This window comes from Ixodes scapularis, unplaced genomic scaffold (assembly GCF_016920785.2).
Source record: "Ixodes scapularis isolate PalLabHiFi unplaced genomic scaffold, ASM1692078v2 PGA_scaffold1__304_contigs__length_218370807, whole genome shotgun sequence".
NCBI lineage: Eukaryota > Metazoa > Arthropoda > Arachnida > Ixodida > Ixodidae > Ixodes > Ixodes scapularis.
In genome coordinates this window covers 80,796,677-80,850,738 of record NW_024609846.1, presented here as the reverse complement: position 1 = coordinate 80,850,738, position 54,062 = coordinate 80,796,677, and the positions used below count along the sequence as shown (strand labels likewise).

The window sequence follows — 54,062 nt, the reverse complement described above, 5'->3', positions numbered from 1 at the left end:
TTGAGACTCGCCGTTGTGAACACGTGGAAAAGTTTACGAAAGTGCAGTGTCGCAGGAAAAAGGCACAACGCGTCGAAAGGAAGGGCTGGCGGCGTGTTCAAAGCATCCTTGGCACGCCGAAGTGCCGTGTCTCTGTGCCTTCGCGCGCTTGGATACCGACCAAGAACCGACGCCGTGTGAATGTGTTTAGCGAGTGCAATGTGCGTGAAGCCGTATCAAAAGGTACAACTCGTCGAAAACGTGTCGCCGGTGTCGCGGCGTGATCAAAGCTTCCTTGGCACGCCGAGTGATGCATCTTTGTGCCTTCGCACGCTTGGATACCGGTCAAGAATTGACGCCGCGCCAAAGTTCTGAACGTGTGTCGCGCGTAGATGCCTTTAGATCATTTATATATATCGGCCACGGAGTTCTGGATCGTCCAGCTGTTCCGGTGAGTTGCTATCAATAAAAGGGGGAGATCTGTACCTGTTCTTATGTACTATATTAACCATGGCTATGTCCCAAATCTACTCTAATAGATTCCGTGGGAGCACGAATAGGGCAGCGTTGTGGAGCCAGGCGGGTTTTCGAAAGCAAAAGTACAAGACGGCGAGTATGAAAATCTTTGAAGCGCGGCCGATATGGTCGTGTGCAATCTGTTGACCAATTACAATTAGGCGAGCCGCGCTCAAACGTCAAGTGCAATTAAGTAGGTTGATAATAAGCCAGCACTGATCAGTGATGAGGAGCTGTTGTGCACGGTATTGTTTAAATCGTCTAAGGACGAAAAAAAGACGTACCTTCTCCCCATCTTCCGTCGCTAGTGGACGCTGGATTAAGCTCGTTCCTAAACCGCGAGAGGAAAAGACGCTGATCCAGAGGCACGAACAGCTTCACGCACATTGCACTCGCTGAACACATACACACGGCGTCGGTTCTTGGTCGGTATCCAAGCGTGCGAAGGCACAGAGACACGGCACTTCGGCGTGCCAAGGAACCTTTGAACACGCCGCCAGCCCTTCCTTTCGACGCATTGTGCCTTTTTCCTGCGACACTGCACTTTCGTAAAATTTTCCACGTGTTCACAACGGCAAGTCTCAACAATACACAGAGTCTTCAAAAAACTTCTTCGGCGAATGACGACGAACGAGTAGAAAACGTGTCTACAGCACGCTGGAAAACCGCAGCAAAGGCTAGCAAAAACGGCAAATCGTATCCCAGGCGAGTGAAGTCCGGTGGCTTCACTTGCGCTGCAGCGAACAAGCGGGGAAGCGCGATCCAGCAATTGTCATAGAGATCAGTGCAGTTACTCTACTCCCCAGCTAGAGTTCCTGTATGTAACTACCTTCGGGGGAGCATATCAAGGAACTCTACTCCAGCCCACCGCGCTCGCCCTCTTGCGGACAAGCGAAGGACCAGAGGAGCGGGGACGCCGGTGGAAAGTGTGGCAGTGTGGCTGCTGTTACCACATGGTTCTTGATCGGCGTGTTTGTGTATCCTGCCATTTTAAAGAAAAAAAAAGTGAATGGGTTAAAATTAGAATTGTGTTCTGCTTCACAACTTTTATAAATCAGCATGCTCACGTCAGCATATTATTTGTAGCCACATAAATGAAATTTTATCACAATGGCCAGCGTCGAGCGAGCAGGCGCATGGGAAATCTGGGAGAAACTATCCCCGTCTCTTTCGCCACCTGAGAGCTGCCGCCCTGCCATCTATAAGACGTTGGAGTTGCAAATAGCTTGCACGTCGCTCTGGCCAACGTTGCTCTGGCGCTGTCAAAGCTACATGCGTGATCGCGAATGGCTTTGTCTTGAGTGTCCTTCACGCGAGTACCCGAATGAGACGCAAGACGACCTCGCACAGCAGTGCCGCTGGCCGTGGAAACTATATCAGCTTTGACAATGGGGCACAAAAACATGCTACCGATACACCATTCCAATGTTTACAAGTTTTCAGCCCATGCAGCGCTGAAGCCAACACTGCCAACGCCGTGAAAATTGAACTTCTTACATTACTGTTATTTCCGTCGATGAGAAATCCTTTGCTGACGTCATGTCAGCACTCGGCCAATCGTGGCAGGCCGACCACTGTGACACTTTAGATCGCTCACGTCGCCAATCGACCGATCTAGTGCCACTAAATAAGCAATGAAACTGTCTGGTACGACTGGTTTATTTCACATTCTCCGGACTGGAGTGGCCCATCTTCTTGACGACTTGACGAGTCCGATCGGGGAATCGGCGACATCATTTTTGTTTGTTTCACGACCGAACGGCAAACATGCTAACCATTCAAAGTGATCGCTGCTATCGCGGAGTTGGGTTCGTCGGCGCTAGGACAGCCATTTTTTACGTGTACACGAACTTATTGCCGGCTGGATACCGCGAAGCCGGGCTCATGCTCGTTCGCAGCCCGTCACGGTCATCCGACACTTCCTGTGTGTCCGTGTCTCGCTCTCCGCGCGATCGCGTTGCTCGACACAAAGTGCGCGGGTCCTAACAACAGCATCATTCGTCAGCGTGGGAAATATCTGAAGCGGCGGCCTCCGTTTTGCGAGAACAGATGCGCGTATAGTGAACTAAAAGCTAACTACAGTTAGCCACACACACACACACACACACACACACACACACACACACACACACACACACACACACACACACACACACACACACACACACACAGAGACACACATACACGCGCGCGCGCGCACACGCACACACGCACACGCACCCGCACACGCACACACACACACACACACATTAAGAACAAAGTTTACTTTGGCTCGCGGGGCGTGTTATATATCAAAATAACAGTGAGCGTGCTGCGTGCAGGCGAGCTGGGGATAATTAATCCTAATGTAACACCTCAGACCGTCAAAACAAATATGCGAGGAAGTACTTGTACTATATTTTGAAAGTACATTATATTTATTGCACTTTACTTCAAGTGCATTGCTTCCAGCATACCTACTACTTCACTTGAAGTACATCACCTCTCATTTACTCTTGCACTTTACTTTTTAGATGTACTTGGAGGGGAAGGGATAGAGGGGAGGGCATATTGACCAGTACTGCCACTGCCCATTTACGCATGTTCTCTCTCGCCGGTTGTTAACGCCGAAACGTTCAAGGGAGTTGCTAACACAGAGGGGCCTGACGAGCGTGTAGATGTAGAGCTCCAGGAAATGCAGTTCACACGCGACCAGGGTGTAAGATAGACAGGTGGGGAAACGAGAGCCAAATGAGTGACCGCATTGTGTCCCCCTCGGCTTTCTCTTTTTTTTTTTTTTGTGGTGCCATCTATGTGGAGCACCGCGAACTCTCATCCGGGTGGGCGACCGATGGCGACCGATGGCGACCGGCTAAACTGACGGAGATGGTTTTTTGTGGATTTTTAATGAAAGACTGTCGTGCTCTCGGTTTATTTTGCGCAGTCTCCCATAAAGTTCCACGCAAATCCGATTTCGATTTTTTTCCTCTCGCCGCAGCGCCATCTGTCGCAAATCGGGGGTACCCGCAAGCAGACGAGTACACAATCCGGTCACGGCGCTGCGGTAGGCTTCTATGGGCCGTTTCCCCACCTGTCTATCTTACACCCTGCACGCGACAAACACGTGTGTATGTAGGGTACACACGCTTTAAACTCGCTTTAAACACGAGCCTCCAGAAAGGTCATTGATGGAGAGAAGGACATGAAGTAAACGGAATAAAAGGAAACAAAAACTGGAGGTTGGTTATGGCGGCGCCCATGCATAGCTGCTTAAAAGCATCTATGCAGTGAGGCATATTACCGCTGGTCCCCCAACGAGCTTGCGGTCCCCGTCTGTTCCTCGCCATCGATTTGCTTTCTTATTCCAGATGTCAGCGACCGGCATTTCGTCGTTGGAATGGATGGGGGCTATTTGAAAAAAAAAGTATTTGTAACATGTACTACTTAACGTACGTTGAGCACTTTGTAGTTGGTATTTAATTACACTTTAAGGATTGTATTGGTATTGGTATTTTAAATGCCATTGTTATCGAATCCAAGTTTTGCAACTCGTCTTTTCGATTAGAGTCATGTATCAAAAGTTTCGATTCCATCGCTATTTGAGCACATCGAACGTAAAAATAGAGAAGAAAGGGAACAAGGAATGCATGGACGAGTCTCGTTGACGTTTTCATCGGTGCTCATTCATTTCTGCTTCTAAAAAGAGGGACGTAAAAAAAATTATAAGTTAATGTTTTTTTGTTTTTGTTTTTTTTTTGCACAATTTTTTTTGGAAATTTAAATATCACCATTACTTGTTCTCAAAACGACATTAGGTGTAAAAAGAAAAAAGACGAAAACATGCAGCCGCTTGTTGCCGCCGCATTGGTTGGTCCAGTCATGACGTCATAAAATGACCAGCCGCAGCCGCGATCTTTCGCACAACGATCAACTGGCAATCCTTACCTCGTTTCGTCTCCGCTTTACGTAAGCTCCTCGGATTCGCTGAGGTGCCTGACTCTTCTGTAGAAAGAGGCTCAAAACTGCTGGACTGGCAACCATTTACTGAAGATACACGTCTTCTTTTTCCACACCCATTCTTCAGTAAACAGTTGCAAGCCCAGCAGTGTGTTTCTCCTCTTTTATCCCTCTCTCTTTCTCTCTCTCTATCTCTCTTCGTGTATCTTCCTATGTTCAGCTGCATCTTTCAGAACAATGAATCGCCAACTAGCTCAGTATCGACGACGCACGACCCTGGCCCTGCGAGCCGAGGAGCACGCGCGAGGAACTTTTCGTGACGTCATGTTTTCCCCTCTCATTTTACTCTCCTCTCCTGCTGTTGCGGAAGGACCGGGTTTCAAAGCAACTTCAAATGCGTCTTTTTAGGTAATACGGGCATGAAATAGCCTAATTTTGGTAATATTCATAATGCTTGAAGTCAGATTAAAACGAATACAGTGTTTTAATCAATATCAAAACTGCTTCAGCTTCCTTCAAGATGTTTTGTTTTCTTCGATGTTGTTCCTCCATACCTCACGTCAAGCAAACTTCATTTTTTAAGCAGAAATTTTTGTTTTAGTCTCTTGATTGTCCGAGCATACGGGCTTAACATTTTATTTGGGCACTTCTCGTTTTTTGAGTTGTTCAGTCAGGATTAAGTCTAATGCCAAACGACGATACCCAAATGCAATGGGGAAAAAAAGTACATGAAGATTTTGAAATACCCTTTGTTGTATTTGTACTGTACATTGGGATATATTTGTCTAGAGTGAAATTTAGTTCGTAATTAAATATGCGTTTGTTGAAGTATCTTGTATGTGTACTTAGATCCTTTGCAAGTACTATGCCCGTACCGGATCCACTTCTTTTCTTTTTAAGTGCAAGTAGATGTGGCATATTTCCCGGTCTATAAGTCGAAACTTTGTGTAAGTTGCACTTTCTAAACCGTTAACGTAGGCCGCCACGCTTCGGATTGTCTTCTGACCGCCAGAAGTGCGGGCCATAGGCGGGATGCTTTGTTGTTCAGTACGCTGCAAAACCTCCTGGGTTCAATCCCCACTCCCTGCCCCTTTTCGATCTGAATGAGCTTCGTACCGGCACGCGCTCGTGTAATCACTACCGCGTGGTGCACGTTGAAGACCCCCAGCGTAGCGATTGTACTGCACTGGCTGAATTTCTCATCTACAGTTAAGAGACAAGTCACCCGTGGGGGCGTACTAGCACGAAGGCACAAGCAGCACCATTTTCTCTACATGTCGGTACGGCATACATTTTGCACAGCTAAAATTCATACTTATCATATTAAAAAAAATTCGCGATGTTGTATAAAACGAACCGACCGAAATTATGGCAGAAAACTGCGACTTTTAGCCGGATAATAGGGTAATCGCGCCTGTGGCAGCTAGCAAGCGACGAGCGAGACCAGCAAAAAAGAACAACAAGCTTTCGAAGGGAACGTTATTTGATGCGTCTATGAGAGCGGGGAAGCTCCCCGTTCGTCTGGTTGTGGTCGCAACTTTCGACCGCAGCCGCGTTTCAAGCTGACGTCAGGCCCTGACCAGCCAATCAGAAGCCTCTGACTAGGCGGGCAGCGTGGAACGGCGACGGATTCTCCTTGAACGTGTACGCGTTGCTGCTGCTACTCGATACACTGTCGCGACTGGCGGCCAGCGTGTTTGGCGAGACCCCATGGATGTTTCCGAGAAAGGTAAATAGGCTATTTACCAAACCTGTTGATATTTTGTCTGCATGGACCGCTATGCGTCGAAGCCGGCAGACCTTCCACATTCCCTTCTGCTCACCGAACCTGTCGCCTATCAACCGCTAGTGTTCCCTCTCACTTAGCCACCCGCGCGGTGACCACTGTCAACGAATCTGACGATCGTTATCGTTCCCCTTACTCGTATTACAAGAGTGACGATCGCTACGAGACGAAAAGATTCGGCGCGTGAGGTGTGCTTCCAGAAGTTCCCAATTATATAGACGGCACCACAATGAACTTTAGACACCAATCGTGGGACTTCGATAAGCCTTTCGCCAATGACCGAGAAGAGAGGCACCGTGCCCGAACGGTCATGCAGCCTCAGTGGCAAGAAGGCGTGTAAATTACCACCGGAGTAGGATACCGATCGTTGGCTTATTGTAAGAGAAGGACGCTTGTCTTTATTTAAAGGGAAGTTGAAGCGGTTTTGTATTTGAGTGGAAACACTTAAATCGCCCTCATTTGGCCTCCAGGATCCCCAATATCGAAATTATTTCTCAATTTGGTGCACGGAGGATGTAGAAACTCATTTTCAAAGCACCGCTTCCCGGAGCGTTACGTCATGAAAGGAGTTTTCGGAATCTCCGCTATCACGCATATTTAGCGCCCATCAGAGCTACATGCACGCGCGCTCTCGCTATTTTCAAAAAAGGTCAGAAAAAGACGTCACGACTGGTGCCAGTGCGGGGGAATATTGGGGAGGAGATCGAACAGTCACGCCTCTAGCGGTGCGCTGCAGCTGTGGGGACAACAAACCCCATTTTCTTGTTTGTTTTTGATCCGAGAAATCGAAGACGACGATTCGAAGGCCGCTCCTCGTGCGATCAAAGCACTGGCAAGAGTGAAGCGCTCGTGCCTAGACCGTGCTGGGCGAGGTTCAATTTCTTTGTTATGCTGTGTTAGTAAACACCGGGCTGTGGGGACAACAAGCTCGACAAAGCGCCCCCTATAGTTCGATCTCCTGCCCAATACCTGGCAAGCTTGCAATTGCACGCGCTGGCCTACGAGCGACGCCTACTTGGCGGCCGAAAGATCCTTTTATGACGTAACGGCCGGTCGGAGGTTTTTCGTGTTTTCTCGCGTTTAGTTACATCGGAGAAAATGAACGTGATACTCAGATCCACCGGGTGAAAATACTCTAGAATTAACCTGTTACTCCTTTTTTTTAAGAACCTCTTCGGCTTCCCTTTATCCCATTCAATGAAGACAAGTAATTGGTGTTCCGAGAGCGCCGCGCTGCGGTATGCGCTCATTGACATTTCACTTCTGAGGATCGGTGGCCGACAGTGTCGGCCACCGATCCTCACACCGCAGTTCGGAGCACGTGGAGCGAAAGTTTGCGCTGCAGAACCCAGGGAATCCTGGGTTCAATTCCCACCCCTGCCCGTTTCGATCTGGATGAGCATCGTACCGGCGTGCGGTCGTGTTTCACTACTGCATGGTGCACGCTAAAGGCGCCAGGCTAGCAGTCGTACAGAACTGGCTAATGGCGAATTCCAGAGGTCGTTTTGGAGCGCGCCGGGGTCAGTAGACCAGATCCGAGATGGAGCACGCGATCCGAACGGAGTTGCTCCGCCTACGGATCACCCGTGGAACATGACCACTTCTCCGGAATAGGGGGGGATGCCTTCTCGTCATTCACCTCCCCGGGAATCCCCTTCCCGCGGTCCCGAATCTCGAAGCACATGTTTTCCCAATCGCGGCGCTAACAACGCGTGTTTGACGCACGAGCGAAGTTGACCATGATGTGAAAGATTCGCGTCGATAAGCGATGTGTATCAGCATAGCCTACTTGCTTCTTCATTGTAATACTCGTGAACGATGTCGAAGTACGTTTAGATTTCCGGCCTTTTCTGCGGAAGTCTGAAAAGGCGGCCGAATTCATGTGGGAGGTATACAAGCAATCCTCGTCATCGCTGCTACTCGAGCCGTGCTGCTGGAGGAGCTGCTCTAACAACTTGACCACGAACTCTCATCAAGCAGCAGCAGCAGTAAAGCGGGCGGCATTTCACGAGCGGCCATTACGAATTCTTTTAAGGCGAGGAGGCTAGGAGACATGGAGAGAGCACGATGTCAGCCCCACAGGTCAGCCCTGTGAGCCCCGCGTAGCTCTAGCAAGCCAGCTTCTTGACGCTCTCCCATTTCTCACGCTTTCTCACCCCAAACCAAAATAAACTTCCTCAACTGGAGGCCCAATTCCCTTGATGCTCACGGTTGTTGGTGGTTGTACAGTCAATCAGGAAAGAGCTTGTCACGAGAGAACGCGGTGCATAACGTAACACGTATAACGACACAATAAAAGTACGCATCGTCCGCGCTGGACAAGTGCGAGTATATGCGTGGCGTTTACTTCTCGTCTTCGCTGGAAACTCTGTGATTATCGACGACCATCGTTATGTTAATGGTGAACGGGTGCAAAACAGACAGTTGATAGGTGCGTGGTTGGACACTCACCCAAAGTATAATCGCGATGACTTTGCTCGTGTAGGTCGGCCGACGCTCGCGTTAATAAACATCGCAACTGAAAAAAAAAAAAAAAAATAAACAACATTGAGCGCCGATTGTGTGTTCTATCGTATACGTAGGAGTGAAGATGTTCTTCAATTGGAGCAGAAGAAGCGTGTGGCTGTATAAAGATATCGTGACTAGCGGAAAATGCGTAACATCGGTTTGTCACTTTGCGCATGCTGGCGACTTTGCTCATTTTGAGATGTCTAGCCGGCCGACGACTGCGCGTCAGCTTCCTTTCTGTTGTAATTTTGTTTTCCTTTCTCTTTTCGTGTGTATTTTAGCAGTGGACATGTGTCGCACTGACTGGCAGCGCGAGGATCTCGTGTTCGCGTCCGATGTATTCTTGCACGTAGCAACTAAATCCGCCTCCATCGCCCGAACGTCGCAGATCTATTTTCTCTTCAACAGCGTAGGAGGGAAGCGTTCCTGAATAGAAGACAACGTGTGAACTCTCACTAGAGGAGTCCGGCTCTACACTTTCTTCGACACGCTTCTGTCATCTGCTTTGAAGTGCACAGAATCCCAGAGTCAGCACACTCGGATCCTCCTCCAAGGGGTCGTCCTTGCCACGACGGTGACCGAGGAACGAAACTCGTCGCTTTCTCAGATCGCTGAGCGTCGGAGGGTCACTAGTTATTTCGCGTTACTGCAAAATAAGCGGGCTACCGGCAAACGAAATCCCCGTGGAAGTACAACCGTTGCGATTTGTGCAGCCACCCACACGGCACAGCCTCATCACGGCAACGCGCGACGCACACACTTTCGTTTCGCCGCCCAGCCAACCCAATCACCTCGTCCCGCGAAAAAAAAAAAAAAAAATGTTGACAGGTGACGCGATAGGCCTCTCGGTGTTTACAAAATCTTGTTGATGTTAACATTCTCCTTGTTTATGTTTTTTTTTTTTTTTGTGACTAGGCTTCAAAAAAATTACGACATGTCCTCTCATTGTCTCATATATATAGTCCGTTGCAACTCAAGAACAAGAAGGAGGTTTCCCCCACTTGTCTACAGCTTTCCGTCTGCTTCCTCCTCCCCTAGCCGTCTTACCCTCGCCCCACCTTCTTGAGTTGCAGCGTCTTACCCTCGCCCTACCTATGCTTCTAACCTCCTTGTTTCGAGGCGAGATGCCCCGCCAGTAAGGAAGGCACGTGAGCACGCCGAGGGCTGGCCAGGCTGGCTTCCGGTCAAATCCGCTGAAATCGACGGAGCGACATTTCCCGGATCCGGATAGAGATCCGGAGTGAGAGTTGATCCGAAAAGGACAAGTGAAACACGTCAGTCTCGATCCCGATCGCCCAGTGAATAGGCGCGGCAGAAAAGTCAATCCCGGCGCGCTCCAAAACGACCAGGGAATTCGCCATAAATTTCTAATCTACAGCGTAAAACCAACCAGTATAAACACAAACGTTAATTTTTTGTTGTTCTTGGAAATGTTGGGTATTTACTGGAATACACTTCGAGTTGCTTATGAACGGAACCAGAGGGTCTGAAATCTTCATGTCACATTACGTAAAAGCACATTCGTTGATACACATAATAAAGGTATTCAAGCATAGTGGCTAGTGTGAAGTACCACAAAACGTTTATGCAAATGTCATTTGCATAAGTATCCACCCTCACTGCAGTGCGTGAAACGTCATGCTCAATGCCCAGGGCCTTGATCGGTGGAGGCCGTCTTTTTTGCCTCCAAGGGCCTGCCTCAAGCTTCCGGTGCTGTCCCCTAAATAAAAGAGAGAAAAAAAAAAAGACGTTTACAATCTTCTGTAATGCAGAATTAGAGCGCAGCTATTGAGGAGGAGGAGGTGAGGTTTCGGAGGGGAGGTATATGCGCCTCCTCCACCTCCGTATCTTCCCCTCCTCCTCTCCTGCTCCCGCCTGATTTAGAAGGAAATTTTCGGTAAATTTTCCACTAAACTAAGCGAAAATTTCCCCACTAAATTTAGAGAGGAAATATTCCCGCTAAATTTAGCGGGAAATTTACCAACATTTTCCCTGCTAAATTTAGCGGGAAACTTAGCGAAAATGTCCCCGCTAAATTTATCGGGAAAATTGTGCCGCTAAATAGAGCGGCGAAATTTAGCGAGAAATTTAGCGGGGAAACTGAAATGGTGTTAAGGTAACGTGACGTGAATTTCCCCGCTAAATATAGCGAGCGAATGCGTCGGTTCATGGTGCTATTCAGGGTCCTGCAGCCGTCGTTACGAGGATTCTCCTTACAGATGTCGGTGAGTTGGGACCGCTCTCCGGAGGGGACCCCTGGCTGCTTGAAGAGCCCCGTGGCAACCAATGCGCCGCTGCCAGCGCCAACACTGTGACTTACGACGACCGCTCACCGGAATTGCCGGAACCACAGCTGCCGTGCTCGTCCGCCAGCAGCGACAGGACCGCGGACGCCAACACCAAGCCACCGTATTCGTACGTCGCACTCATTGACATGACGCTCAAGGAGGCCCCTGGAGGCCGCATGACCCTAAGCGACATCTACAAGGCCATCATGGCCCGCTTTCCCTACTTCAAAACCGATCAACGCGGCTGGAAGAATTCCATCCGGCATAATCTGAGCTTGAATGAATGCTTCGTCAAGGTACCGCGCGAGGACGCATCCGACGGCAAGGGCAACTTCTGGTGCCTGCATCCGGCCTACCAGGACATGTTCAAGGACGGCAACTACCACCGCAGACGCCGCATGAGCAGGAAGCCCCGCGACTATGACCCACCGAACTTCGCACCTGCGAATGCGTCGCCGATGGCGGTCGTGCCTGCGCAGTCGGACGTCTACCTGGGTCACTACCAGAGGAGGACGAGCTGGGTTGCTCACCCGCCGCCCTTCTACCAGCCCCAAGTGCTCCTGGAGCCGCAGCTGTCGCGGGCGGCCCTCCCTCAAGGAATGGTCGAGCGTCACGATCAGGGACGATATCGCCAATTTGAAGCTGCTCAGCCACACGGAAATGTTGGCCGTTACCGGCCTTACTAAGACAGATCTAGGACTGCAGCACGGACTGAAATGACACAAAGTGGCCGTTATTAGTCGTTACCGGCCTTACTAAGACAGATCTATGACTGCAGCACGGACTGAAATGACACAAAGTGGCCGTTATTAAACTGCTAGAAGATATGCTCGTAAAATTTGTAAGATTCTGCTGTTTGCCAGAGCTTTATTGATGCCATGAGGTCTGTAAAGAAGCCTGAAAACGAGCTGGCGACTGACGTTTCGCTAGGAGGCTTGAATTCTGAGGCGTTGTAGAAGCTTCATTAGCCCAGAAGATAGGCGAGCCTCTATGAAATGTCGCCTGCCACTCTTGGGCTTCCACGGGCTCTGGAATCGGCACACACAGTTGGGGCCGGACGTTCGAGGGGGGGGGGCACCGACTGGACATCGGTGGCAAAAGCCCGCGGTGTCGTCGTCGCAAGAGTCCAATCTGCGCGCTCCGTAAACTTCAGAGCCCAAGCTTTGTGTATGACGAATCTAGGGCCCCACACTCTAAAAAAGTCTGTGCGTCTACTTTCACGCACACCACTTGGAGAGCCAATCAGGGCAACTCACGGAGGCAGCTCAGCGAATGACGATGCCGAAACATATGTTTAGACCAAAAAACGCAGTCTGAGTTGTGACATTAAGCAATGCAAGCGTGACGTTTTGCATTGCTTAATGTCACAACTCAGACTGCGTTTTTTGGTCTAAACGTATGTTTGGGCATTGTCATTCGCTGAGCTGCCTCCGTGAGTTGCCCTGATTGGCTCTTCGAGGTGTTGTGCGGGAAAGTAGACACGCGAGCGTTTTTTAGAGTGAAGCGAAGAGCTCGAGTTCGCTGCTTTGAAGCGTTCTTCCGCAGTACGAGCGCTCGCGCTAGAAATGCATGTCTCGACGCCAGAAGCTCAGGCTAGCTCGCGCTTTTAGCTTTGGCTACAGTCTCGGCTTAAAGGGGTCATAAGACGATTTTTCTACTTTCGATAAATATTATTTAGAATCACTCTATAACGTTAATAACTGAATAAACTTGCCCTAGTTTTTCTTTCTAAGCGAAAAAAAAATTTATCCCCTCAACTCGGAGCCAGAACAAGCGGCCATGTGGCCTGGTGCCTATCCCATGCTGCCAACGTTAATCATAGCTACGCGCTGGGGTTGGCAAGGTTGAAAACGCGTGTTTAGCTCCAGGCATTGTTTAGTTCGGCTATCCTTATCACCGCAGTGGTTGGACACGAGCCACTACCCGTGTTTCCGTCGAGGCATTGATTGTTACGCGCTGAAGTCGAGTGCTCAGTCAGTTCTCGTGTCTAATCCATGAGCCGCGCTCGACGGTCGTCAGGCGGGTGGTTTCGATACCACAATTACGTCACCAAGCCTTGCGAAGGCAAGGCTGAAAGAAATAGTCCCCTTTTAACCTCGCAATTTCGCCGCGACAAAAACCCCTTTAATTAAGGGTGAACGGAGTACAATAAAAATCGCGAAGGCGGCTTAGAGTGAACAGGCAGGCAGTTTTGTATAAGTTCGTAAATAACATAAAAGTTGCATTCAATGTATCAGTAAAAAAAAAAAAAGAAAGAAAAAGTGGTTCATAAAAAAGTTTAAAGGCAAGTATTCAAGGCGAGCCAATTATAGCGCGTGGGATGGCGCCAATGAGACTCACTTGAAATAAATCAGACAAAAAGTGTCGGGTGCTGAAGCACTGCAATTTACCATAAAAACAAAGCTAGCTGAAGTTTATTTTTTAATATAAAAAGTTGTTTTATTCAAAAGTTACAAATAAAAACCAAGATTTTGCGATGTCTCGATCCTTCTCGAGTGAAAGTAAAATAAAACATGTTTTTGTAAACTATTTGAATACTTTATTGGATGACAAAGTAAACAAAAGCAATGTCAGAACGAGTTTTTATTTTCTCCTTTTTATTTTAGTTGAATCGAACGTCCTAATGACGCACAAGAACGTTCTGCTTTGTTAAATAAAAAAAATTCCGTTGAGTCATAGGAAAATTGTGCGCTTTATTTTCCTCTTTTGATGGAGACAAGCTTTTCCTTCGATATTTTCACAAAACAAATACTAGCCTTGTTATTATGGCAAATTACAGTGTCGCAGCATGCGAAACTGGCTGTTTCGATTTATTCATATTAGGCTGGATTCATCTGGCCCACGGGGTAGTATTATTATGGTGCCTGGAGCGCGTCTCCGACTGGTGTGTTTACCGCGGCCAAAAAAGTGGTCCCTTGATTTCCGCCTGATGACGTCATAGAAGTGTCATGTTGTCGCCGGTCGCGACCCTGGCGGCGTCCCACCAGCTGTGGTGTATGCAGCAGATGCCTGTTCTGCTGCAGGTCGCTTTCCACTGTGACAGTTCACGGAAGCTATTGCAGCCGGAAGTTGGGACGTCTAAAGGGACGCCGTGACGACAGCGACACTCGCGTTCGCTCGAGCTTTTCGCCAGCATTTCTACGGCCAACCGCCAGGATCGCGACAGGCAACAGCATGACATTCGCGTCATTTGTTGCCACATCGGGACCACTTTTGATGTATGGGTGGGATAGGACGCTAAACACACCAGTCGGAGACGCGATCCAGGCACCATAGTATTATGTCACTCTTGCAAAAAAAGAAAATGAATACTGTAAACGACTTAATTTTCGCGGGCTCAAATTTTCGTGAATCGGGCCAAAGCTGAAAATTTGAAATTATTCGCGGGTTCTAATTTTTGCGAATCGAATGTAGCCTCCGTAGCGTTCACATATTGTCCGAATTGTTGGCGGGACATATTTTTCGCGAATTGTAGGCGATTTGCGAAATTCGCGAAAATTAGGTCCTCGCGAAAATTTAGTCGTTTACAGTACTTGAAAATATGGCTACAACAAAAAACTCTTTTTTACTTCCCAGGGTTCGCCGCCGATCAAGTGAAGGCTTGGGTATCGTCCGAACTAATCCGAACAAAATGCCCATCAGCCAACAGCCTTCCGAGCTTATCTACAGCGTGCAACTATGCATCCAAGTCCTCTCAGACATCGAGACACCGCCGGACTATCTTAGAACAAACGAATTCACACAATGGCTGCTTATCAAGCGACGTAAGCGTCGAAACAATGCCTCGTCTCTTATCGATCTCCGTACAAATGCTTTGTTTCGATTGGAACCTACTTCCTTTATGAATGGGGAAATAAGCAAAACGCTGACTCCAAAAAAAAAAAAAAGAATAAAAAAAAAAAACGGAATTATTTGTGAAATACGATTAAACTCCTTCAGCCCTGGAACGTTTTTTTTTTTTTCTTTTTAAGAAGGTAGATGTTAACATTTTTTGCTTGTGCCACGTTAATTTGAGCACCATTAGTTAGAGTGAAAGTTTAATTGCAGAAAACAATCCGAACCATCAGAACTTTTGCCTTGGTGCTTCGGCCAATTTATGAGGAATAGGAAGATATATTCGTCAAATTATAAGTGGGCGTGCACGTAGATTCGCTATACTGCACGTCACGCGGGAGTATTTTGCATGCTGGTTCCTCCAATTTACGACAGGTACACTACGACTAATTTGTATACATTCAAAATGGCTCTTAACAGTCGACGCGATTCCTTTCAACTTTCATTTACTATCAACAACAAAAAAGTGCAAATCAGTTTTTTTTTTCATGTAAATTGTTTGTGGATTTTGATTTCTTTAGTTTTCAGTAAGTCCAACGTGATGGCTCGAAATATATAAGGGTCATTCAAGGTTAACCGGGACTTTTCTACGGAGAAAATAGAAAATCAAACCGGCACAGAAATATATGTCAGTTTTTCATGGTGTACATAGTTTCACTGTGCGCGTCCAGGCGCCGCTGCCGTCGTTTTGTGGCAGCTTCCATGGTCGGACGAACGTGCCCGTGTGGTTCATTTGACATCGGCTGCCGTCCTTTGCCGAACTATTGACACCATTTGTAGCACGCTCTTGTTGGTGACATCTTTTGTTCATGATGTACTTACAATTTTTTAAAAAAAAGTTTAACCGGTTTAGCTTTCGCCTTCACCAGCAATTTTTATTATGTACCACTACTCTACCGCTACAGACAGGTTGCGTGCCGCCATAATATGTCAAACTGCTGCGTATTTGTGAAATACGTCATCCTGGGCGTTAAATATTAAAGAAGAACTACGTTACCGTCCTCTGCAAGTTTTATTGTTCTACACTCGTACGGCGATTTCTTATGGACAAGTGTCCCGCGATCAACCTTGAATGATCCCCTCAAAATTCAACAATTAAGAATTTTTTTTCAAGAAAAAGAAATGTAGTTTTTTTCATATTCACTTCGGTGAAAGAAACCGAGAAAAAATTGCTCCGTTTTTCTACAGTGATATTAAGAAATAAAACAAAACCCAGACATACGCGCGCGCGCGGACAGACACAATGCGAGATTACGCATGCGCACGCGCGCAGGCACGCACGCACCCACACCACGCCTAGAAACACACACAAATACACAAGAGTCTTACTCAGTATTGAAATATATTGTCACCCGTCTGTATCATAACGGAACACGTTTTTTCCAAGAGTGTATTTATTCGTTACGCTCTCGTATTGCCAGCCACAGCTGGGATGGACGACACCTATAGTGGACCGTGAAGCATCTTCAGTCGTGCTTCATCCAAACGGTGCACTTGCGAAGAGGGTTCATGGACGTGCCTGGCGGGCAGCCGAATATTTTTCCGAACTTGTTGAAGTTCTGGAGCGGAACGTTCACTCTGTGGGCAAAAAAGAGAAGTGCATCCGATGGAGCCAATCAAGGGCCAAAAGTGTAGATTGTCATGGCGCTCGACGCCTTTGGGCGCTTGCTTTTATCCGACTGAATCAACAGGGTGTATTCACTGGCAGCCGTAGCTGTGTGCGCGCATGCTGAGCGCGTGCTGACGGCGAGCTTCCGCAGTTCTTTTGCAACGTGCATTCCGCACCATCAAGAGTGCCGGTCTTAGCAGCCTATTGATGTGAGCTCGTTCTGAGCATGCGCTCTAAACAGCACCCACAAATATGGCGTCCAGTGAATAGTCTTTATAGACCGACCTCACTAAGCGTTCGGCGCATGCGTGACGCCACCATAACTTTAGTTCACGGGAAGCCGACGGCTGTGCATGCGAGGGCTGGTGCTGTCTCATGCTCTACACGCGCAACGCTCCATCGAGGTTTTCGCACGCGCAGAAAGACTGAAGTGCCCTCGATGCATTGCGGCAGCGGTGGCGTAGTCAACCTGGCTGGTGGGATTGGTCTATCGAACACAATAAATGCGATCCCGCGCTTTCGTTTTTCTTTTTTTTTTTCTGCGGAAGATTGATTTAAGTCTGATATTGCACGCGCAAAGAGCGTCATGACGATGCACGTTTGACACTGTTCGATTGGTTCCATCGGATCTTATAGCTTTGGCTACGGTTGGAATTAGTCTTAAACGAAGTAAAGAACACTTCGTCGTGAACACGTAGGCAGACGTTCACCATGAAAAGCCCGTGCGAGTGTACTGTCACCCGATGCATCGGTTGAGCCATTGAAAAAGGCAAACAGCATAATAAAAAAAAATATATATATAACGGTTTGGCACTGATGTTGCGCGATCACTGGAGCACCGCAGAGATCAGCCCTTTTCGAGACAAATTGAGGAGGTCAAGGAGGGGTTTCAGTTGTGCCGCCTTCAGCGCGAGCTTCCTACGCGGAGTGCAAAACGTGTGCTTCTCTCGCAGGCGTTGCGGCAACGTCGAAACGACGCCGAGCTGTGCACTCTTTAAAAAAGCCCGTGCGTCTACTTTCACGCACAACACTCGGAGAGCCAATCACCGCAACTTAGGAGGTAGCTCAGCGAATGACAATGCCGAAACATATGTTTAGACCAAAAAAACATAGTCTGAGTTGTGACATTAAGCAATGCAAGCGTGACGTTTTGCATTGCTTAATGTCACAACTCAGACTGCGTTTTTTGGTCTAAACATATGTTTCGGCATCGTCATTCGCTGAGCTGCCTCCGTAAGTTGCGCTGATTGGCTTTCCGAGTGTTGTGCGTGAAAGTAGACGGACATACTTTTTTTAGAGTGTGAATGGCTTTCATTGAAAAGATAGTGGGTACACCTCAGTACTTGATGCTTTGAGGTCTAGCCACTGTCTTTTTTTTCAATCAGCCAATAGGAGCTTTGCGTTCTAACATCATCGCAACCCCTGTGCAAGAAGCAGACGAACTTGCGCTTCGCAGCTTCGGCAATGCTTCGGCTTCTTGTGCGCCTTGAGTGCGCAGTGCGCGCAGTCGTAGCACGGCGGGAGGCGTGAAGAGCGTGCCGGAAGTCGGGCGTTCCAGATGTACGCCTTGCCGTCTTCCTTTTATCAAAGAGAGAGAGAGAATAAACGTCTTTATTCTGAGAAAGCGATTGGGAAAAGTTCTAAGTCCAAGACGCATCGAGCTTTCCCTTCTTCCGCAGCACTCGACACGAGCAGGAGCTGGTCATCGAGGTTGGAGCTGGGACTCTTGTCTAAGGGAAGAACAATAATGCCCGAGTCCCACTAGAGCGACAAACAGAAACAAAAGACACCGACAAGCCTCAAACCATAGCTCAAACACGTGCAGAATGCACGCGAAGGTACCTTTCATTGGCTTGAAGCCTCGGTGCTGGTGAAGTGAGCAGGAGTGGTTACAAGCCTGCCAAAGATATATCTTCGCGTGAATGATGCGTGGGCTTGAGGCTTGTCGATGTTTGCTATATGTTTGTTGCTCTAATGGGACTCGGGCATAATTGGTGTGGTGAGTACATTCTGCTGTGGCCACTGACAGCTTTAAACCGGGGTCACACTGCTTATACGTCACACGAAAAGGACAGTCTGCATGCAGATTCAAACGCGAGCGACAGCGAGATCCGTTTTTCAAATGCCTCGTTGCAATGAGTTCAAGGAAAAAACTTGGCACGCGGTATTCGAACCATGGATATATCGGCGACGCATGTGTGCACACTGTCTTTTGTATATTGTACGAGCAGTATAACCCCGGCTTAACAGGCGTTTCAATAAGCCGGCTCTTGAGATGTCGCCTAAAATAACGGAGAGAAATAAATTGATTGAATGATTGATTGATAATAAGCCAGGCCCAGGCGTTTCTTAAGCTGTCAGGGACAACAAAGGCTTCTCAGAGCGTATACATATACCAACACACTGTTTACGAACAAGTCAGAGTTCGCCCACACTTATAGTGTGGGCACTGCTCTTTGCGCAGAAACCAGATTCGCGAGGGATGACGCATCTGCGCATGCGCAGTGCTGACAGCAGCGCCACCGCAGTGGTCTGACGTCAGAGAGTTGAGTTGGTATACAAGGAGTATTCACTCGCGGCCATAGTTGTGTGCGCGACTTGCTGAGCGCGTGCTGACGGCGACCTTCCACAGTTCTTTTGCAACGTCAATTCAGCGCCATCAAGATTACCGGTCTTATCAGCATAGTAATGTGAACTCGTTCTAAGCATGAGCTCTAAACATCGCCCTCAAGTATGGCGTCCAGTGATTTCCCCCTATAGACAGCACCCTCAGGCTATCATCGCAATTTTTAATAATGATCGTTCCGCTTTTTTCTCAATGAGTGCGCGTTAAGCGTGAAAATACGTTTCGACCTTGACATGATCTCTGCGGTGTGGCAGCGCGGACGAGACATTTCATGCGGCCACGTCATGCCTAGTGCCACGTCGTTGAACTCATATCTCGGTGAACTTATTCAGAGCTTCTTCCGGAAATCGCGGTGATTAAACTTTTTAGAGCATGCAGGAGACGCTACACGGAACCATAAGTAGCGAGCATAAACCTCATTATGGCAATACCCCTTACTCTCTCTATCTCAGCACCTCTCCACCCGTGTGTCCCCGGCGTCACGGCAAAGCTGGCTGTGGAAGCGTATGCAAATGCTCCGCTTTTAGAAAAAAGAAAAAAAAAAGGTTTCTGCGCGGGAACCAAAGTGCGCGCCGAACTGTTGTTCAGACTCACCGGTACTTGGCAGGACTGCTCCTCCCTTCGAGCAGAAGATCGCGCAGGGCCCCCTTGTCCATGTTCTCGCAAAGGCCCTTCAAATTAAAATATAGCAATAATTAGAAAAAAGGACAGGCTAGTTTTGTGCATTTTTATTAGAAAAAACAAACAAAGAAAACATTTGAGATGTATTTGGGTTTATTGCTGAGATTGCTTACAGTCTCAGAAGTTCCCCTGTGCGCGACGAGCACCATTGTAGTCACCGGCCGTCATTTATCAGTTAAGGCTGCCGGTGGTTGGCACCACGCAAAAATGGTCATGCGGCTTTTTTGTGGCTATAAATGATTCCACCCTTTTTGCCACCGACACACACCGAAGTATCGTTGGAGCACAGTAGCGCTACCGATCCATCTTCTCATTGGAATCGATATACGAAGAACGCTGATTGATGTCCCGAGGAGCACACGGTCTCCTCCTAAATGAGGAATGGGCTGGATTTTCTATGTCACCCAACGTATGCCATCGCAAGGCACAGAAGGAGATGTCGCTGGGTGCCGCATGGTTTTTGATCTTGCGGCTCTGTGTGGCATTCTACTGCGTCCGTTCGGGCAGGAGAATCCAGCTTTCTGATTGGCTTACGTCGACCATCTTCAAGCCACAAGAAAAAGAAAGCAAAAATTTGTAGACTTTCTTTTTTTTCTTTCATACAGTTTTGCTGAAACCTGACATAAAATGCTTACATTAAAGATATCACATTCATTAAAGACGTCACACATTAGCCGACTGAGGACGCAAGAATTTTCGCTCCTGCGTGTGACGCAGCAGCGGAAATACTTCTTTAAAATAAGAATTCTTTATAATAATATTTTGACACGCGTCGCGTGTCGAAATAAATAATTGACACGCGACGCGGAAGCGTAGCCTGGACGCCACGTGCACGACCCAGCTAGACCGAAATGCCTAGTTAACTTGACAGCTGGCCAACTCTGCCTCAGCTGCCGTTTTCAAAACGCTCTTTCGAGCGCTTTTTTTTTTGTTTTTTTTTGAACGCTATGGCCAAGGTCTTAACGTCCAAAGTAAGAAAGCATTTCATGCTTCGAGAACGTATGTGAAACGTGCAGGTAGGAGCTCTGCACAGACAAGGAAATAGAGGAGCGCAAGCCTCAGTCCTCACCAGAGCGTACGAGAGGAAGAAGACCTGGTTGAAGGCGGTGCCGTCGATGTGATGGATGGTGTGCTCCTTCAGGGAACTGGAGTGGGCCTCTCTGTACGCCTGCGACGCCCGATTCGCTTTTAATCAGTCCGCAAACGCCTCCTCGAGCACTCCTCGGAAATGAAGATGATTGAACATCCATGGCGCCCCAGAAATCTCTATGCGGTGTGCAATGTCAAAAATTATCTAACGGCGATTTGATAACACTGCCGAAACCCGAGGCCGAAAATAATGTTTAAAGTTCACCAGCTGGCTTATCTTTTACTTCTAATCTGAAATACCATTGACTTCCGCACTCATTAAGACTTAGAAGGAACTGCGAACACATGTGCGCCAATAGATATTTTAGCATGCACGAAATCATGGGCGTACACATCAGAAGCTTGTGAACGGCATGCATCATGGGGCAGCGTGCGTCCACCGAACGCACGCTGCCGTGTATGAGGCACTGAAACGCCAATTATCGGCCTGTGTTTTTATTTACTCTTGTCGATAAAGGGGAGACAGTATCCTACCACGATCACGTCCAGTGGCGTAGCCAGAAATCTTCTTCGGGAGGGGGAGAAGGGGGGGAGGGGGGGGGGGGGGCTGAGGTGGCTGAAATGTCCGTGCCTTGGGATGCGGAGGGAGGGGGGGGGGGGGGGGAGTCAAAATGCATGTGTATATGATAGGGTCGGCTGAAGCCCCATTAGCCCCTCCTCTGGCTATGCCGCATGATCATGATAGTTTCAGTGACAAAAATGAGCTCACCTCAATCGGCGCCATAAAGAGACCGCACGTCAACTGGAGCATAATATCTTATTTTCTCACCGGTCTAACTGTTTTACAAAAAGACAAATGATTGGCGTTTCAAGTAAATCGCGGTCCATCATACACTCACGAACATCCTAGAGTGTAAAGTGCACCTTAGACCTTACAAACGTTGGGAGATTTCACGTTACTCTTACTTCCCACCCCCACTGCCCGACATCGCTTCGAGAACGCCCGAAGGCCCCGCGATGTTGTGGCGATTTTCAATTTCCCAATCACCGAGGCGACTTCCTTACCTCGTACAAAGGAGGCAGAACGATGTTGTCCAGAATGTTCTCCGGTAGAGTTGACATGCCATCCATCTGAATACATAAAAAAAAAAACGAAAAAAAAGAAGTATATACGTTGTAGAGCCAGGGGATGATAACGCTTTTCAGTCCGTGCACTCTTTAACGTGATCAAAGTGAACATCGTCTTGTTTTCTCCGCCCCGCCTGTGGCACATAACAAAGGCCATTGATAAAATTGTGGTCGTGCTAGATCCCCGAAAGTTCTCCTTTACGACCGCAGCTTCCGTTACCTTTTTCAGGAGACTATGCGTAACGACTCGGTGTTGATGCCGAGCGCTTCCAGTTCCACAGCCAGTTCCGCTGCTCCGAAGTGATGTCACAGGCACGAGTTGGCGTACAAAGCACGGCGCGGAGAAAGGGTGCGTCTTTTTCTTCGCGTTAATCGAAAATTTACTCGCGATTTACGCACTTTAAAAAAAGCCTGTGCGTCTATTTTCCCGCACAACACTCGGAAAAATAAAAAGAAAATTTCCGTTTAATTTTACTCTAGCCATGATCGCAAACCGAAACCGAAACGTTGGCAAAGCCGGACAGCATTGTATCTTCGGCATCACTAAGCATGTACACCCACGTGATATACAAGGGGTCACGTGATCTATCACGCAAAGATGCGCTTCGCGGTCACCGCCGCGTTGTCTGCAAAGCACGTGCCATCGCACGTCAATACCCACTGAACACACAAGCCGCGCTCAACGAGGCGATGGGCCTATCTGTAGGGTATCAATAGTTGAGTGCCGGGCCGGCCGAGCGCGTCACTCACGTCTCTCACGGCGCTGGCGCCACCCGTGCTCTCCCCAAAAAATAAAAGAAAATTGAAAAAAAAAAAAAAAAAAACTGTGAATCCTTGATGACGTTACGGACGTGCCGGGAGAAGGAATTCGGAGGAAGCGGAAATGCAGCCGGGCAGTGTTGTCTGGCCCGCACGTCTCATCCAAAACCAGCGCATTCGTATTTGTCAAACTTTGACAGCGATTTTAATAAACTTCTATGCAGAATTCCCTCGTAATATTTGTCATATGGGCTTTGTAGATTATAACAAAAAGAACTGTATGTTTTGCACTACTAGAAAAGAAGCGGAGTTGCCCTTTAAGCAATGCAAGCGTGACGTTTTGTATTGCTTAATGTCACAACTCAGATTGCGTTTTTCGGTTTATACATATGTTTCGGCATCGTCATTCGCTGAGCTGCCTCCGTAAGTTGCACTGATTGGCTCTCCGAGTGTTGTGCGGAAAAGTAGACGCACGGGCTTTTTTTAGAGTGCAGAGATAACAAAATTACTTTCAAAAAGTAATTACATTACTAATTACTTTCCTGCAAATCGTAAAAATGTAATTAAATTACATTACAAATTACAGGTGACTAAATGTGATGACACTTCATTACAATTACTTTACAAAAGTAATGAAATTACTTTGACATTACTTTTCAATACCTTGAGGCAGTAATTCGTGCTCATTTTACTTACAGTGTAAGTACCAAAACTAAGATCTTCCTATTTACACCGCAACAGCCTATGCACCCCAAAGTGAACCATACTGAACAGTCGCTTTGCCAGCGCACTCAACAAAGTGTTCAAGCCCGTTCACACACTTGCAACCAAGTAAGACAGGCTGAGACAAGATCGGTTTTTAGTCTCTAGCGACGGCGTCGGACCGTTTCCGCAGCAGCGCATCCAGTCCTAAGACGTCGAAAGAAGCTTAAAACCTGGTCTTGTCTCAGTCGGTCCTACTCGGTTGCAAGGGTATTAACGGGACTTTAAACATCATGAATAGCTTCTCCTTTAGATGAGACTCAAAGGCAGTCGACTCACCGGTTTCGCTACTCATTCGACTGTGAAGGTCCTTAGTTAATGGGTGAGATGTTTCTGTCTTCCTGATTTAGAAGAAGTTTAGTTCGTGTCAGTATGTTCAACCGTGCCATGGGAGCTTGTTCTTACAATAAGTCGTCACGTGAAACGTTTCCCGTCTTCCTTGGACGCCATTTAATCCTTCTCCCAAAAGCACGAGTTGACGTGTTCCCGGTAATTCCTCTCAAGGAGTATTCTTCCCAAACACCCGAGAAGCTCAATTTTTTGCGCGTCCCACACAAGGGGGCTGGTGATTTGCTGGGCAGAAACGTCGCCAGTTGAGAAAAGGGATGGCGCGAGCTTCCTAAACTTTGTACTTTCCGAACAAACGAGTGGTGATATCTGCTCGCTTTCTTCTCTAATAAACTTCCAAAAAAGGGCAGCGAATAGCGCCTGGTTTGCTTCATTCCCGTCTTTTTCCGAGTACAAAAACCACATTCACTTAGCAAGGACAAGGATACGCAGGGAAAGTTCTTGGGCCTTGACAAGGGCTTGTGATTAATCATTTATTGCGGTCGCTTGTTGTTCACAATGGTCTTAGGGTTTAACCTTACTTGATGAGAGAGCAAGAAGGCTGGGGATTCGTTTTTCATGTTCTCCCAGGCTTTAAATTGTGTTAACCTCACTGGTGACGTGCCTTTCACCTTGAAGCCTATAATGCGTTTATCCCTAAGCTGACAGTGCGGTAGAAATCACGTGCTCGTTGGGACAAGCACTCGTCTATCTTTCGCCACGCGAAACCGCGCTCTCGTTCATACCCACGCGCAGAGAAAGGGACAGGTCAGGTGATCAAAACAAGGTGGTTGATTGGTTCTGGTGAACTCGTAGCTCCCACCGCACTGTCAGCTTAGGGGTGAACGAAGTATAGTATCGCCCTGATGACGCGACGCCGTGAATGTGCCTTGCCTGGAGTTCGTGAGCCGTGGCCTTTCAGCGATGTCTTTACACGTAAGCTTTTCTCCTTCAGGCAGACTTCGTGCTTCATGCAGAGTTTTTCGTACGAGGCTTTCCGCTCGGATGGCCGTCGCTTATTTGCTGTGATGTCTCTTTCACGACATTTCATCAGGAAAAATAATTTTTCTTTTTAATGCGAAAGCATTAACTGGTGTCCCATGGAGCGAACCGGCGTTATCAGCTTTTGAAGCTGCGCCAAACGGCACCTAACCCCCCCCCCCTGTCCCAATTGGAGCGAAGCCTGACGTCTGTAGCAGCGACTTGATGGAGAGGCATTCATTGGCTAGCTGCCACCCCTCAGAAAAGCTTTCTCCATGGCAGCACGGCGCCGGTAAGAGGGAGAGGCTGGCCGCAGAGCCAGCAGGGCCCGCCTGGGCAGACTCCGGAGAGGTTGCACATCCGAGCTCAGGGCGACGCGGCCACTTCACGAGTGCGCGCGCTCGGCCGTCGGCCGCAACCTCGGCAGTAGCGAAACGCGGCCGTCCGCGCCAGTACGCCGCAGACGAACTAGGGAAGTGGAAGAACGACATTCATGCTTTTACATTCACAACTCATATGAAGTGCTTACGTGTCCTCAGAATTTTTTTTTAACCTCGCAAACGAACTTTTTTTTTTTTTTTACGAAAGTTTTTTTTAACAGTAATGAGTAATTTTTTTATAAATTACTGCCTGAAAGTAATTAATTACGTTACTAAATTACCAGCCTAGAAAATTAACGCAGTACATTGCTCATTACTACAAAAAGTAATTTAGTTACTATAATCTTATCGTACTCATGTCATTACTGCCACCTATGGTATGTACCCCACCTCCCCCCCCCCCCCCCCCCCCCCCCCCCATTAATGTAAACGAAAAGTCCTGTGTGTGTCGTACCGTCATGTTCAGCTCAGGAACCGTGATGTTGGAGTACTGTTCGATGAGGCATTTGGCGTCGTCAGCAATGCTGGCATTGCCCGGGGGCTCTTGCCAAACGGCGTGGTCGCGGTCCGGATCGTACACAATGCCTGCAACATTAGCAAGAAGATAGCAACCCTCGTTGAGGCACAGTAGGTAAACAGCTCTCTCTCTCAGGGCGTGCAATATGGCTCATTATATTCACGTTTCCATCTTTGGCGTTTTTATCGGCTCATGCTGCAGTCTGATAAGATAAGATGCACGGTGATTGCCACCGCACCGCTACCCCTCACCCTAAAAAACGTATGTGCGTCTACTTTCACGCACAACACTCAGAGAACCAATCAGCGCAACTTACGGAGGCAGCTCAGCGAATGACGACGCCAAAACATCTGTTTAGACAAAGAAACGCAGTCTGAGTTGTGACATTAAGCAATGCAAGCGTGACGTTTTGCATTGCTTAATGTCACAACTCAGACTGCGTTTTTTTGGTCTAAACATATGTTTCGGCATCGTCATTCGCTGAGCTGCCTCCGTAAGTTGCGCTGATTGGGTCTCCGAGTGTCGTGCGTGAAAGTAGACGCGCTGATTTTTTTAGAGTGTACGTAGCACCGATCATTAGGGAATCGTAGTAGACCGTTTTTCTCCTCCACTACGGTATCCCTGAAGAAAACGCCGCAGCTGCGCCTGCGCGCCGCCAGCCTTATCTGCATAGTTCAAGGTCTTGTGGTGGATTACGGAGCGCTATCCGGGTGCTTAGCGAGCTGCGGAAACGGTCTACTACAATTCCGCATTCTTCAATCAGCCTAACCGATCGGGAGAGAAAGCCTGTCCCAACGGGCAGGCGTTTGCAGTGGTAAGGAGGCACACCGCTTCGCCAAATTAGACTAGATGGCCAATGGAGCCGGACACCGAGATCGTCCGGCTCACTGACTTCACCGGTTCAAGGGAGACCTATAATTGGTGGTGTTTTGAGGGCAAAAAAGGTTACTGCACGCGGGAACGAAGAAAAAGTTGCAAGCATAGCCCCTTCTTAGAACATTTTAATTACGCGTAGAAAAATAATGCTATAGGTACCAAGCTGACCAAAGCTCGAACTTTGGTGAAGCGACCACTGATATGGAGATTTCTACTTACTAAAATCTGCTCGCACGCGTACATGTACTGTAAAACAACAGCCTCTACATTCACTTACCATTTTGCGGACAAACTTTGGCAAGTTCTCTCCCAATCCGGAATGTTACTCGAGGATCGTCGAAGGGACTGCAGTCAGAGCACACAAAATGGTTTGATGCTCCAAGCTATGGAGCCCGGAACGTGTATTTGTTATGACTGGTGTGTTTGGCACGGTACACCATCCCCTCGTGCATCGGGTTCGCGACAACCCTCGATATTCTTCGGCGGAACCCGTAACGGTGACAACTGAGCACCGGAGCGAGAGACATTAATACACACCGGAACAGCTGACTATAGCTACGAGAGAAGCCTCCAAATACATGACATTGCCTTGACAACAAATTAAGCTCGATCGAACGACTGACTGGCCCCTTTCAATTAGTAAGCGGGGCAACACGCCAAGGGTAATACTGGAGGCTAGAATTAGCTCATCTTGGTGAATAATGCAGGTGACAAGTGCCGCTTGCCCTTCGGGAATGATATCAATTCCTCAATCGCTATCACTTGTTTTGTGAAATTTTTTTTTTCAAAAACTGACACTGTAGTTGATTTCATTTTATTAAAAAAAAAATCTATATATACAAATCTACAAATTTTTTAGGAGTTGCATGGCGTCACTAATCTTCCTGGTGATTGTGGATTCTTATTTAGAGCGTAATACTTACAGAGTGTCATCGTTATAAAAGAACGGCTCGTGGAAGAGGCTCAGGGGAAGTTCTGTAAATGAAAAGTGCCGGCCGTCGGAAGAGGCACGTGCGGCTGTGCAGATACGTTCGCACGTTTGAATATACTGCGTTATCAATAGGGACGAGTGAGCTAACGTACGGCTAAGAAATGGTTCGCACACGAGTATTCAAAGCGAAGTGTTTGTCAAGTAAAGCAAACGGACTGCGCCGGAGAAGAGAGAAAATGTAACCAAACGTTTTCTCCGTGACAGCTTATAAACATATATATTTAATTAGCCTCTGGTGTGCTCAATTAGAAGGCGCGTCCTGGAAACGACATCGAACGCTTGCGAACATTTCTTTGTTTTCACGTATACTCGTACCGAAGTCTCACAGCAGTGCGAATGCGGACGCATATATTGCACTTGTGACCGGCTGTCCAAATAGGACAGCTCAAGAACGCGTGAAAGACGCTTCTCCGCCACATGAAGTGCGGCAATCCGCTTCTGTCCTGTTTTCTTTTCTTTTTCGTTGTTTCCAGAGGAAAGTTTCCTTTAGCCGAGGTCCGCTAGTGTTCCTCACGGAGGCCTCAAGCATGCTCATCACGTGAACCTGGACAGCCACTCACACGCCCTGTTGGCTGTCAGTCAGTCGCTCAAGGCTTCCGCTGCTCTTCGAGCCCCGAAAACGCGAAAGGGAAGTATACGAGGGCGCAGCAGAACAGATGGACAGGCAACAGGCACACCATTGGCAGGTGGCGAGTGACGCAAAGTCTGACGACCACCGACGTCACAAAAACGAAGAGGAGGCGAGGAGAAAAGCCGAAATGTTTGGGATGTCCAAACATAAGAAGAATTGCTGGACACCAACTTTCACTTCATGTGACGGAGAAGTGTCGCTTCACGCGTTCTGAATTCATATCCTCTTTGGACATCCCTTTAAATGGCAGAGCAGAGGAGATTGGATCGTCGTCGTAATTTTAGTTTCCACTAGGTCATCGCAGTATATGGCGTCAAAAACACCCATAGGAAAAGAGCTAGAGGTGTTGTGTAAGCAGAAAATGCGTCCTGCGTTTGGCTCCTAGCAGTTTCCGGTAACGCACTCGATTAACGGGGGAGCGTCACACGAATGTTGTGTCAGCGTTCGGCTGGAACTCGTGTCCTCCCCGATCAGACATGAGCCCCATGCCGAGCTCCGACGCATCGCTCGTCCCCAATATTGTCACTAGTTTATAAAATAGCCGAGGGAAACTCTCGATAAAGACAAATAGCTAATAAAAAATAAGGCGAAAAAGGAGCATAAACACACAGCTTGCAAAAATTAGTACAAAGATGTTACTGCAAGGATGCATGCGAGCTGGTAAAGAACCGAAATTTTTTATCCATGGAGAGTGGGGAAACAGAAGAACAGGACAACACGAATCTCCAAACGCAGCTCAAAGTCAAATGAGCTGAGTCATGAAGATTCGTGTTGTCCTGTCCTTCTGTTTCCCCACTCTCCAGGGTTAAGAAAAAGTCAGCGGAAAGAAGTAAAGAACACGCATCTTATGTAAAACGATTCCACGGCGTAACAGACCCGCTGAATAGCATAAAAGGCGAAGTAACCAAATTCAACTCACCAAAACTGTTGACTGTGGGGTTGTAGGTGCAGGCTAGGTCGAACACTGATCGCTTCCAGCTAAAACGAAGGCCGCCAAGGGGAAACAAACAAATTAAAATTAACATATAACAAACGCCATGAAACAAGGACAGGCTCTCGAAAGAGGTGACAACTCTTGAGAACAATAAGGACCGGCGCAACGTTTCGTATCGTCTCAATTAGATTGCCTTCATAGCGCACATGAAGGCTCCCTAGTCTCAATGATAACGTGATCAGTCGCGGCTCGTTGGACTTCAAAGCCAGCTGCATGGTGGCAGTCCGGTTCTTCTGTACGGACGACACTTCCCCGTCATCGTTTGCTTACTTCCATTGCTCTTCTTCACAGAGAAGCTTATCTGCGCGTCAGGGACTGGACGTATATCCATACGTTCCTTTCTTGTTTCCACATACGACGTTCGATACTGTTTACCCTAACACATTGCACAACGTTCACAAGCTCAGAATGTCGGTGCAGGTAGCATGTTCAAGACTCGTCGTTATTGGTGCCTCTTCACTGGCTGTTCTCTTTCTGTAAAGGGCGGTGATTGGCTTTCGCGTGCATTGAGGAAAAGTAGACCTTGTTTGTATCTACTCTAAATATTCCTGGGCGTCTACTTTGCCTGCGAGAACTGATTGAGCCAATCAGTGCGATCTACGGAAAGAGCTCAGCCCTTCTGATTGGTTCAAAATAAATACCTATGATTGGTGTTTTAGATGTTCATGCAAACTTCTGAGCATGTGGTAAGTTAGAACTTCCTAAGGAAAAACAAAAGTCGGCAGGCTCGTGGCCCGATAATTACCCGAGGTCCCCAGCGCCGCTGATGGCCGCGTCCCAGGACGATCGGCTCACGTGGGACCGGGCGACGTAGTAACCTTCCAGAGCGTTGCCGTCCTCCACCAGTGGAATCTGGGAAGCAGGGCGTCGATCAATTCGGCCCTTGAATTCGCACTATGGTGCTGGAACATGTGTCTGATCACCACCATCTAGAATAATCAAAGCTTGTAAATTTCGACGTCATCACAGTCCAAGTTCCGCGCCAGCGTCCGACTGGGTGTCGTGTCCATGCGTTGAAGGGCTCACGGCGTCAGGTGATGCTAGGTTGATGACGCTCCATCGAGGCTGTTCACAGGCTTTAATTACTTTAGGTGGTGCTGCTCCGACCCGGCGTGGCCACCGCGAGTCCACTAAGCGCTTTCATATGTCTTCCTAAAAAAAAAAAAAAAGTGTTTTTTTGCCAGCACCGAAAAAAATTAGGGTAACTCGGCGTTTTCATCCACCGGCTGTCAAACGACGTAGGCAATACAGGCGACGAACTGCACTACTCTTTTTTTCTCGCTTCTCTTACATGTCATGTGGCTGATACTTGTGAAGCAAGGAGAGCTTACTGGACGTTCCAGTAAAATAGACCGATCTTACCTGCCAGTTTAGCTAAACGGCACCGTTGCCGGTGGCGTAGCTTAACTGGGGCACTGTCAGGCGACAGTGCCCCAGTTTTTTGTAGAAGATTCACTTTCCCCGAATTCTCGATGGTGTAACGCAGATTGTAATAGCAGCACAGGTGCACGCGGCACGCGCCGTTCTGCTACTACTCGCTCTGCAGCGACCGGTCTCGTCGTTCACTGAACTCCTTCCGTAGACTGACGTGCTTGGCTTTTCGAATGTCTTGGGAACATAATGACTCACGTACAGTTTGTCAGAGTCGAGGACGCGATACTCGCAACACGGATACGCGTTCCAGGCAGCGGATCGGCATAAAAAAACGTGCTTCAACGAATACAGGGGCAACTCACGGAGTCGTAGATGGTGGCGTCCAGGTTTAGGGCTTTGGAGATGTTCGGCGCAAAACTCTCCAAACGAAGCTTTCCAAGCTGCAGCAAAGACAAAACCTGAAGTATCGTTTCAATATTTGTTAGCAATTTTTTTTTTTTGCTTTTTACGCGTAAGTGGGAACAAAAGGCTCACTCCAAAATCAACCGGTAAAACGCATAATTACGTGCACGAGACGGGTACTGGTGGCTTGTTGCCAGACGGTACTCACTCTGTAGTTGCACAGGGCGTAGTCGTCCATATGCGACTTGGAGTAGTCTTTGAAAAAGCTCGTGAGGGCGGATACCACGCCGCCGAATTTGGACAAGTGCTGCGTGGGCAAGAATAGACGGGCGACATGTCACTTTGCCCACACTATGCTCTCAACCTCCGACACAACTCTTGAACGGAAACACTGGAGTGTTCTTTTAGGTTCCAGTTGACTACGCATGGATTAGGGCTGCTCATAGAATTATGCCTTCGAGATGGGCTTACTGAGACCAACAGAAACTGATGAAACGGCCACAGCCAGTACAGGGGTCGATGCCCTTTAAAAATGGAAAAGACGAAGGAAATTACGCCTTTTAGAGCGCAGCTCATATGCGCCCGTTTCCGGCTTGAGCGGCGTCGGCGTAACCGCGAGGTCACGTGACCCCCCAAGGTCACGTGACCCCTCCCCCGGTGTCACGTGACACCCCTCTCCCCCCGAAGTCACGTGACCCCCTCCCCCCGAGGTCAGGTGACCCCCCCGGAGCATATCAACACCTCCTAGAGAAGAAGGCCAGAGCGCTCTGAGAGGTTACGTCACAATGGCGGAGGAAGGAAGTCCATGGCGCAACTACGTGAGAATACGCTATCGACGTGAAAACAATGTCCCTCGACAAGCGGCGCGGTGGTGTTCGTTCATGCGCGTTTATCCGACATTAATATACGTTTTAAAGGCGCAGTCTTGTACAATTTATTATATATATAATATAAACGTATTATATAACGCGCTACCAAGGTTGAGCGTACCAAAATTATATTTATGAGTATTCCCGTAACCGCGGGACTACGTGCAGTTCCGCAGCACCCCACACTTTTCGAAAGGACCGGCTGCGATGCTGCTGATGCCACATGGCTTCGATTCTGGTAAATTTACGTTGTGTGTGAGCTGCTGACTGTCTGAAAAGGAACGCTGAGACATCTCAGAAGGGAAGCAAACCGAAAAGAAATCCAGTCGTTGTCGCAGGGAGCCCACACCAGCAAGAGATGGGTCGACAACGTTAAGCCTTTCGTCGCCGCTGCTCTCGTCGCCGATGCTCTCGTGTGTGGTACTTTTGAGACTTGTTTCCCGTCGTATTTCTGTCATCACCGTAGTCTCGGGTAGTTTTTTTGTGTGTTCGCTTGATACTACGGCATTTTGCGTGCATTTGTGAAACAAGTCCTGCTACGGTTTGAGTGACGTGTGACAACTAGCCAACGAAGGCTCTGGTCGACTAATCGATAGACCTCTCTCTCGACAGAGAGAGGCTTCTTGGAGTTCGTATTCAAATGTGTTCGTCACGGATATTGTGGGACGTATGGATACGATCGACAGGTGAGAAACAACTGATTTACGGGCTTTCTTGTTCATGTAGGACGCAAGTAAGATGCTGCAATCGTTTTTTTTTAATCGCATGATAAATTGCAATTTTGTTCCTTGTCATTATTCGTATGCAGTTGCGTCGACATTTGTAAATATGCGCGCTAATCTAGTTTTCACTGGAAGATGAAAATCAAGTTTGTGTGATTATTGAAAGTGAGTTGTTTGTGATTCTGTGTTTATTTATACTAAAGTTATTTTATTGCCTTTTCCGCGTTTATACTAGAATCTTAACTGTATTAAGGTGATAGTATTATTATATACAAAACAAGTTATGTTTTGTTCTAAGGCAGCTCGAGCCCATAGGGAGAAGTAAATTAGTAGACTTAGTGGTAAGTTTAGTACCCCTGCCACAGGGAAACGTTAATATATTTTCATTCAGTGATATAGGATTTAATCAGCTCGCGGTCTTGAGTGATTATACGAGCGCCGCAAGCGGATTTGTCGACCCTATAATGTCATTCGATCGAAATTACATTAATTTTGCCATGTGGCCGGGGTATGATGCAAGAATTCAGTGACTGCACGCGATAACGTCGCTTACATGATCGTGAGAAACGCTTGTCTTGCCTTGTCCGCGTTGACTATGTCTACCTGATTTTTAACTGTTCTGTTTTGCTGTTTCAAAATCACTGCGTGTCTCGCCATTTTGTCAAAGTATTTCTGTATAAAATATGCATTCCTACAACAATAATTGCATGAATCAATGTTTTCGACTTAAGACAATCCCATTTTTCGATAGACGTCTTGTACGCATACCTCGTGCCATTTCGTACCGATTATTTAGCGGTGTAATATTTTGCTCGTGTAATAAAATGTTTTCTAGACCCGTTGCTATGTGCAGCTTTCATTTTAGCTAATATGACACGCGTATGTGACTAAAAACGCGTTACGACGGTCGATCTACGCGCGTTGCATTCGCTTCGACGCGCGCCCCCGATGGCCTTCCTTTGCGACGTCACGAGAAGAGCACTACGGCCTTGTCTTCTAGGAGGTGTTGAGCATATTCAAGAATGAGGGGAGGAGGAGGAGAATGAGGGGAGGAGGGGGAGGGGTCTGCCCTCCCCTCAGTATCCGTCCCTCCTCCTACTCAGGAGCTGCGCTCCAATTCGGCGTTACAGGGAGTTGTAAACGGCGTTCACTTTTTTGACCGAACTCCTGCAGTACGACGAGTCCGCGGTGCACGCAACAGTCAGAGGGGGGAAGCAGGTTCTGCTTGCTGTCACGCTTATTTATTTATTTATTTATTTTACAATACTGCAGGCCAGTTCTCTGGCCCAAGCAGGAGGGCAAAAAATGCAACATATGGGTGCACATGAAAAAATGACAAAAACAATAATACAAAAGAAGACAAGACCACTGCTGCGGAATGCATTATCGAATTAGGTACCGTTCTAATTCCTGAATGAAATTGGCTGACTGAATAATGGTTTCTGGTAGCAAGTTCCAGTCCGAAATAGTGCGTGGAAAAAAACTGTGCTTAAAGGCATTTGTTTTTGCGAAGATGGGCTGTAGTGCGTGATCCCTAGTGTGTCGTGTTTTTCTTGAAGTTAGTTGATTGAGATATGGGAGTGTATTTAGGCTTACTCTGGATGTCAGGATGTTGTAAAGAAATAAAATACGAGTCATTTTCCGACGTGTATCGAGAGGTGGTATGTGGTTATCCCTCATAAGTTCCGTGGGCGAGTCCAATCTATTGTATTTACTGAATATAAACCTAACTGCCTTTCTTTGTACAAGTTCAAGCTGGTGGATATCTTTTTTTATTGTGGAGATCCCAAATGACTGATGCATATTCGAGTTTTGACCTGATGAACGTATTATGAAACAATCACTGATGAACTGAAACAATCACCTGATGAACGCTTTATGAAACAATCACTCGACTGTATCTGACGGTCGAGTAATTGAAACATCGACTGGCTGGCGCACGCCGCCACCCGATTAAAAAGGGTGAAAACCATGCGCATCCGTTCTTCAATGTGTGATAAAAAGAGAACGACGGAAACAAAACGCATCAAACAGTGCGAAAAGGACAGATGGGACAAATAGTATACACACAAAAACATCGCTGTTTGTGTGTCTCTTCTACTCGTTCTTATGTGTTTCTTTGTACTATTTTATTTATTCTGATCATGCACCCATGTCGCCCAACACACCCATGCTACGATGCAAACATTTCGTTTCTTTCGATTGATTGATTGTTTGATTGATATTGGTGGGTTGATAATTATCGGGGCCCAGGAGAGCCACGATGCCGCAGAATGGCAAGTCGCCCATACCGTAAAGGCCTGCGGCGACCCATCTAATGATGATGAAATGGTGTTTGTACAAATATATATATATATATAAAATGGTGATGATGGTGATGTTGAAACTAGGCCGAAAGCCTAAAATCTTTTCGTTAATTACGTCACAGCTGTTAAACGTCACGTCAATGAGCGAGGTGACAAAAGAGGCTGAGGCGTTGCCTTGACAAGAAGCCGCGACGCAGCTGGACCGAGACGAAATCAAATCGGCAACTGGTCAACTATGCGCAGCTTCCATTTTCAAAACGTTGTCTTAAACGGATTTTTTTTTTTTTTTTTTTGTATTCGGAGGGTGAGATGGCAGCGGTAAGAAAGCATCTTATGCTTAAAGAAATAACGCCGACGTTTCTTCAAGTCCGACGAGGTGAAATATTCCCGATTGTAAGTAATATTCTCGTTCCCTTCTCTTCACTCGTGACTGCGTACATCTGCGCGTGTTTACGCGTCGAAGCGCGTGGGCCTTGTAGCGTGCATGGAGAGAGAGAGAGAGAGACAGCGACGACTGCTCACGTTCCTGAAGTTCTGCGAGTTCTTTTTGACGTAGTTCTCGAAGTGCAGCGCGTGGGTGGTGAGGCGCATGACGGCGTCGACGGTGCGCAGGCAGACTCGCCAGCGCTCAGGCAGCTCCCCGTAGCCGTAGCGGCGGTCCCAGTGCAGCTTGGCCAGGAAGTGCGCCTTGCTGGGCAGGAACACGGCCAGCGCGCACATCACCCGGTAGCCCAGGTAGTTCAGCAGCGTGCTCCTGCCGAATCCCGGAGTCGCCGATAGAAGGAATTGGGGCTTTTCGAGATTCACTATCATCTCGTGGTTTAAAGGGAAACTGCAACGAAATGCTGACGCCTATTCTCTTGTCTAAATGTCAACCACGTACTGGCCACACCACGGAGACACCGAAGTTTTGTTCCAAAAGACGCCAAAACTTCATATAAAAGGAGTAACGGGTAACGTAGTTACCTAACTCGCTACATAAACTCCCCAAAATGAAAAAAAGTTACACTTCAATTTTTGAAGGTTGCTGAATGCAAGCGAAGCATTGCATTCAGCTACACGGTCAAGACCAGTAGTAAGTCCATTGCCGTTTTAACAGAAAGTTGTGCTTCATCGGATGATTCAAACAATTTGTGTGAAAGACAATGCCACGGGTGATGGTGGCTTGACAAAAAAAGATGTCCTGCCTGTGTTCGTTTTGGTGCTTCTTGTTTTCACGTATAGACCCGCAGGAGAAAAAAGAAGAAAAAAGAAAAAAAGCTAACACGAATGTCACGAGTCAGTGCCGTGTCTGTACCCTCCCTCATCTTGCCCTTGTGCTTATTTGCGTTGTTTCCTATCATTTGTATAATGTCAATGGTGTTACTCGTAAAAATAAAATAAAAAATGTGTTTCTGTACATAATAGTACACGCATGACCATTATCTAGTTTATTATGGGTTGCCAGTAACTCCCTGTTTTTGTCTAGTAATATACTTTAAATGACTATATACCTCCCTACCCCAAAACCTAATATGACTTTTCGCCCTCGCGATCTGGATCATGGGACAAGAAATCTTATTGGATTCTATCTGGATTTCAAGTTTTCCGACCGAGACAGGTTTCCAACAACATTTTCAGTTAGATTTATTGTTCCATGGTCCAAATAACAAAACGTTATATTGGGTTTTGGGGCAGGGCTAGATTCGTTAAAAATAGTATAGGTCACGTACCGAACATAGGTTAGGCATGACACGTATTCAAAGTTTTTACAGACGGCAAGAGTAAGAAACTGACAGTCGGCAGGTGCTGTTTTATAGCATATTTAAAGGCTGCGCACTCCGAAACTATACGAGGTGCGATCAAAAAGTTCCGAGACTGATTTTGTAACATAAAAAAAGGGCAGCACGGCGATGCGCGCGCTGCAATCAGTCAAGGACATTCATGTTGCATTATGTCAAAAGGTGTCGTTCTGTGAATATTTGAGCTGTGCTACGGAGCTTTTGTGACCACGTGCACGAGTACAATGGCGATTCTATTAGAGGTTGCAAACCAGAGCTAGAGCGAACATCGATTCGGCGTCAAACTCAACAGATATAAAACAAAGACACTTGAAATGATTCAGCAGGCTAATTGTCAAAAGGCAGTGGATTCTGCGAAGTGTTTTGTATGGCACTCGCCCTTAAACCATGGCAAAACATCCCTGCAGGAAAAAGAAAAAGAGGTCAAGAAGATTGTCTTAGCTCTCTTCGTCTTCCAGCGATGTTCGGCCTTTCTTGAAGCACGAGATACAAGACATAAATTTAAATTCGTTCTTACTAAATTATACATAGGTTACCTAAAAAATAGTGAGGATCCGTCGCGAATAGTTTCAAATCAAGAGTGAATCGAAGATGTATCAGACGACAATTGTCAAAACCCTTCTCCGCTCCTTCCCCACTCCTTCCCACTCCTTCCCCGCTACTTTATAACTTTTTTGTTATTATTTCTTTAAAAGTGCACATTCCCTAACTTTCGAACACAAAGCATTGTCTTTCGTGTGGCATACGCAACAACGTTTAAAAAAAGATTGAAGAAAATAACAAAATACGAATGTACCCCACTGTATATAAGTGAAATCACTCAACTATCATCACTTCAAGTGGGGAGGAGTTCACACAGCCATCAAAACTATTGTTGTCAAAGAAAAGAAAAAAACAACAACAACAGCAACGCAGGTAATAAACATTAACAAATGAGACGTCAGAGTTTCAGGAAGTCGCATAGATTATTATTTTGCTGACCCGGTTCAAGAGCCGCAAACAAAACCGCGAAATTTCCGAGAGCCGCGGGGGGGGGGGGGGGGGGGGGGGGGGGGGGCAAACGTCTGCTTAGAGCACTAAACGAAACTCGAACCACTTTCATTCTGTCCGAGTCAAAAGCAGCCCGACTGTGCATAAGGTAGCAGTAGCAGAAGACTACCAAACTGCAACCTGTTTTTCAATATAAAAAGCGTTCCATTTCTCTTTAGAGGGAGGGGGCAGAAGGGGAGAGAAGGGAGTTGCGAGCCGCACTTCAACACCCGAAGAGCCGCATGCGGCTCGCAAGCCGCAGCTTGGCCACCCCTGTTCTATACTTTACTTCCCTTATACACGCCTTAGTCTTTTATTTTCTTTTCTTTTTTAATTTACGCATTGTGAATATTTTGGGGTTCATAAAAAATTGCGTTTGACGAATTTAATTACTGAAGAGGTCACTCAGGCGATTTATTGCTTGTGAGATGTTTAAACTTTCGTGCCTTCATCGCACGTAACTGTAGAAAATGAGAATGAACGAAATTACTGCCTGGTAACAAAGACATCTTTCTTTCTTTCTTTTTTTGCGTGAGTGATAACGTTAACGTACGTGAGATAATCACCCAGCGGACGCTGACCTCGGACCAATGCTTATCGCTGAGTCAGGTTGTATCTAAGCACTAGAGATAAATTCGAGTCATTCGATCACGAGGAGCCGCGTCGACTGTCTGAGCTAATGAGATAGCCTAGATTTTTGGGTATTACTCTGTAAAGCGAGGGGAAAATATTATGGCCAAGTTTAGATATATTTTAAAAATCAGTTTGGCACTCTCCGACACTGTAATTTAGCACAAAAGTGCCGCTGCGTAGTGGATTTGTTTCTTTAAAAGCATCACAAAGCAAGCAAGTCTCAGAGTCTCAGTCAAAAGTTGCAAGTAAAAAGTATAATTTTCCTTCATGCCAAAATGAACTTAAAAGTATTTTCGTGCAAATCTGAAAAAACGACGTTGTGGATATTTGTGACGCTTTTATTTTTTTATTTTAGAAACATCACAAAGAGTGAAGAAAAAAAATGTGAGTTTGCTCTCAATCTCCCCCCCCCCCCCCCCCCTCTCCCCCCAACACACACACAAAAGAAACACCCAAAAAACAATGTTTTTTCTAGGAACGCCTTTTCGCTTATAAACTTAAAGGGTTTAACTCCATACCGAGTCCTTGGAAAATTCTATTTTTATTTGTAACTTGTGATTTAGGCATATGCATCTACAGGGATATCTTTCAGAAAACCAGTGCATCACGCCTTGTGTGAAAAATTAGAATATCGGAGCTTGCAAAACTGAATTTTGATATTTATTTAAAATGGGTTAGATTCATTTAGCCTTTAATGTACATAGTGTACATATTCCGGTGCCTACAATTATAGGTCGGTGGACATGAGCCGCACCATTGCTGAATATTGTAGGGTCTCGAAAATAATTTGTCTTATAGATGCAATATTGCGTGTGTACAATAAAATTTAAATGAAACCTTTTTGGCGTTTAGTCTAAATTTTATTGTACTGAACCCCCTTGAGGGTTCGGGTGTAAGGGCTTCGACTACATTCGTGGTTTGTTGGGCGGTAGTAGTCAATAACGTTTGCGAGAGATCTTTAATAATTGCCTCACTGCTTTCTTCTTCAGATCAAGCAAGCAGATAATTGTATTACTTTTGAGGGAATATGATTGATTACCTTCAATTTTTCAAGGAGCTAGGAAGCGAGATCGCTCGTTTTTCACAACCCGTAAGGTTTAAACAACAGAATACGAGAAAGACTCAAGTAACTGAAGCACAAGCGAAGGGACTAAAGTTTCAGGTTACGTGGTAGTTTGCTTATTAAGATATACACGAAAGAAAGCCAAGAAAAAAAGAGGATCGGGAAAAAAAGAGCAACGGGAAAGATACTGAAAAAAGAAGACTGCGTTGTGACACTGTGCGTGTCCTTTTATTCGCTCAGTATGAAACCTTTTTTTTTCTTTGCCTCGTCACTTGCCGATTTCCTCCCGTACTGCTTCGTGAAAGTAGCGAAAGAATGGTAAAGGCGCGGGAAGGCTTAGTGTGCTCACGACAAAAACAGCTCTCTCAATAATCCCAGGCCCAAGTAAAAGTAACCACAAAAGCAAGATCCCATTAATGTCACACATTTGTGTTTGGTCGTAACCAGCTGCGTAACGACGACTTGTGACTGCGCTCGGCGAGGGTACGCACTGTCACGCTGGCGTATTTTATCAAGTAGGCAGCACCGGACAACCTTCCATCCGCGTATAAATACACTCAAGGTTTTGGAGTCTCCGCAAAATCAAATCTACGCGCTATCTCTAAAAAAATGTTCGCTCATAATAAATTCAAGATTATTTCAAGTTCAAAAAAAAAAAAAAAAAAATGACGCGTAGAAAAAAAAAAATGAGGAAACATACGCAGATTGGAAGTATTCAAGGGCTATTCCAGAGATGGCACCAGTGTCTTATCTCGCCGTAAGCAGTTGCAAGAAGGACGATACATATCAAGCAGCCACGATGCAGCCACTGATAAAGTGTTTACTGACTACCTGGGCGCAGTCACAAGCGGCCGTAACGAAGTCACTCACAGTCGAACACAAATGTGCGAACCAGGCTTTATTTCCTATAGGTGTCACGCAAGATACGTTATCGAACCAAATAACTTTTTTTTTTCTTAAACCGTCGATGGTATTATATTTTTTTGAGGGAATACTGTGCCTGACTACACTGAAACAACCGATCGTGGGATCTTCTTTAACCAGTCGATATCAACATGGATCGGAACCGTACTCAAAATATTAAGGCAATTTCAGAATTCAAAATTGGGCTGTATTGGAAGATCATTATAAAAGTAAAAGTATGAGATGCTTTCATCAAAGACGTCGCAGCTATGCCAAGCTACAGGACGCAATTATTCCTGGCGCTGCGGCGAACGCAGCGGGAGGCCTGCTGCTGGCCCAGTATTGTACACGTCACTCGAAAAAACGAATAGATTACAATTACAATTATTATCGTTTCAAAAGTATTCAATTACATTACCTGATTACTTGACAGGACAAATAACCGGCCGTTATTTTAAAGAAAAAAGTAACCGTTAGTTTTCTGATTACTTAAAATTTTTAAAACGACATGTCAGTTTAAAAACGGGTCTTTCGTGTTGTCCATTATTGGATTAGAATCACCGCATTATGAACTACAATTATCTTCTTAATCCAGCAATTTTGATAAACCGTCCTCCTGTCGGAGACTTCGTTCGAGAAAACCTGCGCGAATTAAAGGGTAAATGCAAAGAAAAATAAGTGTATTTTTAAACAGCCTAATTAGGACAAGCATGTCACAAAATAATTTTTGTGTAAATTGTGTAATTTGTGTAAATTGCTGTAAAAACAAAAGTTTTTACAGCAATATTTATTGCGCGCGACTGATTTTAGTTTGCGGCTATTTCGTCCGGACGTTTTAAATCACGCGCCACAAAGTTGGTATTATACGTCACGGAGTGACTGATATACGTCACGGAGTGACATATTCCAGCCACTCTGCGCGCGTCGAAAGAGCGGGAGTTTCAAGTGTGGAGAGGTTGTGACTCCGACTAAATTACGTCTTGTGGCGTAAATATTGCTAAAAAAAAAATGTTTTTTAGCGGAAGATTTGTTTTGTGACATGCTTGTCCAAATTAGGCTGTTTAAAAAAAATATATATATATATTTTTTTGCAGTTACCCTTTAAGGGCGCAATTAGAAACGGGAAGCAACGGAAAGTAATTTTAATGCTTTTAAGAGTCGCCAGGCCACTGTTATGATCCCTTCCTAATATATGCAAACGAATAATTATGAAATTGCTAAAAAAAGAATCGATTGCAAGTAACTTCAAACGAGTATCGCACACAAGTATGGCTGGCACGCGACGCGGAAGCGTGGCCTTGACATCCTTTCGTTGTCGTTACAGTTTTTCCCGAAAGACCCACCAACGTCCAGACGCCTCGACGCAGCTGAACCGAGAGACGAAATCAGCCTGGCAGCTGGCCAACTCGTTCCGGGGGCCTTTTACAAAACGCTCTCTCAAGCAGCTTTTTTTGACGCCGGACTCACTTGGAGCTGGTCTGCAGGATCTTCATGAGCTTCTCGAGGAACTTGGGCGACTTGACGAGGACTGTCGCGTTGCTCGTCACCGCCGCGTCGTCGTCGAACAGGGCCGACAGGAAGGCCGGCCAGCTCCACTGAAGCAAGCGCCACGCGGAACGTCGGAGATCGAGTTATTGCAATAAAGACACGCTTGTGGTGAAGCCGCACAGCAGCCATCGTCGTCACCGTCGCTGGCGTTCGGATCGTATAATAATCTATAGGAGGAGAAGGTCTCATGCGTTTCGGTTCCTTTGGGATCGGAACACGGTCATCGATGGTCCCGATGGGACCATATTCCGGCGTGGTTATGATATACGCTAAGAATCAGGAAAACACCACTTGCAAGGTCTGTATTTAGTGTTTCTGGCTTTACTCTTGTACAAAAACACAGGCATCGCGCACTTAATAAAAACATATAAAGTTGACGAGTACCCGAACAACTTCAACGCGAATATCTAAGCGCGTTTTAGGAAAAAAATCGGTTCGCACGAAACGACCTTTCAGTCAATAATTTAGAAAACTCAAAAACTGAAATCCTAATGTAATGAGGTATATAGTTTATCCAGAAACTGCAAATAAATATTTATGCCGAAAAACACTAAATTAATCATAAAAAAAAACACGTTTGTTTACGAAAATATTTTATAATTTCTCGGTGTACTTTAAAACGCAAGGATGCTTCTTGACCACGACAATAGCTTTGTGTGAGAATCCATAAGTATAAAATTTTGTCTAACATCGTGTCCGACTCTCTAAAGACTCGAGTGCAATTTCGGTACGACGAGCGAAATAAAATTCGACGTCGATTTCTTCCTTCGATTTCTACGATGGAGAAAAGTAGTGAAGTGATCTCGTTTGTTTTTCTTGTTGTCATTTTTTTTTTCATTCCCCGTGTATGTGACCCCTGATGAGGCCTGGAGGCCGACTGGGTGCATAATGAAAGACTGATTGATTCGCTCAATGAAGTGTCGAGGTCACTCACGTTGTCCGACGAGGGCAACTCTTCGAGTGTGAAGGCGTCAAACTGTGTGGACTCGGGGAGCCAACCAGAAGAGCCGTCCATTCCCTGGGTGATACAATAACAATAATATTGACAACAATATTGCGTTGTTGGTGCCCCAAATAATTACATTGGTCTCCTAGTAAATTTAATACACTAAAGCAAAAAAAATATCACAGCCCCTAAATTCAGCTGAAAGATATACGAGCTTACTCAGCGCGGTTCTAAATTTGTAAAAGAAAACATAGAGAAATATTTGGAGGCACGGGACGCATACACACAGAAGGAAACAGGACAACGTCATCTCAATATTTTTTGCGTGTGTGCAAGTGACCCGCGTCCCGCATTTGTTTGTTTTTTTCTTCTTTTAATACAGTTATCCTGCTCAATGACTTTTATCACGGTTCTCCTCCTCACAAAAGAAAACAATAATTGTAAGAAATATGTAACTGTTGCAGTAAATAAGCTTTTCCGTTCTTCGTGCTCTTATTCAATAAGGAGACTCAACTCACTATAAGCAGATCAATTTTTTTAAATACACTGAGAACGGTAAAGACATGTTCACAGACTTCCGACCCCTTAGAACCGAGCGCCTTGAAACCTCTAAAATCTCTTACGATGAGAAAATACACTGAAACGCTGGCGCCATCTATGCGGGGACCTTGGAACTACATTTCACTAGAGCGAAGGTTTGGCGGTATAAGCGAGGTAAAATGTTCGTACTACTTATGAGAAATGTTCGTTTCTAACATTGACAATTTTTTTTTTCAAGCCAAGAAAGAAAGAATGATGCGCAAAAGAAATTGTGTGTCTTCTCGTCGTAAGAAATTTTAAGAGGTTTCCTTGAACTCGGTTCTAAAAAGTCGCAAGTGTGTCAACGAGCCTTAAAGAATTGTTCTTCGTCCGTCTTTAAAGTAAACTTTTGTCAAACGTTATGTATTAAAAAAAATGTAAGGTTCGTTTAGGCAAATACTTTACTTTTGCGAGCGACTTAAAATGCGCCTTTGGCGCATCGAAATCCAAAGAGGGGCACGCTAATCCAATAGCAACATAGAGAACGCGTAGGGAACGCGTGATGACGAGGCAGAAAATCTCGGGCTGTCATTGGTTGAGGAAGTGTAGGTACCGACGGCCTAAGCAAAGCAACGGCGGTCTTTTGTCTAGAGCAATAAACACTCGAACTACTTTCAATCTTTTCGAGTCAAAAGCAGTTCAACTGTACATAAGGAAGTAGTAGCACAAGACTATCAAACCACAACCTGTCTTTCAATTTAAGACGTGTTCCATTTCTTATTTTGGGGAAGTGCTTGAGTGACCGGGAGGGAGGCGGGGAAGTTCGGTTGGTGGGGGGGAGGAAGCCGCGAGCCGCACTTTAACACGCGAAGAGCCGCATCCGGTTAGCTCGCGAGCCGCAGCTTAGCCACCCCTGGTATATACGAACTCATCTCTGTTACGTCACGGCGCGGTGGTGGCGCGTCGGTCGCACTTCCGGTCTGGGGCTGTGGGCAGAAGTCCCCATGCGAGACGTGTATTCCTGCGTTGTTTTGAAAGGAACCAGACAAAAACCTGCTTTCTCGTCAAAACGCCGCGACTGGCGCTGTACCAGAAGAATCGAGAAAGATTTGAAGGTCAGTTTTCATGTGCTCGGTTCGTCCGAGAAGGTGTATATGTGCCGTGAAAAGGGAAAACCAGACGCCGTCGCACCACGATTGCTTGGGCGGGAAGCACTTTGGATTGAATGTACGGATACGTCTGGTCATCAGATTAATTTGTTTTGTTCCAACATGAACGGCGGAAAACCGCGAAGTTGTACGGACCCCCTGCGGACTACGTTCAGTGCGTCTTCAAGTTCAAACGGCCGCCTGACTGTTCGAACTGTCGTCTGCTCTTTCAAACGTTTCTGCTTGTCGTCTGCTTTTTTAGACGACACCGGCCCGTACACCAAACATGGGCCCGGTGCTTGCGATAAGAAGTAAGTGCAGGCCTCAAAAGACTCAAGTTTGAAGGTTGGCAAGCAGGCTCGATGTAAACAGTAGATATAAGGATGTATTGATAATTGTTACCATTGGCCATCACCGACTTGTTATGCCTGATTCACTTGGTCCGATTCTGCTTGAGATTTTCAGCATCGACGTCGACCATCTCAGCTACGGTTCACGCTTTTGCAGGCCGATCGACGTTGCGACTGAAAATTGCGAGCGAAATCTCATCATGCGAATCAGGCTTTAGCGTACATTCTGCGGCGTCCACGCGGAATGAATCGGCACATGTCACATTATTCACGCGAAGTTTTGCGGTGTAACGAGCCTCGGTAATTTCGCTGAGGCCGCTGAAGTAGTCAGACATCGCCCGGAAGACGTAGAATCAACAATTCGAACGCGAAAAAGGGCAGGGGGACTCACACCGACGGCGACAACAGCGCATTTCAATGGTTTGTTTATGCGCGACGGCGAGCTTCTTGGCCACAACCCCATCGCGCATGCGCGGCGCCGGTGGCGTCCGCTAGGGGCGCTCCGGTTTGTTTGTAAACATGAGTTGGTGTATAGACCTAAAATAACAGCCCCCGCTCTCGCATGGCGTTTCACCAAGTTCAATGCCACAGCGCTGCCTGTTTTCTTTTTTATCTTAGGTTTCTGGTTCACCTTCTTGCAAGTTCTTGTGATCTCCTGAGACACGAGTCTGGACGAGAGAACGCACTGGCGCCATCTATCAGATAGCCGTGCAATTCAATTTGTTTTCTTCTTGCGCATCTTTGTTTTTTTATTAAAAAAAAGATATTTGGACAATCCTTTCTCGTAAATTTTGGATACATTTGACCTCGAAACATACTCCAGAACCTTCGCTCTATCGAAACATAATTCCAATACGATATCAGAGATGGCGCCAGCGTGCCAGTGTGTTCTCTTGTCGCAACAGGTCACAAGGACTCAGGCGTAAGCAAACGCCAATGTGTGAGCCGGCCTTCTTTCGCTAAATAGACTGCAGCGTCTATTCGTCGCCAAGTGTTTGGCAAAAAATAAAGACAACCCAAATTTTTGTTTTAGTACGTGCGCAGATGCAATCTCCTTTTCACCTCTGCCAGCTGCTGTTCCAGGTCCACGATGTCCGAGGCCAGGACGAGCGAATCGTTCCGCTCGTTAATCAAGTTGAGCGCGTCCGCCACCTGCAGCTTGTAGGCGCCGAGGTTGAAGGTGACGTCGAAGTACTTGTGTCTGCTCAGAGTCAGCTGGGGCTCGTCGATCTATTCCGGGTCGTCGAAAAACCAAGAGTTCGGGGACGGGACTGGGTTGTAACTTGACACAACGGTATCCTTTCGTCACAACAATAAAGATAGCTTCAACTTTAAAAAAAATTGAGAGAGTCAATTCCTGCAATCTACGGAGTTTGGAGCTCAGAAAATGCAAAGCTGAAGATATGTTTAAACCACGAAACAAGTTAGGCCTAAATCCCCGCTTTCGCTGCGCTCCCCTGATTCTCGACGAAATACGTTAGCATTTAACGCAGGGGTTCGGACTCGGAGGAGGATGGGCATTCCAACCTCGCAGCGGTCCGCATACCCTTGTGTTCGGAGAGCCAGTCTGTTCTCCCGGGAGGTGGCAGTTTCGGATGCAGCCACCCCAGCTTCCTCCCTCTCCCGCTCCCGCGGCTCGTCATTTGAAGCGTGCCAGAAGAATCTTCCTCTCTTGTAAGAGAAGAAGTCGACGTAATGAGCGGACGAATGAGCAGAGCCATAGAGCGCGGCGGGAGGCACGCACTTCACCGCGGCCTTAGGATACCAGTCCAGTCCAGTCCAGTCCAGTCCAGTCCAATCCATACCAGTCTAAACCAGCCAAAACCAAACCACTACCGTCCAAACAAACGACGGCTGCATGTACCGAAGCAATAAATGCATTAAAAAAAATCCGTTCGCTTTGTGACAACGGGATTGACATTTCACATTCGTATGAACGCTTAGCGTCAGAACATGCACTACTTATTTTAAGTATAAACTTATTTCCAGTTTAGTTATTTTCCGAACCTTTTCCGTAGACTGCAGCAAATTGCTCCCAAGTGCTTTGCGAAAAATTGGATTCTCCAGGTTCCTTAGAGTGTGCGCATGTCTATCGCGCATGCGCCGGGTTATTGGGTGCTTCGTGCAAACGTACCGTCCCGGATGTACTGTTGGATGGGGCCGTGGATTGCCTTGGCTCGGCTAACAGCAGTTAAAATTTGAAAAAAAAAGCTTTGATTTAGTACTGTGAATTTTCTAAAACGACCGCTTTACCGGACTTTTGTACGACGCAAAACGTTTCCTGTTCCTTTTTATTCTTCGTGTTTTTCTATCGTTTCCGTTAACGACAGCGGCTTCCCATCTAAGTAGATAATTATTTATGTTTCATTTTTATTCCAGCGAGCCGCGGTGTTCGAAGCTAACATATGAACTCGACGGAGGACGGTATCCTTTCATCTAAATCTTTCAGTTAGGTAGCGCACATTGAAACCCCGAATGAACACCCACCAACCATAAAAGTAATAATAAAAACAAACGCGAGGCTATTCATATTTTTGGGGTGGGCGTTCGTTCGGGATTTTACGGGCTTGCATTTCGGTGTCATGGCTTCATCGCAGGGGCTAATTTTCCTGTCAAGTTTTATCATTTTGGGTTGGCGGTTTATTTATGCACCACGAAAGTCGCTTGCCGCAGATTAGGTACGCTTGAAGCTTAAAAAACGCAGCTGTAATTTGTCCTTCGGCGTTCATATCGGCTAACGCCGTGATCTCATTGGCCGCTGACGGATAATTAGGTGCTCAAGACTTACCGCGCCTTGACTTATTTTTTTTTTATTTCTGCACTATTTGTGATTTTAGAAAATATATGAAAGAAAAAAGACCTTCATTTCAAGTCCGCTGCTTAGAGTGGCAGTCGACGTTTTGCTAAGAAAAGCCGATTTGACCCCGAGAAACTGTCACTCAGCAAAACATCGGCTATAGCGACCCCTCCGTGGCTTCCGGAAGGTTTCTTTTCATAGAGAATTCTGGTAGTTACAAAATGGCCCGGCCGCGAAGATCTGCTCGAAGAGCGTGAACGACACTCTTGGAATTCCCCGTTCCGCCCAAAAGAAGCCGCGAAATACAAGATTACCGTACTTGTAGCGTGGGGGTTCCCGGGCGACCGGCGCGGACGCCGACGAAGGCCAAGGGGTGCAGGGACAGGTCCCGAACCATCATGCCGGCGATCTCCTCGAGGTCCGGATCTTTCCCGCCGCCGGTGTCCTGTCCCATTGGAAGCGGCCATCCGTCTAGGTACAGATGCCGCAAGACGTGCCGGAAGGGAGCGAAGCCCCTCAAATCGATGGCGTCTGCAGCGCCAAAGCCGAGAGGGCGTGCACGAGCTTCGTCTCACTCTGGAATATTTATAGAGCTTGCGGCTTTTGAACTTTGGGCCTATGATACTTTCAGGCGATCCTGAGTGTGCTCTGCCCGCAGAGCACTCGAAGCAGCGGTGCTCCGTGCTCCTTGGGGGTGGAGCACAGAGTCGGTGCAACATCGAAGACAAACTACAGAAACTGCACTACGATGGCTGCGGGGGATGGATGGGTGGATGGATGCATGCGGCTGAACCTTTTCGATCGAACGGGGCCTTGGGCCACCTGCCGGTAGCGAGCAGAAATTGTAAGTAACCTCGCATTTGGTGCTCGTTGCACATACGCTGTCTCTTTGTACCTTGAGCAGTGCCAATCAGGTGCTTGTTCGAAGCACACTAGCTTCGGACATCTATGTATGTTTCGGACATGTCTGCGGACATTTTTTTTTTTAAATTTATGACTGACGTGACAGGACTGTCATACATGGAAGCAACACGCCTCGGACAGAATCTGTAGGGTACGTCTGGTATGGTCTATTATTTGCAGTGTGATCACGTTCCGCTGGTATATAGAGACCTCGTCGTCGTCGCTGTCAGATAAGCTGGCCAGGTATACTCTTACTCATCAAGCACCGTGGTGCCGCTGCGAGTTGTGTCGTTGTGCTCGTTTTCGCAAGCCATGTCGGCAGTCGGCGCGGTCGGCCGGGCGGCGCGGTCCCTGTCTGCTATTCGAGCTCCTGGCCGCAACGCATGCTCGGACTGCGCCCCTGCGCGCCGTCGATTTTCTCCCTCGGCGCGCGTTGGAGCAACAAAAAAAAAACTCCGGAAAAGGAGGTCGGGGGGGGGGGGGGGGGGGGGGGTGTGCTCTTAGTTAACGTCCGATTCCCATCGGTGCGTTTTATCGAGATGGAATTTACCAATGTCCTCGCAGGATTTCAGAAGTGCGAACAGCTTGGTCGTTGGCATGCTGACGTTGGCCATCAGATCCTTGTATATGCGTGCGAAATCTGCGTTCATCCAAAGAAGAAACGCCTTCATAAAACGGTGTGCCCTAACACGGTTTTCTTTTTTAATTTATTTAAACTTTTTTTTTTTTTCGTTTTGTGTGAGTTTTGAGATAAAGTAAAACGACACATTGTACATAACAAGGCCGCAGTGCTGAATTTCTGACGTCATCAACCGGAGGCTAGCGCGGCGCAGATTGTTCACGGGTGCTACGTCAGCGGAATCGTGTTCAATCAACGTTAACCCCCAAAAACTGACGTAAAAAAAAAAAAAAAAAAAAAAAAAACAGCACTACGGTTTTGTTATGCGGTACGCGCTGAGTAGAGTCGCAGGTATTTCTGGAGAGCACTCTCAAAAGTTACTTAGTGTGTATTCTACTCCTTTTCTATTCACCGGGTATACATCAATAGCTCCGATAATTTTTTGATCAATCTAGCAAATGGGAATTAGGCGAGCTGTATCATGTTCCAACGGTCATTCGGCCCTTAAAGGTAAAAAGACACTTACCCCGTTTGCCACTGAAACCACGCGGCGATAGGGGCGGGATATTGTTTGCTCGTCGATCAATAGAGGCATGTCGTTGATTGTACGCTGCGGATGGTGTGCCTTGCGGGCGCGTGCTCAATCTTCTCTCGAAGAGACGGCACGCGAGCTCCTGCTTGTTCCCGCTAGAGTAACCAAATGAGCAAATACTTTGGCTCTCACTATCAACAAAAAGCCCTTTCGAACGGCCTGCGAAAAGCCCCTATTGGCGACCAGATGTTTCGGTTGTGCCCTCGTATGGTTCCTATTCCTGACGTCACGACGAAGATTCTTAGAAGCGAGCGTCAAATTCGATGGTGCGTAAAAAGCGCGGTGAAAGCCTAGTCATCCCGTTCCTAAATCAACACCGTCGGAGTTGAGAGTCTGACTTTGCTCTTATTTCTGTCGATGAGAGCACAAATCATCCTATTCGATACGTCATAGGAAGCGTTTGACCAATCCTGGAAGGCCCAATCACAGCGACGATTTTGGTCGCGCATGTCGCCAATGATTCAGTTGGCCAGAACTGGTGTTCCGACGGCGTTAGGGTGCGGCACACACTCTGGAACTTCCGAAGGTGTTGTGAAAACAATCCGTTCTCAAAATACCCCGCACGTGTACGGCCCCCGACGCACTCAAAGAACCAATTGTTAGCCTCGTTTTAACCAATTTAAACTAATAAGAAAAGCGAATGGCATCAATTTTATATCACCGTGTGGTTTTAGTGGCAAAGGGGTTGGACGCCTTTCAACTTAGCCGCTAAGGCTAAGCTGAAAGACCGGCGATTGGTTGCTCAAATCGCATAGAGGCGCATCGTGTGTGAAGGAGGTTTTCTCCCGGGAGAATAACGGGCATGCCCACCCTCGAGGAACCAGTAGACGGCGCCCTCTATCTTCTGCACGAGCAGGTCCTGTACCGCCCAGCGCCTGCGGTTCGGGGGCAGGGCGTTCTGGGTCTTCCAGTTGCCGCACACGAAGTCGTAGAAGTCGGCGCAGGGGTCCTTCCCGGAGCTGAACAGGTGCTTCATGTACGACGCTGCACGCGCCGCATACAGGTCGCTCTTATTTTGAAAGCCGACCACGCTCAAAGGTATACAGGCTGAGCAAAAGGACCTAAGAAAACTGCCCGCGTGGTCCCTTCAAGTGATCTCTGAAGCACGCCATCCAGCGAACGATGAGGCCCGAAAGAGGGTCTGACTCGGAAACACCACTCACGCGGGTGAGAAGAGGGATGACATTTCATTCGTTAAATGATTTTCCGCAGATTAAGTTTCGAGTGAAGCCGTTTTTGAGACCTCACCGCTCCCCGCACTCGCTCAACCAATCGCAGCGATTGGTTCACGGTACGCTCTCCAGAGAATAGGAAGCGCCGACATTTCTTGAAACGTTATTACTGTATTTATGTAGTGATTTATTCACCCTAAGGATTCCCTCGGGTAATACAAAGGGAGGAATTCATATACACATAGATGGATTGATTGTAGCAAAATAAGATGAAATTCGCAACACACCGAAGGAAAAGGTGTTATAAAATAATACAGTTGCTGCACAGTCCACACCAACGTTAACGTTACCATAATAACAATTATAATAATAAGCGCAGTAAAGGCCACGCAAGACGCAGGTTGTTGAAGACGCTAATATAACCAGATGCAACATGACTAATAACGACGTCCAGTGTGACTTAATTCTGCGCCAAGGAGAACATAGCGGCGAAAGGAGAAGTATACGGCACGGACAAAGGGGCGAGCGTCCTCACTCTCGCTCTCGCAGGACTCGTCGGCGCACTGCATGGCGTGCAGCCCCGCGGGGACGTCGGCGCTCTCTTTCGTTGAGGCCGTCGGCGCCGACGGGGCCGCGTGGTGCTTCGCACGCATCGTTTTCGGGGAGACGTGGCCGCGGTCGCCGCCTCTGGTCGCCCGGGTAGGCGACGGGAGGATTCGCTTCGGGCCTGCGCACGTACGAGAAAATTGCTTCAAAATTAATAATAATAATAATAATAAAGTTCTCTTTTTATAATATTATTATATGGGTTACGCCACATCAGACTGAATCAGCTGCAAGTAAAAATATGTAGAGTATTTGAATTGCGTCATTGCCGCACCTTGTGGTTAGATCTATGATTCGTACATAGAGTCTAACAGTGCAAGGCCCAAATAAGTGCTCGAAGGAAAATACATGAAAATCGGACAGCATACTACACGTGCAAGAACAGGTCAATTTTTTTTATAAACAAAACAAAACAAAAACGAGCCACTGATTCCAGAGAATGCACCGCACGAAACTTACACTAAGTTTTGTTGAAAGCTTTTGTTCGTACAATAAATACTCCACGTGTTTTTTTTTTTAATTTTGTTTTGACACTTACGAGTTATTTTTACAAGTTAAGGCTGAGACCCCACGGTGGCTAAGACTTATTCATTTATTTACTTATTTATGGTACCTCAAAGGCCCAATTAAGGGCATTACATGAGAAAGGGGGGGGGGGGGGTGCATTCAGCGTAAACATCAATCGAATAAAAAAACAAATAAAAAGTCATGAAAAAAAAAAAAAAACACGCACCGAAGAAAGAGTTTGGCTTACAAAGAGAAAAAAAATGCAAAGCGAGACTATGTAGCTAAAAGAAAACGCACGTGAAAATGAAGTTATAATGCTAGCATGCGCGACAAGAACTCAAAAAGTCGTGATTCAAAATAAAGGAATACAAACGATTACAGTGAAAATAAAAATATGCACTTTAACGCGAAAATGAGACTACAAAAGGCATCAGAATAGCAAAGCAGCAAGGTTCAGAATGCAGTGGAGGATTATGGTGGAAAGAAAAAATGATTACAAAAAACATTAGAAACATTTTTTTTTTTTTTTTTTTTTTTTATCAGATATGTTTACAATGGCTTCGGGAAGACCGTTCCAGTTCTTGATTGTTTTAGGAAGGACTGCGTTGTGAAATGCGGCTGTGGAACCAAAAATGCTTTCGAATCTTTTGCTAACATTTGATGATGATACATTATATTCGGTGGTACTAAAAGTAATGAGCCTGATTGACCGGGATTAAAATGCAGCCGATAAAGTAGACAAAGTAGCGAGGTTAGACGGCGATCTTCGAGGGGGTGAAGATGTCACGTTGTTTAATGAGAGAGACGCTAACAAATCGAGAATAAGGCGATGATATGAACCGAGCGGCGCGGTTTTGGACAGATTCTATTCGATTAATTAGGTACTTCTGAGGAGAGTTCAAAATAAGCGAAGCGTACTCAAGTTTAGGGCGAACATAAGTATTATAAGCTAGCTGACGTAAATGGGCGGCTGGCGGCCTTTGAGTTTCATTCTAAGTAACCAAGAATGCGTGAGAAGTCAGCGGAAATAGTGTTAATTTGAGGTGAGATGCATACCGAGGTACTTGTAAAAAGGGACAGAAGAGAGCGGAACCTTATTTAAGAGATATATAAAGGACGAGACTGAACGCTTTCTAGTGAAAGAAAGCAGATCACATTTAGAGATGTTAAGTTGCATTTTCCATATGGTACATCCAGCACAGAGTAGTCAGCGAAAATTCGCATAATAGATGACACAGTAGTTGGAAGATCGTTAATATGGGTAAGAAAAAGAAGGGGCCTGAGAACTGTACGTTGTCGGATTCCAGAGGTCACATCAGTAGTGTAAGATCGAAAATCCCTAGTTACCGTAATTTGTTGTCTAAAAGTTAAAAAGTTACGAATTTAGGAAAGTGTCAACGAATCGAAATTAAGACCGGAGAGTTTCGGTATTAGACGACAGTGGGGAACACGATCAAATGATTTTGAGAAGTTTAAGAAAATAGCGTCCGTTTGAGAGCCAGGGTCCATAATAGCGTGTAGGTCATGAGTGAATCCAAGTAACTGCTCCCCACACGAGCATCCTTTGCGAAATCCATACTGATATTTATAGAAAAAGTTGTTATTCTCAAGATGAGATGCGTAATAGGAGAATGCTATGTGCTCTAACAATTTTGACAACACTGGTTACGGATAGGGGGCGGTGTTAGTTAAGAAAGATTTCGAGCCAGACCTAAAAAAAAAAAAAAAAGGAACGATCTTTTTAAGTTTCCAGTCAGCGGAAATGCAACAAGATGACAATGATTGCTGATACAATAGGCACAGTATGTCAAATGAAATGGCACTGGCGTTTTTTTAAAGATTTTTGAATATACGTTGTCGGCACCCGAGGACGTATATATATCAAGTTTATGAGTTTATTGATGCCGAGACTTGTGATTACAATGGGCGACATATATAAATAATCAAGGTCTGCTGCAGATGGAGTATTGGATTGGCTTCCTTAGATGGCGACACCGACCTGTGTGGCCGAGAAACTGTGGTCTGGCTCGTGGCACCAATGTTCCGGCTAGTCCCCTGTCATAGCCTCCTCTATA

The 54,062-nt window shown here is 46.7% G+C and overlaps 3 protein-coding genes across 3 annotated transcripts; 1 reads left to right on the top strand and 2 right to left on the bottom strand.

The window, feature by feature from the left end:
* The first annotated feature begins 10,155 nt into the window (after nucleotides 1–10,155).
* Nucleotides 10,156–11,845, top strand: LOC115322854 (forkhead box protein L2-like). The gene is made up of 2 exons (XM_042290245.1): nucleotides 10,156–10,162; nucleotides 10,945–11,845. Exons 1-2 carry the CDS (start codon nucleotides 10,156–10,158, stop codon nucleotides 11,697–11,699), a joined length of 762 nt encoding a protein of 253 aa, XP_042146179.1. The 3' UTR covers nucleotides 11,700–11,845.
* Nucleotides 11,846–16,237: 4,392 nt separating this feature from the next.
* On the bottom strand, nucleotides 16,238–42,843 carry LOC8038983 (neprilysin-4). Its single transcript, XM_029983229.3, has 14 exons — nucleotides 42,763–42,843; nucleotides 41,748–41,875; nucleotides 35,394–35,625; nucleotides 31,183–31,281; nucleotides 30,935–31,012; nucleotides 29,944–30,050; nucleotides 29,124–29,182; nucleotides 27,506–27,557; nucleotides 26,860–26,927; nucleotides 25,644–25,774; nucleotides 21,918–21,983; nucleotides 20,833–20,931; nucleotides 19,677–19,753; nucleotides 16,238–16,425 (listed from the first exon to the last, which is right to left on the bottom strand). Exons 1-14 carry the CDS (start codon nucleotides 42,841–42,843, stop codon nucleotides 16,314–16,316), a joined length of 1,389 nt encoding a protein of 462 aa, XP_029839089.3. The 3' UTR covers nucleotides 16,238–16,313.
* Nucleotides 42,844–45,820: 2,977 nt separating this feature from the next.
* LOC121835764 (neprilysin-1-like) lies at nucleotides 45,821–51,527 on the bottom strand. The gene is made up of 4 exons (XM_042290244.1): nucleotides 51,410–51,527; nucleotides 50,513–50,749; nucleotides 47,908–48,119; nucleotides 45,821–46,021 (listed from the first exon to the last, which is right to left on the bottom strand). The coding sequence occupies exons 1-4, from the start codon at nucleotides 51,525–51,527 to the stop codon at nucleotides 45,821–45,823; spliced, it is 768 nt and encodes a 255-aa protein (XP_042146178.1).
* Nucleotides 51,528–54,062: the final 2,535 nt, after the last annotated feature.

Coding starts and splice junctions, on each gene's coding strand:
- LOC121835764 (XM_042290244.1), bottom strand. CDS start 51,527: ATGCGTGCGAAGCACCACGCGGCCCCGTCGGCGCCGACGGCCTCAACG. Junction 50,750..51,409: donor CGAGTCCTGCGAGAGCGAGA/GTGAGGACGCTC, acceptor CCTTTTGCTCAG/CCTGTATACCTTTGAGCGTG. Junction 48,120..50,512: donor CGTCTACTGGTTCCTCGAGG/GTGGGCATGCCC, acceptor TTGGCGCTGCAG/ACGCCATCGATTTGAGGGGC.
- LOC8038983 (XM_029983229.3), bottom strand. CDS start 42,843: ATGGACGGCTCTTCTGGTTGGCTCCCCGAGTCCACACAGTTTGACGCC. Junction 31,013..31,182: donor ACGCCCTGTGCAACTACAGA/GTGAGTACCGTC, acceptor TCTTTGCTGCAG/CTTGGAAAGCTTCGTTTGGA. Junction 25,775..26,859: donor CAAAGTTTGTCCGCAAAATG/GTAAGTGAATGT, acceptor CTAATGTTGCAG/GCATTGTGTACGATCCGGAC.